Source organism: Rhododendron vialii, chromosome 5a, assembly GCF_030253575.1.
Source record: "Rhododendron vialii isolate Sample 1 chromosome 5a, ASM3025357v1".
NCBI classification, from domain to species: domain Eukaryota; kingdom Viridiplantae; phylum Streptophyta; class Magnoliopsida; order Ericales; family Ericaceae; genus Rhododendron; species Rhododendron vialii.
In genome coordinates, this window is record NC_080561.1 from 24,022,201 (window position 1) to 24,094,289 (window position 72,089).

The 72,089-nt window shown below is 41.6% G+C and overlaps 2 protein-coding genes and 1 long non-coding RNA gene across 4 annotated transcripts; 1 reads left to right on the plus strand and 2 right to left on the minus strand.

Moving 5' to 3' along the window:
- The first annotated feature begins 30,044 nt into the window (after nt 1–30,044).
- Nucleotides 30,045–39,766, plus strand: LOC131326537 (anaphase-promoting complex subunit 13). The gene is made up of 3 exons (XM_058359360.1): nt 30,045–30,202; nt 30,333–30,386; nt 39,511–39,766. The coding sequence occupies exons 1-3, from the start codon at nt 30,127–30,129 to the stop codon at nt 39,570–39,572; spliced, it is 192 nt and encodes a 63-aa protein (XP_058215343.1). The 5' UTR covers nt 30,045–30,126; the 3' UTR covers nt 39,573–39,766.
- On the minus strand, nt 31,292–32,520 carry LOC131326538 (uncharacterized). The gene is made up of 3 exons (XR_009200036.1): nt 31,649–32,520; nt 31,449–31,522; nt 31,292–31,356 (listed from the first exon to the last, which is right to left on the minus strand). It is a non-coding gene; the product is annotated as an uncharacterized LOC131326538 (long non-coding RNA).
- A 927-nt stretch (nt 39,767–40,693) lies between the features above and the next one.
- LOC131326536 (uncharacterized) lies at nt 40,694–49,685 on the minus strand. 2 transcript variants are annotated; one of them, XM_058359359.1, is made up of 5 exons: nt 49,379–49,685; nt 44,943–45,203; nt 42,323–42,559; nt 42,000–42,217; nt 40,694–41,217 (listed from the first exon to the last, which is right to left on the minus strand). In XM_058359359.1, exons 2-5 carry the CDS (start codon nt 45,180–45,182, stop codon nt 40,953–40,955), a joined length of 960 nt encoding a protein of 319 aa, XP_058215342.1. In that variant the 5' UTR covers nt 45,183–45,203; nt 49,379–49,685; the 3' UTR covers nt 40,694–40,952. The 2 variants fall into 2 exon arrangements, with proteins under 2 accessions (XP_058215342.1, XP_058215341.1); XM_058359358.1 differs by having other exon boundaries at nt 49,383–49,683.
- Between the last annotated feature and the right edge of the window lie 22,404 nt (nt 49,686–72,089).

The following is a 72,089-nucleotide window of genomic DNA, read 5'->3' on the forward strand; positions in this document are numbered from 1 at the left end:
CAAGAATGTACACCCACGAGAGTTTGGTGTTGGAGACCTTGTGCTACGAAAGGTGCTCGGCAATACTAAAGTGGCTAATGAGGGAAAGTTAGGGGCCAATTGGGAAGGCCCATATCGAGTTACAGAAATCGCGGGCATTGGGGCTTATCGATTGGCAGACTTGGACGGGAACCCAGTGCCAAGACCTTGGAATGTCCATAATCTGAAAAAGTTTTTTATATGAATAAATTTTTCTTTATGCACATCGTGATTGTGTGAGAGTTACGAATAAAACTCTCTTGTTCTAGTTTTGTTATTCTAGTTGCAAGGGGTACGAATAACGCCCTCTTGAGTTTTTCATATTATGAATGAAGTTACTTTTTTAGTATAACTGTTGTGTTCTTGGTATTTGTTTTAAATACGAACTCCGAGATTCGTTTCCTTTATTCGTATTGGGGAGCAGGGTATACATTTAAAGTACGTGAAACTTAAAACACAACGTATGAAACACTTGTGTGATTTTGAAACTTTTAAGTACGTGAAACTTAAACGCAAGTACGAAACACTTGTGTGATGTTTTAAGTACGTGAAACTTAACGAATACGAGTATGAAAACACTTGTATGGAATTTAAGTACGAGAAACTTAAAACCTTGAGATGCATACGAATACATGCATAAAGCATACGAGAATATGCACCAACAGTTCAAGCATACGAGAATATGCACAAACTGTCCAAAGCATGCGAGAATATGCAGACTGTCCAAAGCATACGAGAATATGCACAAACTTGGAAGCATATGAATATATGCATAAGTACGTGAAACCTTAAACGGTTAAGTGCGGGAAACTTACAAACTAAGGAACAGTACGAAATACTAAAAGAGTTTTCAACACAGTATTCTGACATCACAGACCCACAATTCAAACAGGTGGCAAAACAGATTGTCAAAATGCAAGACGATTGAATTTATTCATCTTTTGTGAGATCTTGAACAGTTGTATGAGTAGTCATAGGAGCTGCTGGAACAGTCGAGCCTTCCGTGGTATTTTTAGGTTGACCACCACTGACTTCCTTCTGACCAGGGTTGGTCACCTCACCTGGTTCAACATCATTAACATGTTGCTCAGACGTATGTACCTCCTGCTCTTCATCTCTCTCCTCTGCAATATCTTCCTCACAATTAGCAGCAGCACTTGGAAGTTCAATGTTGGTCCAAAGGGGAGATGATTCAGGAATCTCAGCTTTTGCAAGGCAGGCTGTCCAGGAAGCCACCCAAACTTGGTCCTGAATTCTAGGCATCTGGTTTGTGTAGCTTTCTGTAGCAACTTTGATTCCTTCGTTGTATCCCTTTTCAAATGCAGCTTTGGCCTCAGTCTGGCTTGCATCGAGTTCTTTCAGAGTTTGATTCAGACTGTCCTCAGCCCTCTTCAGTTGTCCCTTGAGTCCATCAGCTACCCCCAGGGCTTGGTTTCTTTCTTTCTCAAGCCTGATAATGGTACGTTGTAGCTTGGTGTTCTCACTGACAAGTTTGGCGCATTGCGGCTCGGACTGGCTGAGCTTCTGAGCCATGGCCACCATCTTTTGCATCACCTGGAATGTTCAAAACAGATAAAAATAGATACCAAACGATATGAATTACAAAGAGAAATTTACCTTGGCATTGTGGGACATAAAGGAGCTCAGGAGATTGTCAGGCGACATTGCAACTTCTTTCTGCATATCACTAGGCAAAAAGAAGGCCTGGGACAATGCAAGTGCAGTCCCATCAGTCTCAACACTTCCCGAGCAGTGATAGCTCGGTTCCCGTGAGATAAAGAGGGAGCCCACGTAGGAGCGGGAGATGAGGAGGACGGTGGGGGTCTATCTTGGGATTCTTCCACACGTTGACGTTTTTCACGATGAAGGGCTTCAATTTCCTCTGGAGAAAATCCTGGGGGAGCATCGGTTTGAGTTTAGGGGCGACGACCACGACCTTGACCACCCTGGCCCCGAGCAACGTTACGACCCCGACCAGGAATGGTAAGGAGGCTGCCTAAGTCAATTGGCCGGTTCATCTCTGGAGGTGAGGGGGTATAGCCGCTAGAAGACGAGCTGGATGCGGAACTGGAAGCTTCCTCGGCAAGAGGGATTGGTTCGTCAGAGATTGGAGGAGTCCGGGAACGCTTCTCTTCTTGTTCAGGGACTTGTCTTGAAGGACCAGCTACTGCAAGGTTGTTAGCTGCACGGGTACGCCGATCAATAAACCCCCCGTATGATGCTTTGTAGCTGAGTAGTACCTGAGCTGCTCTTGCTCGGCCAGCAAGGTATGTCCCTTCACCTTTGAAAGCAAATGCTCGTCTGATATCTGCTACGTGCACTTGAAGGGTTATGATATTATAACCTCGGTTAATGTTTGATGCTGAAACATAGCAAAGCACAAATAATTAGAAGCACGAAAAAGCTTTTCCTATGAAAAAGGACAAAACATATGAATTAAGGGGAAAGCACTAACGTGGGCTCCCGAATATGTGAGGGGCATGGAAACCAATCACTTGGCCGTCCTCATTTCTGGGTTCGAAGTTGCCTGTAACGATCAGAAAGTCGTCGTCATCCCCTCGAGCAGAGTTAGGGAGTTCAAAGACTAGCTTCTTTCTAGAATTCCTACTTTTTAAATAATATGTAAGGGCATCCCCGGTTCTGGAGATACTATATAAATGGTGAATATCGTATAAACCTAAAGAAGTCCCTAACATCTGATTTAGGGCATTTATACCCATAACTACTCGAAAGAAATTGGCTGAAACCTGCATTGGGGAAAGCCTATAGTATGCTAGGACCTGACGAAGCAGGGGAGCTAAGGGAAACCTAACTCCGCCTTCAACGACGGCTACTACTAGAATGTGAAGGGTGTCAAAATCAAAACATTCACGAATGGCATCCTCAGGAGCCAAAACGGTAGCCACGTTGTCAAGAATCTCATAGCGAGATCTGAAACTCGACAGGGTTTGAGGAGTATTACAATGCCTCCGGAATCTTCCCATAACCAAAAAAGTTCTTTGAAACAGAGAGGAAGGGGGATGATGAAACCCTAAAAAAAGATTCGCGGGAGAAATGGAGCAACAAAAAAGAATGATGACTTACGAATTGATTTGATGGAATCCCTAAAGCAGAAAGGAGGAGGCCTTAAGGTGGTGAACAGAGCTTCAATGGCGGGTGAGAGCTTGAACCTTCTTTTTTGCAGAGGGAGTCTAAGAGAGAGAATGGGGTTTTGAAAAATGGGACGAAAACCCAAAAATACCCTAAAAAAGGGGATGGCGTATGTGAAATGTCACCCCAGATGCCGTTTGAGCGTTCCGTTCCCCAAAACACGTCTGTCTACATTTAATGTAAAGCAATACAATGATTGACACGTGTAAAGATTAGGGCTAAAAGCCTGTGACGGCCAAACGAAAGATGTTTTCGCCTTGGTAAAATGATGAAACATTGCACCAATATATGAAATAGGGTGCAGGGACAAAATGAATTTGCTCGGTAAAAGAGCTTTACTCGTCATCTGAGTAAAATATAAACGAGTAAGGCTGGGGAGCAATTGTAGGGAGGTATTCCCGAACAGGTCCAAAACAAGCCCGAGCACGGTCAAAGAAAAGGTCAACGCGCTATGGACCAGTGACATGAGAAGTCAATGGTCCAAAGGGGTTGTACGATTCTCGGTGCAGTAACACGAGACGTTATTGGACCAAATACAAGGAAAATGACATGAGATGCCACTGTTCAAGAAACTTGTTCGGCAAGAGAGAGCCGAACAGGAGGAAAGCTCCTTAGAAAGGAAATGGTCCAAATTGTTTCCTTAGGACCAGTTACATGTGAAGTAACTGGTCCAGGCCGTCTGTTCGGCCATGAGATGGCCGAACAAAGAGAGAAGTCCTATTAGAGGGAACATTCTAGAAGGGTCCAAAATCACTGGTATTCCGTTAAAGGATGAGATCCCAAGAATATAGGATCTAAGAAAGATACCCAACGAGTATGGGATGTTCGGCTTGTTATGGAAAGAGTCTTACAAGGATTAAGGAAATAAACTGATAAGGGAACGAGAATCCAAGAGATCCTAGTTTTCCTATACGAGGTAGGAAACCTAGGGCAATATGGATACTTTGGCAGCAAGCATCCATAAATCTATAAATATGAGGTAAACCTAGAGGTGAACGGTACGCAATACACTGTATTATTCGATATTCTCCTACTAATAATTAGGGTTTCTTTAGTACGAAATACTAACAAAGGCATCGGAGGGCCTTTGCCACGAGAGGCAAATGTGCACTCACTCCTTGTCTGTTTTGCAGGATAAGGGTTTCGTTGACAAACTAGGGTTCCGGTCAAGAGGCACGTGAAGCCGTTGCATTCCAGTGCTGTTCAGAGCACTACTTGAATTTGTCCACCTACACTCTACTCATGAAACCAAAGGAATACGAGACCTTGTATCTATACCTTGCCGTCTCCGCCCATGCAATCAATTCAGCATTAGTACGGCGAATTGGCACAAACGACTTGCCCATCTACTTCAAAGGCAAAACACTCCTCCCAGCACAAACACGATATCTACCACTTGAAAAATTGGCATTCGCTCTCATCTTGGCAGCCAGGAAACTCCTCCCTACTTCCAATCCCACACCATAACTGTCTTAACAGAGCACCCTCTAAAAAGCCTCTTCCTCAAGGCTGATCTCTCCAATAGGGTCTTCAAATGGGCAGTCAAATTAGCAAACTTCAACATCATTTCGAGCCACGAACGACGATAAAAGGGTCAAATTCTTGCTGACTTTATCGCAGAATTAACACCGAAAGATACGGATACTCTCAACACTCCCACTCCTCAACCTATCACAGAATCAACAAAAGTACCAATGCCTTGGCAACTTTTTCAAGGCGACAGCTAGCGACTACATGTTGACGGGGCTTCCAATAGCAATGGAGCCGGAGCAGGAGTTGTCTTAGTTTCCCCTTGTGGCACACTTCATGAAAGCTTTCTAAGCATCGACTTCCCCGCCACCAATAATGTAGCTGAATACGAAGCCCTCCTTGCTTGCTTACGCTCCGCAGTTGCAATGAAAGTTTTCGATCTTGTTGTCTATTGTGACTCCCAACTCATAGTTAACCAAGTACTTGGGGACTATGAGGCTCGGGACCCGCAAATGTCAAAATACCAGGCAACGGCAACCGAACTCCTCACGCACTTCAACAATTTCAAAATCGAACAGATCAACCACGAACACAACGCACATGCAGACGCACTCGCTGGCCTTACCTCAGCTTCTAAGGCCTCTGACTTCAGGACTATCAACTTCAGCAGTATCGACCACCCAAGCTTTGACACCACTCTAGAGGTCCTCAACGTCGAACTCGATCCAAGCTGGATGGTCAAGATCATTGCGTTTCTCAAGCATGACACTTTACTAGTAGACAAGAAGGAAGCTTACCACATCAGGAGCAAAGTCGCTTACTACTGGCTCTCCGAAAGTGGCCAACTCTACAGGAAATCTTTCTCGGGCCCTTATCTCCTTGTTGTCCACCCAACCCAAGTACCAAAAATTCTCACCGATCTTCACTCAGGTAGCTGTGGTTGCCACTCTGGCAGCTGTTCGCTTTGCCAACACACAATAAGTCAAGGATACTTTTGGAAGAACATGAAGAAAGACTGCGAGGAAGTCGTCCGCAAATGCCAACCATGCCAACTTTTCTCCCCTATCCCAAAGCAACCAGCCCAGAATCTTTCCCCCATCACAAATCCTTGGCCCTTTGCCCAATGGGGGCTTGATATTGTGGGAAAGCTACCAACGTCCCCTGGAGGCTTCAAATTTCTAATCACGGCAACGGATTACTTCTCAAAATGGGTAGAGGCTGAACCTCTTGCAACAATCACCAAAGCCGACGTAAGAAGATTCGTTTGGAGAAACATCGTCACTAGATTCAGTGTCCCCTACGCCATTGTCTCAGACAACGGAAGCCAATTCGTTGGCAAAGACTTAACCAGTCTCTGTGCCAAATTTAGTATACACTTCTTCAACTCTACTCCAGCTTACCCCCAAGGAAATGACCAAGCTGAGGCCACAAACAAGACCGTCTGTGCCGAGATCAAGCGTCGGCTAAACTCCAAGAGAGGAAAATGGGCTGAGAACTGCCACGTGTTCTTTGGGCTTACCGTTCTACCCCGAGGCGCTCAACAGACCAAACGCCCTTTTCAATGGCGTTCGACATGGAGGCCGTAATCCCATTAGAGTCTAGGTTCCCCACTCTGAGAACAGAGAACTTCGATCCAAAGACTAATGACGAAGCCGTGGAACAGGAACTGATCTTGGCAGAAGAGAAGCGCGACAACGCTCAGCTAAAGCTCGCCGAGTACCAACGGCAAGTGGCAAGAGGCTACAACCGAAGTGTTCGAACCAAGACCTTCAAGCCAGACGACTTGGTTTGGCGAAAGGTGGTGCAAGCCAGCAAGAAGCAGAAATTTAAGCCCAACTGGGAGGGTCCCTTTCATGTTGTCAAAATTGCTGGTGAAGGTGCTTACGTACTAGAAGACATGAATGGAAAAATCCTCACCAACCCATGGAATGCACAGAACTTGAAAAGGGCATACATGTGACAAACATTTTCCAAAAATGGCTTCGGCGCCATTTTCTACTTTACTTCAATTTTAGTATGGCTTCGGCCCCTCAGTTTTCATTTCTCTCATGTACTCCCCACGTTTATCAATACAAAGAAGAATCTTGTTTGGCAATTGATGTCTTCTGCATTTTTGGCTTTATTTCACTAACACAATTCACTCTCGGCAAACTTTGCCACAAACGAACGTTGACTTTGGTCACACCCACAAACGGCTTTTACGCCCCCGCTTCGGCCACAATCGCTGCCCAAAGAAGCAAAAATAGGACATATGGTCCACCAAACCTAAGGCACACATTACGGCTGGAACTTAGACTTTGGTTCGGCTTGGCAAGACAGTAAGGTCGGCCAACACCAGGTTATACTCACGCTTTGGTGAGCAAACCACTCACAAACGCTCCACATCTCAAGCACTAAACACCTTGGCTAGGGGCTGGCACTAGGGGTGTTAAATGGGCGGGTTTGGGCCAAATTGGGTAAGTTATAAGTGGGTTGGGTCTTTAATGGGTCATTGACCCATTTAGACCCAATTAGTTAGGCGTCCAATTACCCATACCCAACCCAACCCATTTATTTAAAATTAAACCCAACCCGCCCATTAACCCAATTAAAATTAAAAAATGACTAAAATACCAACTTCGACCCCGTCTTCAGCCATTGTGAACACTAGCTAGTACTACTTCTCCAAGTTGAGAGAGAGAGAGACTCTGTTTCTTTCTTCTAGAGAGAGAGAGATGTCGAGTTTCCAACTTCCAACCTGCATCGTAACTATATACTCGAATATAGATACATATAGAGGTGGATGAAATTTGTATATTGACCTCGATTTGAAACAATAATCACGCACACAACCAAATTTGAATTCTTGACGTCTTGGCTTTACCCTAAATACTCCATCTCAGTGTTCGCGTTCCTGCTCAAAATCCTCAGCTCATTTTGTATAAGCTCAGCTCAAACCGGACTCGGCTCATTTATAAACAAACGAAGTTTGAGTTCGAATTTTTGGTTCGTTTAGTGTACGAGTTCACTACAAAACTCGGCTCGACTCGGCTTGTATTGTAACTGGAATTCGTGACATAAAACCGTTCAAATCGAGTCACTAGTTCCCGATTTGACCAAGAAAAAGGTTTGCTTCACGTAAAAGTTTACTTTTGTTTTTTTTCATTTCTGTGGTAGTTCTATTTTTTTGTTGGGTAATGTTCATGACCCATTGGGCATTTAAGTAGGCCCAATTGAAACCCAACTAAGACCCAATAATAAATGGGTTAGATGTGTTTGGACCCATTCTAACCCAACTAATAAATGGGTTGGGTTGGGTCTATTTTTTAATAATTGGATTAGGGTTTCTTAATGAGTCTGGGTTCAATTTGCCAGCCCTAGCTGGCACCGTGCCTGAAGCTCAACAACAAGTAATGGCACCTACAACTTTTGGTTACCAACCTACGCATTATCCAATAACCTGGCAAAATAGCCTAAGGCAATGCCAAGCTCAGCCACCTAACAACTCAGCTTAAACTTCCTACATTGGTCAAGGCTCGGCTACAATCCAACAAAAAAAGTCCGACAAGTTCCTACTTTAATCTATGTCCAACTACTCAGCCGAACCCAGACCAAAGTGGGGGCTACAGACTACAACCATCCAAATAAGCAAACACAGCAAATTTTGCAAAGGCTTGGAAATAAGCAACCAAAAAACAGAGACCTGATACATTACGAGCAAAAATTCAACCCTAAGCTGGGAGGTACGGCGTAGTAAATCGTTCGTGCCAACCCCCCACAAACTATTACATCTGGCACGGCAAAATCCAAGTTCGGATCCGTCCAGTCCAAAAAGAGTTCAGAAGTTCAAAAATAGACATGCATAAAAAAGTTGAATCGTGTCTCAAGCTCAATTAGTATCCTCTGTAGCAACACCAGCATCATCAACAGCAACTTCAGTCTCGACCTCAGCCTCAACGTCCTTGTCTATATTTACAGGCTCCTGCTCGGCCCCCTCAGCTACCTTCTCACCATCACCAATTTTCTTCCCACCAGAACCATCTCCACCCTCGGCGTCGGCGTCGGTGAGGTCTTCGACATCGTCCTCACTCTCGGGAAACTCTTCGGGAGGGAGGGGTGCACACTCCTCATTAGTGTAAGGAAGAACGAGCTCGGGAGTTACCGGGGCTGGAATCGATTTCGTCAAATTCATGTCAACCTCAAGCTGCAAGACTCCACAAGCAGCCTTCACCCTGTCCTTATATCCCATTCGATACGAGATAGGGATCCTCGTCCTTATTGCGTCATTAACCATCGACCGAGCATCCCTCATATATTTAGCACCAGCTCGGTCAAAGCCAGCCTGATAAGCTTTTTCGTCAACCTCCTTCATTTCCTCTTTTCCCTCCTCAACACTTTCCCAAGATCACGCTCGGCCTTCTTTGCTTTTTCCTCAACCTCACCCTTCTCCTTCTCAAGTTTGGCCACCCGAGCCTTCGCTATTTTCAGGCTGATTTTCAAAGACCTCACCTTTTCACACTTGGTATTGAGGTCGTCACGATAACGAGACCGCTCGGCAGTAACGAGCTCGGCTTTGTTCAAAGCCCGAAGCAAAGCTTGCCCAGCCTGTGAAACGAAAGCAGATGAACCTAAGTAAACTAACAAACATATACAGGCTCGGATAAGGTTACAAAGGAAGAGTTGGGAATGAGTCAGGATCGGAAATACCTAGATGAGGTAAGCACTCGCATGCACCAAGCTTGGTTGAAGATCATCTGGAATCTTCTGCATATCATTTGGCAGAGCCAGGCCATGGAGCATTGTGACAGCTAGTCCCGGCTCCATCTTGACGGAATCCTTCACCGTAACGACCCTACCTTCGGCCAAAGCAAAGGATGGAGCAAACTCCTGAGCTGTTGGACCGGCTGAGCCACCTGACTTCTGGAGCCCCTTTGAGCCACTGGCAGCAGATGACTCAGTTATGTCCTTTTCACCCAGAAGCGGAGCCGAAAGTTTGGTTGGAAAAAAAGTCGTGAGTGATTTTTTGCTTCTTCCCAGCAGGCCCGGGACCTTCAGGCTCTTTCTGACTGACCGCAGCACCATCCCTGATGTTCACTCGAATGACATTCCTTCTCCCCATATCTTCTCCAGACTCGGATACAAGGGCTTGAAGAGGAACGTTTATACTTGAAGATTGAGGTGGTTGGCTCTCTTGAAACCAGAATTCTGCTGGCTTCCTAAAGGTCAGGTATTTAACTCTCGGCTCCTTCCCCTTTCATGCTCAACTTCAACTGCTTGCTTTTTCCCGCATTCTGCTCAGCAACCTTTTTACCATCTCCTGTTCTCGAGCTCGGCACGCCTTCCTTCTCCTTCCTCTTTAACTTGCCTTTATACGAGGGAATGTAGCCCAACAAAGTCGGCGCGTCACGACAGATTTGGGCCTTCAGGGTTTTGACATTCTGCTTAATAGCCAACGACTGCTCTCTCTTGGTTATTGAACAATGATCTGCAAAGGGCATTATCCAGTCAACATTAGAAGCTTAGAAGTATGAAAAGGGAAAAATCGAGCTCGATAAAAAATAGAAAGATAGACAACCTCGAAAATCCTTTATCTTCGGCACATGGTGCAGCCGCTTTGTCTGATCACCAAACTCATAATTTCCACTGACTTCAACGTAAAAGTTGGCCCATTTGTCAGTATCGGGCAACCCCTTTATCAACGGCTCTCTATTATTATGCGTCGAAAGATACCTACACTCGGTCTTGCCGTGCCTAGACATTATGTACGTATGGAAAAGGTCGGCGACTGTGAACTCGAGGTTGTGAAGCTCTTTCAACTTAATCACGGCCATCACTATCCTATAACTGTTGATGGCAAAATAATGAGGCACCAAATCGGACCGAGCAAGCAATTCCCTCAAAGAGGGGTGAAGAGGGAACCGAAGCCCGGCCTCGCAGATGGCCATTAAGGGAACCGTTATGTGCTTGAGTCGGTGTTCTCTTTTATCCCTTATGCGGTTGCTAGCCACCTAACTAACAACAGCATCATCAGGGATGTTATACTCTCGGCAAAAACTCTCATATTCGTGAGGGTCCCCGCTAAAATAATGGGCGTAGGGACAAACCTTGCCCCTATCATAAAGGTCGGCAACCTCCCTATCCTCGGATGGGGTATCACTGGGCCTAGATCGGGACGAGGTAGCGGCTTCGGCCTGCGAACGAAACCCGGACTCGGCTTCAGGCCCTGGCTCGGGTTCGGCGTCGGACCGGGTAGATGTCGTGAAGGATATCTCAGGCTCGGTGTTAAACCTGTTGTCATACTCATGGTCATGTTCGGTGTTGGAATCACTAAATCCTGACATATTTGAAGCAATTAAAGAGGTTTGGCGTCGGCTCCTGCGCCTATCCAAGTACTCTCAGATGAACAATTCTCCGGAGTCGTCCCCCGAACTTTCAGAGTCCGATGAGATGATAATGATCGGGTGAGCCAGACCTAACAAAATAGAAGAAAATATAATGAGGAACCTCATCGTCGGCCAGAAGGCAAGGATCTCACTGCGCTTGGCTACCCTATTGGCCCACCCTGCATCCCACGAGGACTCAAGCTTGGGAGATATAAAAAGACACGACTCGTGGGGCTCAGCCAACACCGGCATCGGCCAAACCCACCGGCATCGAAACTGGGGCTCGAAAGAACAGGAAGATGAACAGTCTGCTCATCTCGCCCTTTGTACTGTTTACTCAGAACAAAAACTCCCAAAAGACCTCAGAAAAACAATATCGAAAAGCTTCAAAACAACAGAAATGTGAAGAGAGGCATAGAACGGAGCATACCTAGTGGTCTCAGAGCAAGATTCAGTGAAAAACTGGATTTTGGGGCAAATCTGGAGCAAGGAAAAGAAGATAGGGGCTCTGCAATGGAGGTTTAGAGAGAGAAATGTTACAAACATTTCTCTCTCCTCTCACCGTTCTTTATATAGGGGTGGGTTAAGGTTTCAAAACTCCCACCAAGTACTGCACCGCCGAACTAACGGCCATTCAACGATCGACACGTGGCAGTGATAGGATGGCTTTGCAGGTTTTCATGCGTGCCAGCTGTCCCCCCACTAGCTGTACTAAACCATAGAAGGACATTTGGCGCCCCTCTCTCGGGACTTGCTTGTGACAATCGATGGAAAAACGATCGAGGCTCGGCCAAATCTCATCATCAATTCACGATCGGCAACAGACGAGTTTGGCCAAAATTCACATCAATCTCAACCACACGTTCAGTGTTGGCAAAGATTGAGGGGCTATTGTAGTAGGCCGAACGTTACCGTCCGCCATGACTGTACTTGAGATTTGAGCTCGGCTAATGACCAAGGCACATCCATCGACGCTATGCCTATTCTGAGCTTGGCATGGGAGACAGCTCAAGTTCGGCCACCGACGGTGAAGAAGTCTTGTCGGCGTATTCTCCTCACAAATCGTTTAATGGGCTCGGCCAGGCATTGGGCTCGACTAACTAAATGCACATGTATCTCATCACGTACTGAGGCAGTTATGCCAAAGGATAACGATGGGCACACGTGGGGCTGCCAGCTCATGCCAAAACGGTTACTAGATCCACTCAGCTACATCACAGTGACATCATTCGACTCGTGCAAAGCACACGCTAGTACTTGGAAAGCAAGCTAAGGAGACCCTATAAATACTAGAGGCTCACAACTCTGAGAGGTACATAGACTACTATACAGAAAAGCCTTAGTCTTCTGCTTTTACTCTCTGCACATTCTCATCCTCTCGCTGGAGGGCCTTGCCAGGCAACCCCCGGCCAGGTCTTAGTCGTGCGTTCATTGTGCAGGTTAGAGCAAGAAGGTTAGGAAATCAGCAAACCAGCGGAGGAGGAACTCGAATCGAGGATCGCGGGCCACACAATTTTATTTTACAGGTGTGAAATTAAATGGCTTCGTTTGGTATAAGTGTTCCGCGATGATTTTGTGTTTGTGCTATTGCTGTGAATTGGAATGGAGATTTGGGTGGTTTATTTGTTCTTTCGGGTAGAAACTTTAAAGGCCTTAATGGACACAAATCGGGTACGAATTTAGAGGCCTTAATGGACACAAATCCTTCATCGTATCAATTCCATATTTATTTTTGTTACCCTTATATTTTACTTGCTAAATGAAATTGAGGCCTTAATGTAAAGATTAATTTAGGCCGATGGGCGGTTTGTATTAATTGGATTCACACTGTATTGCAATTTTCGTGAATTGAAATGCCATCCATTTATATGATTCGTTTGATGAATTCCTTTATGCACAAGTCATTTGCTCTCTTTTGTTTGGCACATGGTGAGCAAACTAATGTCAATGATGGGGTGATGAACAACTGATTATGTGGCGTGTTGAACTTGCTCTTTTCTCTTCAATAGTTTTTTTGATAACCATGGTTACATTATTTTAAAATTACGTTGTGCCATCTTTTTTTGGTTTCAATGTACTTCTCCACTTTGATTATGCAGTTGCTCCCCTGGTATTTTTTTGTTGAATTTGTATATGAGGAGGATTATAAAGAGGATTACGCCAACCATCGCCCCACCCCACTCTCTTTGCTCCACCGCCCCACCCCCCTCTACGGACATTGAAGTTAATGCCTCAGGTGGTGAAGTTTATTGCCGGGATAGAAATGGAAAAACGCTAGAGGTAATCTTGACTTCACTGTCGTGCCCAACTACGTTTCACCATTTTTGGTTTCTCAATGTTGTCACTGATTTATGTGTATGACATTATTTTTATGCTCACCGTCGTCTTCCATTTGCATAGTTGGTCCACTTGCATCATTATTTTTTTTCTTTAACTATTGTATGAGTTTGATTTATTCTTTGAAACCGATTCTAGAACATAAAATTCATAGTAGTTGTTATTGATTTTGCTTCGAAGAGTTGAACCTAATTTAATTGATTCAGTTATATCTCTTAATTTTTGGTAAATATTTGAAGCTACATGTTATTGGCATTGATAAAACACAGTCTGTTGATGACCTTTCTGTGAGAAGGATGCTAATCTATCTAATAAAACACAAGGGTGTTTAGGAATATTCTTTTTCAGCGGTTCAGATTTTTTCAGCGGTTCAGATTTCTTTCTGACACAAATTTTATCTACTCATACAAACAAATCTAATGGTCCAGATTTCTCCACCCTTCACATACAAACCAATGGTATCTTCGTAATAACTTACATTGCTTGGCCAAATTTTTATGGCATGTTTCGGAAATAGTGTGCATTCAACGCCCGGATCCCAAAGAGTTTTATATATTAAAAAAATAGTTAAAAGATTACGTGTTCCAATTTTCAATCCGTTTGCACAGGCGCGAAGATCTTATTTTCTGATCAGTTTATCCTAAAGAGTCGTAATTAATTTTTGATTACAAGGCTTTTATTTTATCTTAATCTTATAACTATATTTGGTTGTACAGTTATCTTAGGACTCTAACTGAAAGACTTTAGAATCAAAAATTAATTACAACCCTTTGGGGTAAAATAATCAGTTAATTAAGATCTTCGCACCGGTTCAAACGGAATGAAAATTGGAACACTTAATCTTTTAACTATTTTTTAAAGATATTAAAAAATAGTTAAAAGATTAAGTGTTTCAATTTTTAATCCATTTGAAACGGTGCAAAGATCTTCTTTTTCTGATCATTTTATCCTAAAGGGTCATAATTAATTTTTGATTATAAGACTTTCATTTTAGTATCTAAATTTTTTAACTTTGTTTGGCTCTACAATTATCTTAGGGTTCTAACAGGAAAGCTTTAAAGTCAAAAAATAATTACGACTCTTTAGGTTAAAATGATGAGGAAAATAAGATTTTCACACCGATTCAAACAGATTGAAAATTGGAACACTTAATCTTTTAACTATATTTTTAATATATATAACTCTCCTCAGAATGTTACAGCGCCGTTTCGATACAAAATTGATGAGATTATAGTATTAAAAAAATAGTTTAAAGATTAACTGTTCCAATTTTCAATCCGTTTGAACCGGTGCGAAAATCTTATTTTTCTGATCATTTTATCCTAAATGGTCATTATTAAATTTTGATTATAATGCTTTCATTTTATCTTAATCTTTTAATTATATTTTATTCTACAGTTATCTCAGGGCTCTAACTAGAAAGCTTTAGAGTAAAAAAATTAATTACAATCCTTTATGATAAAATAATCAGTTAATTAAGATATTCGCATCGGTTCAAACGGATTGAAAATTATAACACTTAATCTTTTAACTATATTTTTAATATATAAAAGTCTCTTCGGACAACCCAGATTAATTTCAGATCAATGGCAGAGATCACTTCAATGCTACCCTTAACAAAGTGCCCATACTTTCTTAGTTTACTACACAAAAGCCATCAGTCTTACTCAAACCCATTTTCAAAATTCAAACCCAGGTCGGATGAAATTTTTTTTTTCAAACCCAAGTTATCTAGCAGAGAGGCGAGAGGCGAACCCCCCCAACCCAGGTTATCACTTCACAATCCATCCCTACCATTGCCTCCTGATCGCGGTCCACTTACGTTCACCCACCACGGATTGTTGCTGATTCAAAGCCTAGATCTACCTCCACCCCTATAAGTTGGGGGAGTGCCATAAGCATGTATAATTCTCTTTCGTGAATCAATTTAGTGTTTGAACCACTAGCTAGCAAGTGTTGTAGTCACGGACTAGCATTAGTCTATAATAAGGGGCTAGATGTGCACTATGTCAGCCTCTTTTACTGGGTGATACGTAACACATCAACAATAGGTTTTGCTAGATGTAATTTTTTTACGCAAAGTGGCTAGACATTGGTAATTATTTTATTTATCTATAGTGATACTTGGAAGGGTAGTCCTATGGTACACACCCCTTATTAGGGGGTGTACCGTACGCATAATGATTTTAAACCCTTGGATTTCAAAGTAAATAATCCGGACCACCCATTTATTAAATCAATTTATAAAATAAAAAAATGGCTTAGCAGGTAACAGGTTGTTCTCTCCTCCTTGACTTTCTCTCTCTCTCCCTCATGTGTAAAATACTATAAATTATATAACATAACCACAATTGTTATGAGAACACAAAAAATTAACACTTTCTTACCACAATGTGCCGTACCAAAAGAAATCGATCAAAAGATACTAGATACAAGACCAAAATATATCGTAACACAATCAATAATTATTATACCCAAGCAAGATACATGTCTAAAATATCACAAATTAAATATTGTATAATTTAACATCCTAACAGTCCTAATCAATCATTTTAAAAATACACTCACTAACGACATTTAGACTGTACAGTCAATTTATAGTATTTGGTATGAAACCTAGTCCTCTGTTGTAGTTGAATGTAACGTAGCCATGCGGCTGTGACACAATAATGACGATCAAATCCGTTGAATTTTTTATGTTTGTTGATTAAGTCACCTACGTAAATTTTTGTCTCAATCAGGTTTAGAAAGCTCTATCATCGGCACGCAAATTGAATAATAGAATGATATTTTCCATCCAATTAAGTGTCTAGCTATAAGCCATCAACTTCATTCTTGGTACGAATGACCTAATTAATATTATGTAAAAGATAGACGATTTTGATAAAATAAAAAAAACACCTTACGTAGGGCTCAGATGGTGCATTATTATATTTTAATGTTGTATTGAAATTGAACGATAAGATTTGTTGAAGTATGAGACTTTAAGGACTAACTATGTAATTTATCCTAAAAAATAACAACATTCTTTTAAAAAAAATAGGAACGAAGGGTGTAAGACATGAACCCCAGATCTTTTAGATAAATGTCCAAACTCCAACACTTTATCACTATGGTACACAATTAAAAATTTGTAATTCTAAAGGCTATTAATTATATAATATTTTCTTGTATGTAAAGGCTTTATTTTCATGTTAAAAATTTGAGAAGACAGAGACCTCAAATGCCTCCGTCCTAGTGCTGAGCCTACACTTGTAGATCATATTATAGCCTATGTCATTGGTGTAAATCAATATATCGACTATAATAATTTTTTTTGAAAGAAAGTACAATGACAATAAATTTACAAAATTATTTAAATTTTACTTCCACGACCTAGTTCCAAGGACCACCATTAAATTTTGATTGGTATGCATAGGGTGAAGGTTTGACACCGATCCATGTGTCAAATATATAGTGCCAATTGTTAAGTGCACCGCCTTGAATATTAATACGATTGGGTATTAATATAATTAATTTCACCAATTACAAAAAGGGGAGTAATTTTCACACTTTATTTTTTAATATTCACACTTATTTTTTTGTACTCCATTTTAGTGTCGAAAGTGTATGCATTTGAGACAGTATGATAATTATTTTTTTAGTGACCTCTCATTTTCCACAAAGGAATTTTTATTTTTTGAATTAAATTTTGTAGAGAAAGAATTTGATTTAGACAATATTTTGAGAGGAAATTGTGGTTGTATTCAAAAATTTGGGTATAGTACTTACTTTTTGGTGAATTTCTTGGATGAAAATTTTGTGTGAGAACTTCATTTTTAGTTTAAATTATTGAGGTATTGTGTAGGGACAAATAAGAATTTGAAAAAATAGTATGGAGGGAATCAAAAATTAAGATAATATGGTGAAAATTTTAAAATTTAAAAAAATAATGTGGCGGGAATTGAAAATAATTAGTGGTATTGTATTTTGCCAATTATAACTATCGTTTACTGAATATTTCGATTGAATTTTTTTTTATACGACACGTTATGGGTATGAAAACGCCAATTTATGGTGTTGTCATAATAAATTTGGTTATATTATTGAATTTGCAGTATGGTATTTTGCTAATAATAACTATCGTTAACTGAGCATTTCAATTGAATTTTTTTTATACGACACGTTGTGGGTATGAAAACGCCAATTTATGGTGTTGTCATAATAAATTTGGTTATATTACTGAATTTGTGGTATGATATTTTGTTGATTATAACTATCGTTAACTGAATATTCTGATTGAATTTTTTTATACGACACGTTGTGGGTATGAAAACGTCAATTTATGGTGTTGTCATAACAAATTTGGTTATATTACTGAATTTGTGGTATTTTAGACATGGGTTATTACGGAATATTTTAATTAATTTCCTTTGGTACGACACATTGTGGTAAGAAAACGTCAATTTATGGTATTGTCATAATAATTATGGTTTGTTATATAATTTGTGGTATTTAAATATGTTTTCTTTTGATATGACACATTGTGTTAAGAAAATGACAATTTTAGGTGTTGTCATAATAATTGTGATTATTTTATAAAATTTGTGGCATTTTACAAATATTTTTGGCTTGAGTATAACAATTGTTGATTCTGGTACGACATATTTTGATTTTGTTACGGAATATCATACGAGTAAAAAAAAATTTGGTACGATTCATTGTGGTAAGATAATGCCAATTTATGATGTTGTTATAACATTTGTGGATAACATTATTTAATTTTTGATATTGTACGCATATATTTGGTTAGGATACAAGTATTATGAATTTCGGTACGAATAATTATGGTTACATAATAACAATATTTTTTAATTATGGATAACCTGCTAATGACCTGTTCAACAGGTAAATTTTAATGTACAAGTCGTAACTAGAATCATAAATATGCATTACAAAACCAAAAATCTGCATAATGAAAATCACAAATTGTCATAATTTAAACATACGGTATACCCTGTGTACTCTGGCTTCCTCCTACTTGGAATCCTTATATGCTATGGAAAGGCAAGATCATATTATGGGAGCCTAACCATTCCACATTGAGAAAAGTTATCAAGACAGCAGGGCATTTGAATATGTTAGCGACAGAGTAGTTTTTTTTTTTTGTCTTTAACCGAGTAAAATGACAAGTTATTAATTGTGTTATGTGATTTTTCAACTAATTAAATTGATTTGTTATCCAACTGGGAAACGTTGCTTTTCAATTAGCTTATTGATAACATGTTTGCTAATCTAGCTATTCATGAAGCACCTTCAAACGGATGAATGTCAATTTTACTACAAACAAATACCTTGGTTACATATTGTTGGGTACTATTGAGATTTTGGTTCCTGAATAAATCCAGCTAGCTGGGTCTCTTGGATTATTTTCAGGAACAAGTGAAGTGATCACTCCTGAATGATAGCTAGAAAGAATGTTAAGTGATCACTCTTGTTTGCTTTGGTTTTCTATTTTATTTTCTCAATAATATGCTCTTCAATTTTTTTTAGGTTTAATTTCTCTTTGCCAGGGAACATAGATTGGGAGATCAAATCCTTCCTGAGGATAAGCTAATGCTCTTGACAACGGAGCTTTGGTTTGAACTAGTCTAGGTATTAGTCATCTCATGGTTCAAGTAGTTCACGATTAATCTCTAATGGTTCAGGATATGTATAGCGGTAATTTCTTACATAACTTTCAAATGACTATTCTGATGCTTAGTGATCAATGTAAATGTACCTTTTGTGTCCGCCATTTTAAAATTTACTGATAAATTGTTTTTATTAATAGGCCAACGTATCCATAGTTGTAACTGATTTGGCTATGAAGAGTTGAATCTAATTTAACTGATTCAGCTATATCTCCTAATTTCTAGTAGATATTGGAAGCAATTACATGTGATTGGCATTGATAAAGCTTAGTACATTAAGGACTTTTTTGTTGCAAAACTGTTGATCTATAAGGAGGTGTGGATATGCACTACGTAGGCCTTTTTGTTGGGTAACATCAGCGTATCTAGACAATGAGTTGGCAACCCCTCCCCACTCATCAATGAGAGCTTGAAGTCCTTATAATCTATTTAAAAGCAAGATCAGGGCACCCGTAGTATGGGAAACTAACCATTCCAAAGGCATTGGGAAGGGTATCAAGAAAAAAGGGGGTTTGTATATCTTAGCAACTAAGAGTTGTCTTTTTTTTTTTTTTTTTTGTAATCAAGTAAAATGACTAGGTAATGTATTGGAGTATGTGATTTTGTATTTGATTAAAATGATATGCTATCCAACTAAATATGTTCCTTTTCAATTAGCTTATTGAACATATTTAATGAAAATTGATTTATTCGTGAAGCGCCTTATGAACTGATTTTTTTGTTATAGGAGCAGATGATAGTTGTGAACCAGGAGTACCAAGTGTGGTGGCCTCGGTTGTTGTGTCGGTAACAGGCCGAGGCTTATCGAATCTATACCTTGTGAGTTTCGGTTAGTAAGTTGGTGAATGGCAACGGACTTGACCTTGTGCTCGGTTTAACGCTCGGTGCATTGCTTGGAAGCGTGCTTCGGCTTCAAAACTCTTGGGAGTGCTCTGGGTGTGGTGGTTATACTAGCTTGGTCCCCTTTAACCACGTGCCAACAGCAATCATTTGGATCAGGCCATGTGCTCCATAGCCGTCTTCCTCCCGCGTCAGGTATGACGTCACCTGAGGCGGTTACCCGAGCGTACGGCCCACGCGTTGGCTTGAAGGCTAAGGAATCCTAGGTTTATAAATACGAAGGGATGCTCATTGTGAGAGGAATGCCTTTTGCCTTAACTCTAGACCTAATTTCCACCCCTGAGATCTGACTTGATCATCGGAGGGTCACTGGGCTAACTCAGCCCTAGTGACTTGCTGCAGGTTACGTCGCAGGAGCAGCGGAGCTGAGGAAGAAGAACCCCAGCCTGGATCCCGGCCTAGGTCCCAAAAAATCTGAACCCCCACAATTGGTGACTCTGCTGGGGACCTAGCCACCCTTTCGGCATCCACCTCCCCCTTTCTGCTCCATTCAGCGTTCCTGAATCGAACATGGTTGAGATCGACGACGCGCATCATGGTGGGTACCGCCCACGGGCTCGGTTCCCTCGTGGACCACAACCTGGCTTCCGGCGGAGCAACCGCCCTAGGAAAGACCCATGTATCCGTCGGAGTTGGCGCCAGAGCGTCAGTTCCAGACGCAGGCCCATCCTCCGAGCTCCATTCCTGCATCCGCCATCTTGAGCGGAAAATTGACAATCTTACGACGGTGATGGAGCGCGACAGACACGTCCGAGACGAATTGGCGGAGATCAAACACCTCCTCCAAATCTCCCCGTCTCATTCCTCCGAGAGTCATAGCGGAAGGAAGGGCCGTCACACCCCCCCTTGCAGTCGTGAAGTCAGTCACCTGCTGGAGCACAGATCCCGCCCCTCAGTCAAGGATTGTCTCGAGCCACCAAGAGCGGCGGACGCTCGAGCCGCAAAAGACACGTCGCACAGTGACCGTTCCCGCTCCCCTATGCAGCTTCGAAGGAGACCATCGGCCTTTGAGAGGCTCGGTGCGGGAGCGTCTCTGCCTCCTCCACCCACTCGGTCCGAGTGGGCAAGACAGGCCGGGAATCTACCCCTAGCCTCACAAGGGCAACCAGGGGAGATGATGGCCTTGCGGAGTTCCAGACCAGGGGATACCGCGAGCGCCTGAAGGTCCCCGGAGCCAGAAGTCCCATTGTCTCGCACCCCGGTGGGGCACACAGCAGGAGCCCGGTCACTGAGCGCCTCGAGCCTTCCGCTCGGGACAGCTACCGCCATCACCGCCAAGAACGCTCCCTTAGAAAATCGGTTAGTGTTGCTCCAAAGAGAAAGGAATATGAACGATTGGACAAACTTGTCCCCAAGAAGCGTTCAGCGACTGAGCGTCCAGACGGCCTCGACCATTCGATCCGACCTCATCGCGACGCGCGACTTACACGACTCACGACCTCCCCCTTCACAAGAGAGATCGACTCCGTTACCCCACCCCCCCCCTCAAAGGATTCACCCAACCCAAGTTTGCCAAATACGACGACAAGACCGAGGCATACACTCATTTGGTTCAGTACAAGCTCGTCATGTCTTTGTTTCTTCGGAACGAACCCTCGGACGATGCCTTCTTGTGCAAAGTGTTTCCTGCAAGCCTCGGCAACCTGGGCCTCACCTGGTTCAATCAACTCCCGGCTCGGTCAATTTCCTCGTTCGATTCCCTCTGTGATGCCTTCATGGCCCGGTTCGTAACTAGCAATAAGCACGAGAAGGAGATTGACTCCCTCTTGGCCCTCCGCAAGAGAAACGACGAAACGCTCCGGCAGTACGCCAGACGTTACTGGGAACTATTCAATGAGATAGAAGGTTGCGATGGCGTCATCTCAGCTCGAGGATTCAAGCTTGGTCTCACCTCCCAGGACAAGCAAGTCTATGACGACCTTGCTCGCCATAAGCCAAACTCTATGAAGAACCTTATGACTCGTATTGAGGTTGGTGTCAGCTCATCGAGTACAAGACGGAGAGAGGCATCGAGAAGCCTACGAGTTCGAAGACATTAAACACCTCGGTAGCCACATCGGTTCCCGCACCTATCCCAACACCAAAGAAACAGGTCAACACCATCAAGCAATCGCAGAGGAGGGGACCGAAGCCAAGTGATTTCAACGCCTAGAAAACCGTCTTCACCATTCCTATCTATCGGATCATCGATCAAGTGAAGGATCAGCCTTTCTTCTCCTTCCCAAATCAAAAGCTAGGAACCGAAAATGGGAAAATTAAGAATCCCATCGTCCGATGCAGTTACCACAACAAGCAAGGTCACTTCACCACAGCATGCAAGCCTTTCAAGGCCTACTTGGAGCAGCTTGTTGCGGGTGGCCACCTCAGCAACTTCATCGATCACGAGAAGACAACGGCTCGGGCACAACGTACTGAAACCAACACCGAGGAAGAGGTCCAGACGATCCACGTCATACACGGTCCTCTAAACTCTGAGGCCGCTCGCATCATCTGGGACGAGCTGAACGCAGCCTCCTCCTCCAAGCAGGTCATGTTGGTCGGTCCCGAATCGAAATGCCCCAGAACCGATGACGGCTCCAAATGGACGATAACATTCACCGAGAAGGATCTCGACCGCGTCCAGCTTCCCCACAATGACGCCCTCGTAGTCACGCTACGCATCGGAACTTTTAACGTCCGTCGCGTCCTCATGGACCAGGGCAGCTCGGCCGAAGTCATGTACTACTCTCTGTTCAAGGATTTGAAGATTCCCCACACCGACCTCCGTCCCTCCGAAGTTCCTCTTATCGGCTTCAATGGAGCACCGGTCTGGCCCATCGGCATGGTCACTCTTCCAGTCCGAGCCGGCTCAGTGACTCTTGAAATGGAATTTGTGGTAGTCGACGTCCCTAGCCCTTACAACACAATTGTCGGGCGCACCTGGCTACATAAGCTTACGGCAATTGCCTCCACCTATCACCAGGTGGTTCGTTTCATCGGTACTCATGGGCACCAGGAAGACTTGTACGGAGATCAAACTGCGGCAAAAAAGTGCTACATCGCCGCCGTCCGAAGTAGTAAACAGATCTCCCAGGTTAATCTCATTGAAGTCCCCGAGGCCCCAGTTTTGGAGGACGTCGGTCGACCCACTGACGACAAGACCATAGAAGACGTGGCCACCATCCCAATAACCGAAGACGGTTCCCGCTTCTTCCTTGTCAGTTCCTCGCTTAGTGATACCGATCGGAATGAGACGGTAGCCTTTCTCAATCGGAACATCGAAGTGTTCGCTTGGACCCCATATGAGATGCCCGGGGTCGACCCCTCCTTCATTTGACACGAACTCAACATCGACCGAGCCAAATGCCCGGTCGTACAAAAGGCACGACGGTCCTCTCCTGTTCATTCCGAGGCCGTTATTGAAGAAGTCAACCGACTCCTGAACGCAGGGGCAATTAGAGAAGTCCAGTACCCCAAGTGGCTGGCCAACACTGTCATAGTCAAGAAAAAGAATGGCAAATGGCGGGTCTGCGTCGATTACTCAAACCTCAACAACGCCTGCCCAAAGGACTTCTTTCCCCTTCCTCGTCATGCGTCGATTACCGAACCATACTTATTGGTTGCACACCCACATCAAGTCCCGGGCATCATTGAAAAGCTTCATGCTGGCGATAACGGTTGTCACTCCGGTGGACGGTCCCTCGCCCACCGAGCCATCTCTCAGGGGTATTGGTGGCCGACAATGAAGAAGGATTCTGAAGAATTCGTCAAGCGTTGCAAGAGGTGTCAGATGTTTGCTCCCATTATCCATCAGCCAGCGCGGGATCTTAGCCCTCTCACCGGCCCTTGGCCCTTCTCCCAATGGGGCATGGATATCGTTGGTAAGCTCCTAGTCGCTCCGGGTGGATTCAAATTCCTCTTCACTACAACCGATTATTTCTCGAAATGGGTCAAGGCCGAGCCCCTAGTCACCATTGAAGAAACAGACGTCATCCGCTTCATGTGGTGAAACATCATCTCCCGCTTCGGTGTACCGTTCGCCATAATTACAGACAATGGAAAGCAGTTTACAGGGCAGAAGTATCGGGCCCTGCTAGACGAATATGGTATCAAATGGGACACGTCTACCCCCGCCTACCCCCAGGGCAATGGACAAGCCGAAGCTGCCAACAAGGCGATTTCGTCTGGACTCAAGCGCGACTCGAATCTCGCCGGGGCAAATGGGCCGAAGAGTTACCCAGAGTGCTCTGGGGCTATCGCACCACACCTCGGCAATCTACCGGTCGCACTCCCTTCTCCTTGGCATTCGGCATGGAAGCCGTCATCCCTATCCAATTCGGACTTCCTACCATCTGTACTGAAAACTTTGACGAATCGGTCAACAACGACAACATTGCTGCAAACCTCGACTTGGCCGAAGAGGAACGTGAAAATGCAAGGATAAAGCTTGCATCATACCAGCAAAAAGTTGCAAAGGGTTATAACCGAAGCCCGTCTTCGGTCATTTAAGCCCGATGACCTTGTTTGGAAGAAGGTTGTGGAAAAATCAAAGAAGTGAAAACTCATGCCCAATTGGGAGGGCCCTTACCGAGTCATCAAGCACCTCGGGTCAGGAAATTATAAGTTGGAGAAATTAAACGGTTCCCCCATCGCTAAAACATGGAACGCAAACAACCTGAAGAAGTTCTATGGATAGCACTTGGCTACCAAGGCCCATTTCGCTCTTTTAATTGTATTTCCTTTCCTTTAAGTTTTAAGGGCAACTTGCTTATGTAATGGCAGCACCCCAACAAGTATGAATGAGTATTTTATTTTCTTAGCACCAACTGTGTTCTTGTTTTTGCTGTTTAAATTACTTACACTCGGTTCGTCCTCACCCGGACCGTTTTACGCCAACTTCAGGGATATTGTTCTCTCGTGGATAACACCCTTGGACAACATTCCCACTAAGTCGCCAAGGCCTTTTCGGTTGCTTGGACTTCTGGTCACTCGCCTTAAGGATACTCGGCTTTCCCCCGAGCCCCTTATAGCGACCCACCAAAGTCTCTCACTACTCGGACTCGCTGCGTCCCGAACCTATGGCCGAAGCCATACCCCTTCGTGACTCCAGCCCAAGTCCCCAAGTAGTACTATCGCCTCACGAACCTACACCTCACTCCGATTATTTTCGTTAGCAACGCCGGCAGGACGCCTTAGTCCGACGCATGGGCATGGAAAGCTTAAAATCGCTCCTCACTTGCTTCGGACTTGGTCACCCGGTTCTCCTGGATTTTGCTTCGGATCGTGCTTCAGACTACTGTTCGGTATAAACTTCTTCCAGAAACACAACCGAAGCAGGGGCATCGATACACCCTAGCAACAGTCCAACAAATATAACGATTCAGAAAAGGAAAACATTCATTCATAGCAAAGTGAATAAAGTCAAAATCCTACCAAGGATCTGGCTTAGGCCAACCGTTCAGCGCCAATCCTACTCAACTATTACATCTTTGGAACGACAAGACTCCAAATGTTTGGAGCCGTCCAATCAAAAATTACAAAATCAAAAGACATGAAATCTCAAAAATAAGGGGAAAGAAAGACACTATCCTAAGCACGAGCGTTGGGGTCGAGCTGGTCCTCGGGCGCGGGAGCGTTTGGATCGGTTGGGTTCCCGAGGTTTTGGTCCTCGGACACGGGCGCCACCACCTCCTCCTCTTCCTCAGGCAGGACAAGCTCCTCAGGAGGCGCCTCGGGAAGTACTCGGAGCTCGGAGTCTCCAGGGAGGTTGAGCCTTCTTACCAAGGCTTCATGGCCATACCGAAGGCCGTCCAAGAAACGGTCCCGATGCAGCTCGGCCTCAATTTCCCGAACTTGCTTCTTATGCGTCCCAACCTTCATCGTAGCCTCGTTTCCTCGCGAAGTCAACCTCTGTGGCCCGGGTGACTCTCAGGGTGGCGGCATCCTCCTCGGCCTTGGCGGCCCAGCCTTCTACTTGCACCCTCTCCCTGTCGCACCTTTGGACGTCCGCCAGGTAGAGCTCGCAAGTCTCCCAAGCCAGCTTCAGGTCTTCCTCCTTCCGGGCTAACTCCCGACTCAACTTCTCGGTCTTGTTCTCCTGCGCCTTGCACCGGTCATTGATAGCCAATGCCCGAGCACCCGCCTGCAAATAAAGAACAAAAGAGATTCACCAAGTACAAAATATTCAAATCGAAAAGAACGGGGCGCAAACCATTAACTTACAATGAAGAGGGCCTGAGCTATCTCGGCCATGATGTCCTCGGTCAAACCCGTGACAGCCCGGGCATCCCTCGGAAGAATGCTCCCCCGGAGCATTTCGAAGGCTACCCCGAGGTTCTTGACACTGTCCGCATGGTGGATCTGGCAACCGGCGAAGTGGAGGAACTCCGGAGCCCAGGGGAGTTCCCTCGGATTGACCCAGGAACCTTCCTCCGCTCCATCGGTCTCCCCTTCGGGCTCCCCCTGTTCCTCGATCAGGATTGTCTCTTGATTTCTTCCCCCTTCTCCGTCTCTCCCCTCATGACGAACCCTCTTTTTCGGGGGCTCCTGTGGTGAAACAGGAGTCGCCCTTGAAGTTCCGGTGCCTGGCGTACCGGGGATTGTTCCCCTGCCCCAGCCTCTGGCGCCTGAGATTCAGCACCTCACGAGTCCCGGGACCTGCCATCTCCTCGCTAAGCCCGGTTCTCTCAGGCGTATCTCGGTCAATTTCCTCGCGAAGGGTGCCCCGAGGCCCGGAGTTACTTTCCTTGGTCTCGATCTCGGTCGCAGCCTCTCCGCTCCCCCTCTCCCCTCGCCCTCGTCCTCGCCCTGCCCTCGAGACCCCCTGCTGCCTCAGTTTCTTCTTTAAAAAACTTGTGTAAGTTGGGACGTACCCGAGCAGCTCTGGCGCGTACCGACTGGTGATGGGAATGGTGTAGGCCGCTGTGATCCGGGCCCGGATAGCTCTTTCCCGAAGCTCTTGAATGATGCCCTCGGCTGCAAGGCAATACTAAAATAATGGATCAGTATAGGTATGCAGGGCATAACAAAACATGCAAAGCATTTACCAAAGGGTAATTTCTACCAACCAGGAGCTTCGGTCCTATACTGCACTTTGGTAATGGTATCCGCATTCTCCCCGGGCCCGAACATAAAATTCCCGATTATCGAGACGTAAATGTTCGCCCACTCCTCGGAATCGGGGAGACGGTCAACAAGGAACGTGTCATATCCCGTCCTGCAAGAGAGGTAGTACCGGTTGCTCTCTCGGTTGACTCCCATGAGGTATACGCCGAAGAGTTCCTCGACCCCAAAGGTCAAGTTGAACTGCCTCCTTAGCTCGATGATGCTGGTGATAATTCGGTAAGAGTTTACCGTGAGCTGGGAGGAGGTAAGAGAGAGGGTCCGGAGTACCCGTCGGACGAATTGATGAAGAGGGAATTTAATCCCTCCCTCAATGATTGCCATCAAGGGAAAAATCAATTCCCCTGGTCGGTGAGGAAGGGTCTTGGGGTTGTTGTTGGGAAGCAGCCGAACCTCTACGTCCAGGGGGACGTTGTAAATCCTTTTGAACTCGGCATAGGCAGCCGGGGTCCCGTTGAAGTATTGATTCAGATAAGGACACGGCCTCATCGGCCTCCTTCGTCCTCGAACCTCCTCGGGGGCGTCGGCGAATGGCCCCGGCCCGTGGTCCGAAGTGCTGGGGGCCTCTGTCATACTCGGGTCAAAGGTGGTTATCCTCTGCGGAACTCTCAAAGGATCGAAGGGCTCGATGAAGTCAATCGGAATTCGGTAGAAGGCTAGGGAGCGGATCTCCTCAAAGATTTCCTCGAGACTGGCGGAAGAAGTCAAGCTACTGGAACTGTCCGAGGAGAGTTCAATGACCATTCGCTCCTACCTAGCAAGGAAAAGAATGAGTAAAAACCTGTTAGCTATGTGCTCAGGGAAAATCAGGGACAAAGATGGTCATTTCTCCTCGGAACTCGTTCTCTTCGCCTCTCACCAGGACCTTCTTCCTTGGTTAAGGCCCTAGAGGTTTGGAGCTATTCCTATAGTCTCGGGTTGAACATAGGCCTCGGAAAGAATATGGACCTCGGGCGAAATAAGAACGGTGCTGGAAATTCCCCGCGCCGCCGCGGACCAGAGGCGGTGGGAAGTGGTCCGATTGTAATACACGTTTAAAATGGCGAGAACTTCTAAAAAATGATTAAGACATGAAGTTTCAGGTGAGAAGATCAACATACCACAATCTCGCGATGAAATCTGTGGCTAAAGTGCTTGAAACCTCGATTGAAAGCTGGAAGCGAACGGCGACGGCAGTTCATCTTCAGGAGCGGAGGAAAAGTAACCGCTCCACCACTGTCTCTCCTATTTATAATGGGAGAGGTGGAGGGCTGCGCAAGAAGCGAAGCGTCGCGCACCGAGCCGTCAGATCTTCGACGCTAGTCATCATCGGACGGCCAGTATCAGGGGCTCTGCACCGAGGTCAGGCGCCGGATATTCAAACCATTGGCATAGCAATGCGTGTCACCGAAGCGACGTTTCGTACCAATCAACTGACATGGCTCGTGCCGAGGCAGCTTTCCTCCTCTGAGACCTCGGTAGCTGTTGACATGTGGTTCTCGCCGCTGGGGCAGGTTGGACGGAAGCTACCGAGGCAAATGTACTCTTCGGTAGCCCTTTGGAAAAGAGATCAAGGCATGATGTCTCGTGTAGTGAGGTCAAGACCCTGAAGCAGGGATGCAAGGCTCCAGGGGCTTGAGGGGCTATTGTGGTGGCCTCGGTTGTTGTGTCGGTAATAGGCCGAGGCTTATTGAATCTATACCTTGTGAGTTTCGGTTAGTAAGTTGGTGAATGGCAATGGACTTGACCTTGTGCTCGGTTTAACGCTCGGTGCATTGCTTGGAAGCGTGCTTCGGCTTCAAAGCTTGGTCCCCTTTAACCACGTGCCAACAACAATCATTTGGATCAGGCCATGTGCTCCATAGCCGTCTTCTTCCCGCGTCAGGTATGACGTCACCCGAGGCGGTTACCCGAGCGTACGCCCCACGCGTTGGCTTGAAGGCCAAGGAATCCTAGGTCTATAAATACGAAGGGATGCTCATTGTGAGAGGTATGCTTTTTGCCCTAACTCTAGACCTAATTTCCACCCCTGAGATCTGACTTGATCATCGGAGGGTCACTGGGCTAACTCAGCCCTAGTGACTTGCTGCAGGTTACGTCGCAGGAGCAGCGGAGCTGAGGAAGAAGAACCCCAGCCTGGATCACGGCCTAGGTCCCATAAAACCTGAACCCCCACACCAAGGTTACCAAAACCTTTTATTTTTGATATGATGGGTTATTGTTTTTTTCATAGGTGAATTTGTTTGGACATAGGTGAATTTGTTTGGACAGGGGGTTGATTTATTGTATGCGAGTTCATTATTTATTTGTCCGTGCTTATTGTTCGAGCATGGCATGGGCTAGTATATATATATATGATGAGATGGGGAGCATGACTTCAATAACCATCTAGATTGTGCAGTAGCGGTACTACTCCTACTCCTAATCTTCCACTCTCACAAAAAATTGTCCCACCATCGCCGCCTCAAGCTCAGCTCCAACTTCTCCGTCAATAATAGATTCTTAGTAGCGGTACTTCCGGTAGCCCATCGCATTCAACCTTTTACTCACGGAAATTGAGCAGTAAAGAGATGACAATGGGAGAAGAACGCCGCTTTGCCGTAAATTGAAGAAGCAGCCCCTGGAGTTTAATCTCAGCCAGAGCAGGAGGACATTATAAATGGTGAGGATTACTTGAAAGATCAAGGAGAAATTCAATGTGACCAATCACTTGGTTTTGCTTTCTCCCAAAATCGAAGACGACCAATCGATTGGAACTTGAGGAAAGGAAAGGAAAAGAAAGGAAAACTAAAATTTTTTCCCTCCTATTTTTTGGTTGGGAGAGAAAGAGAGAATAAAATAACAATTTTAAATTTTGAGAATAGTAAATTTTTCCTTCCTTTTTCGTCTTATTTTCCTCCCCTTTTATTTTCTTTTTCTTTTTCTTTCTTTCTTTTTCCACGCCTTCCAAACAGAGCCAAATTTGAGTTTAAACATTAGGGGGAACTCGGAAACCAGTGATAGTCGAAGGGGGTTTAATGTAATTTAATCCATTCTTAGTTACTACAACTTACAAGCAAAGCCCCTCCCGAGGCTGTTCGGTCACAAAGCTCGGTGAGCGCTCTCTCTCTCTTTCTCTCACACAGTTGCAACTTGCAATGGCGGAACTGAACCCAGGTATTCTGATAGACATCGTCGACGAGGAATGGATGCGAGACACTCTTCCAGATGATGGTATCCCCTACCCTTTTACACCTTTCCCTACTGCTTATACGTATATGTTCGATTTAACAAGTACATATATAGTTTTCTCGTTTGATGGAATTTGTTGATATAATATTTAGGTTTCCTTTTACGCCTACAGATCTTCAGTTGCCCCCGGTGATGGCTTCTCGGACCGATGATGCTGAAGACTCGAGTATGTGTTCAATTCCATCAGATCAATTTGATTAGTACTTGCGATGATGGTGTTTGCGAATTAGGGTTAATTTCTTGATTAGTGGGGTCTGCGCCGCCGCCGCCAATGTGGTGGCTTGTTGAGCATTTGACAAACTCACACAATCCGTTTCAAATAGAATTTTTCCGGTGGACATACTAGCAATTAGGGGTGTTATTTGGTCGGGTCGGTTCGGGGTGGATTTGCCGGAAACCGATCGGGTTCGGGGTGTATAAGTCCGGGACCGATCCCGACCGGTATTAATTTCGGTTCGGTTCAGGGTGAGTTGGGGGATTTCGGTCCACCCCGAAATAGGCCTTTTGAGCCTTTTCCAAAACCTAAGTTACTAACAACTGGTGGGGCCATTTTTCACCCTTATTTGGGCCATTTCCAGCCATTTTGGTCCCATTTTTATAAGGGGCCATTTTCACCTATTTTTATATGGCCATTTTTTTCACTTAGTTTTGAGCCATTTTTATATGGGCCATTTTTTCCAAAGCAAACAGTCAAGACCCAAAGAAAACCTGAACCTGCGGATAAAAAAAGAAGAAGAAAACATGAACCTAAAATGAGCGAAACCCATAAATCTCAACCTACACAAGGTGGTGCACCTGTTCCAGATTAAAAAATGCCGATAAAAAAAAAAATTCACAATCAGTCAATCACCAGTTCACCTGTTCCAGATTCACCAAAGCAAATAGTCCACCTATTCGACTGTTCCAGATTCACAAAATGCCGGGAAAAAAAAAAAAAAAATTTCACAATCACCATGTTCCAAATTCACCACCCACCTTCCATACTAAGTTGCTAACACAGTTACACAGTCACAGTCACCTTTCACTACATTAGTTTCATTACAAAATACAACACCAAATTAACATTAAAAATACTACCAAAACATCACCAATTCAAAACATTTCGCCATCACCACCTCAACACATCAAGCCATACCCTGTGAAAAAAAAACATAAGAAAGAAATTAAGGTAGTTCAAAATTAACCTGATAAATTAAAACAAGAATTTGTAGACAAACAAAACAATTACATTTGTGTACCCATGATAAAACTCTTCAACCAAAGCACCAACCGTTTAGTCCTTATCACTTGATTCCAAGACAACTAAAAACATAAAAAAAAAAAAACAAAAACAAAAACAAAGAAAACATACAAGTAAGACATTCAACATAAAACATATTTAAGGACCCTAAAATACTTGTCAATAAAAACTAAAAGTAAGAGTAGTACCCGAATCTAATGCATCCAATTCATCAAGTTGTTCTCTTATATTGATCTTGGTTGGTTTCCTAATCCATTGTTGTGTGCAAATTAGTGCTTCCACGGTCTTTGGAGAGAGAGAACTTTGATAAGGATCAATGACACATCCCCCCGTGCTAAAAGCGGATTTGGAGGCAACCGTGGACACGGGAATTGCTAGCACATCTTGTGCCATTTGAGAGACAATTGGATACTTCGAAGAGTTTAACTTTCACCAACGAAGTACATCAAAGTTGTCACAATCATCCTCACTAGTTTCCGTATGATACTTTTCCAATTTCGTTTTGCTTGCCATGTTGCCCTCCTTTTGTTTGTACATCTTAAATTGAGATTTTAAAGATTTATGATTACCAATGTCTGTTTCAAGCCATCCAAATCTACGGTGTCCGATGATCCCCCAACCTCTTTGTTACGCACATTCAAGCTACTATTATGCTTCACATATCATCCAAATAAACGGGTAATTTCACTTTTTAACTTATCTATGAACACACCAACTATTGCCTTATCATAGCCCAAGGTATTTTGCAAGCAATACTCAAAAAATGCAACTTTGTATCGAGGATCAAACAACCACAAACATCATCATTTGATTAATCTTATCAAAATCTCCCCAATACTTGTCAAACTTCGTACGCATACTCTTTGCCACTTCATACAAATCACTATCTTCATTTTCACACAACTTTATAATGTCTTGTTGAATCCACACCATTTCATCAAAAAAAACATTGCAAGTGTCGTACAAAGAATCCGAAAATTTCAAAATTGCAACGTAAAACACTCGAAGAAACTTTACGTACAACTTAATATTTTCCCAATCACTTGAACTTGGAGGCCCAACGTACTCCTTCCGCCCATTCCCTTCCCCACCCCACCCCCCCCCCCCCCCCCCCCCCCCCCCCCCCCCCCCTTTTCTTTTCTCCAATACCCTCAAAACCATCAACATCATCAAAATCCTCGTCCATCTCCTCCTCTCTTACATTTAATTTAAAGTTCAGGTCATCACACAATCGATCAAAGGCCTTTTGATAAGTTAAAGCTCTCTCCAACATGAAATATTTATAGTTCCACCGAGTAGACACATCCAAACAAGGTTTAAGCCTACGGACAATTTTCTTCTTCTCAACACATGACCAAAACTCCGCCATTCTAGATGGGGAGGACCTCACATATCTCACCATATTGCGCACCCTTGCAATCGGGATATCAATCTCTTGCAATCTCTCACGTACGATTAAATTTAAGATGTGTGCCGAACGTCTCACATGCAAGAACTCGTGATTTAAAATGGTGGTCTTCCTATCTTTGGTCTTTCTCTCCAAGTATTTAATCAAAAGATTATTCGAGGATGCATTATCAACCGTAACGGTTAGAAACTTGTCAATTCCCCAATCCAATAAGCATTCTTCAACCATTCTACCAAGAGTATCACCTTTGCGATTAGGAACAACACAAAAATTCAGAATTTTCTTTTGGTACTTCCAATTCTCATCAATAAAATGACCCGTAAGACACATGTAATTCAGATTTTGGACCAAAGTCCAAGTGTCCGTTGTAAGACAAACCCTTTGATGCTTGAGTGTATGTTTCAATGTTTTTTCTTCTCATACATGACCATGATTTGTTTTGTCATCGCAAGCCTACGAGGAGGATTCCACACTGGTTGAACAACACTAATAAAATCTTTGAATCCTTCACCCTTAACAAATGAAAAAGGCAACTCATCAATTATTATCATCCTCGCTAGTGCTCTTTTACAAGCGTCAGCACTAAATGCCACAAGCACAAGGTTTGCACTTGTTTCACCATTGTGTTATTTTTTTTGAAAACTAAGGAGTTTTTGCCTAGAACCCATAAATTTCTTACTTGGTGGATATTTGGTACACTGATAAGCTAGATGATGAGTTAGAGATTTAGCACCATTTAACTTCGAGTGACAAGCATAATCTGCGCCACACCAATTGCATGCAGCCCTAGGTTTTGGATGACCTTCCGGTGTAATAAGTGTAAAATGCTTCCAGCACGGAGTCTTTTTTTTCAGACCAACAACCTTCTTTTTTTTCAGACTCATTGTTAATTTCAGGCATCAGATCATCATTTAGTTCAGCATTTTGAGGGATATCAAACTCAGCACCTTCATCCATAATGTCATCATCATCCATATCATCCATCTAACACAGCAAAAAATTAAAACCAACATAATCACAATCTGATTTTCATGTTGTTCGTTCACTAAACTGATTTTCAGTCAATCACCTCATGTTCATGCGAAAATTAAGCAGTATGTAAATTGTAAACACTAAACCCATTAAACTCGTGAACTATATTCAACAAAAATATGATTTTCAAGCCATTTAATATAGGGTTTTGAGATTGAATACCTCATGCTCATGGTCAGACATTTCGCCGGCGTTGTCATAATATCTGTGACGCGATTTTGATAGCGATTTCCCCCTTCCTCACGCTAGCCGCTCTGCATACACATAATGAGACAGAGATAAACCACATTTAGTTGCACACAGTAATGACCACTTCTCTTCTTGTTTGGAAACAATATGTAGAGTGACAGATAGCCCACAAGTGATTCTGTAATTGTTGCTGGCGTAGATTGCTAATAACTTGAAATCAATTGACTTTTCTTTAACATTAATCACATGGCATGGCACCATGGAACTATAAGTTTTATTCTACCTCACTTTACCATCTACTCTGTCTACTCTGAGGGGAGTATGTTTTATAAGTTAATTTTTTTGTGCCAAAGCACTAGTAGGTGGCGACATCGCCGACATGGTCTAGCTGGAAGTCCTATATTTCCAACAATGTTTAGTGGTGGTTGCTGCACTAGCTAATTGATTTTGGTACCAAACTAAACCGAGAGGCCGAGTCATAAACTGTACGAGAATGCTAAAAAATCAAGTACTTTGCCTACTGAAGCTTTGAAGAGCCTAATAGCTAAATTAGAAAATTAATTATGGAGGAATTGCAATAGAGAAAAGTGAAAGAAATTTTTTCCATTCAAATTTTCACCCTCGAATCTCGCACACACCCTAGTTCCCATTCCACTCCTCTTGAAAAAAATTCAAAATTCAAAATTCAAACCTCCAAAAAAAATACAAAGCCGTTACACGCATAGAGAGAGAGAGAGAGAGAGAGAGAGAGAGAGAGTAGATCTGAGGGCTGCGGTGGAATGGAGATCGATTGCGGTGCCGATGTTGATAATCGGGGATGGTGGGGGCGGCAGAGGTGAGGATGGCGGAGGAGAGGGTGGCGTACGTAGTGGGGGCGGCGGAGGCGAGGACGGCACACTGGTGGAGGAAGGCGGTGCAGATCATGGAGGTTAGAGAGAAGGGAGAGAATTGAGGGAATGGCTGCGTGGTCTAGACTCTGGAGTGGGGAGAGTAAAAGATAGGGTAGGGTTTGGGAGTGGATGGTGTAGATTAAAACACAAAATTGATTGACGGTCAAGATTAAAACGATTTATAATAAATATATATGATTCGGTTGGTTCGGTCCGGTCCGGTTGGTCCCATTTAGTTCGGTTCGGTTCGGTTCGGTTTGGTCTGTATAGATTTCCATAAAACCGAGACCGAACCGACCTAGGTTCGGTTTGGTTCGATCCACCCCGAACCACCGAAAAATGTCCCTGGACTGACCGAAGATCGAACCCATCGGTCGGTTTTTTCAGTCCGGTCGGGTTCATAACAGCCCTACTAGCAATCTCACCCTATGGTGTAGCGAGCATCACTAATTTATGTCACTTACTATTTTGGAGGTAACCATTCAAATCTCCCGGAATACAATGTGGCAATGTACACGTGGTACTCCCGGCAAATGCCTTTAACATTTGGGACATGATGACTCACCTTTTGTTAACTAGGGATGACACGTATTTTGATGTGTCGCAGTTCCCGTTGGGCATGCCACTCTGTATGTTACGCAGGTCATACACAATTACACATGTTATGTTTGACTTTCATGTTTTTGCCCGTTTTTTACATGAGACTTACTTATTTTTCCTCATTTTTGCATATATTTTGAGGTCTGAGTGCTGTTAAATCGAGACAATTTAGTATAACCTATACTTTTGAGAGTAAGCCTTTTATCTCCATTGCCTTCCCTTCTAAAAATTGGTAAAGAAATATTTTCGTCAATGCAGTTTTTTAGATTGTTTAATGCTCTGAGTCTTCTGTTGCCTCTATCGCGTTGCTCATATCTTTTTTAGTATCTTCTAAGGTCTAAATAAAGTTCTGGTAGTTTACTAAACGTGTAAGATTCATTGTTCCAATACTGGCACTTACTGAGCACACAAGGGTTACCCATAATTGTTTTATACTATCTTGTATTTGTTGTTGATATATATGTTTACATGGTGATGGTAGTATTAGCCTTAAATTTGTCTCTAAGCAATAGAAAAACGGTTCCGCTATTCTCTGCCCTATAGGCGTAGGTTAAGTGTGAGCTTTCTCTTCGACCGATGCAATATTCACGTCCTTCCAACTACTTTTCTGACTCAGTTCAAAAAAAAAAAAAAAAAACTACTTTTCTGACTGCAAACCTTGGGAACATTTTCATTGTTGTACCTTGCCTTTTGAATTACAACTTTATCCTTTATTCTTGATGAAATTTCTCACTTTTTTACCCAAGTCAACCAACCCTTTCACCCAATCAAAAAAAAAAAAAAAAAAACGGAGATTTGAAAAAACCAACCCGAACACGGTTTCATAATTTTCCAGACAATGGTTGAAATAACTTTTCTTTTTCTTTTTTGGAAAAAGTTGCTATACATCCAAAGGCTTAGGGCTAATTTGGCTTAATAATCCGTTTAGTTTATTTTTTCATCTATATTTAAAAAAATTGCATTTGTTACTTTTGCTTTAACTTTTTGTAAATTATTAGTACGTCTAGAATTTAGTTTTGAATATAATTTTCACTTATAAGACTTCTCTCGTCAAGACGAACCAATAAAAATATTCCTCCAAAAATTTTCAAAAGAAACTAACAAATGAAAAAAAATGACTAAAGGAAAAACAATCCTCCAAGATTATTAAGTCAAAACGGGCCTTAGCGTAAGTAGACTATGTACTAACACCACCTCCCTTCCGAAAATACCCCCGCTAGCAATACCCACTACCCCATTTTCTCTTATTTCTCCTTTATTTATTTAATATTATTTAAGTGTTTCGATTTTCAATTCGGTTGAATTGGTGCAAAGATTTTGTTTTTTTATCATTTTAGCCTAAATGGTTATAATGAATTTTTGGCTCCAAGGCTTTTCAACGATCACTTTAAGTCTCCTTATTTAGTATAAGATCTCTCTTAGGGTGCTCATTGAAAGGCCTTAGAGCTAACAATTCATTACGACCATTTAGGATGAAATGATAAGAAAAATAAGATCCTCGCACCGGTTCAAACGGATTGAAAATTGCAACACTTATTTTTTTTACACCGTTTATATATTAAAAAATATAGTTAAAAAATTAAGTATTTCAATTTTCAATCTATTTGAACCGGTGTAAAGATCTTATTTTTTTGATCATTTTATCTTAAATGGTCATAATGGATTTTTGGCTCTAAGGCATTTCAATGGGCACGCTAAAAGAGCCTTGAAACTAAATAAAGAGTCTTAGGTGCTCGTTGAAAGGCCTTAGAGCCAAAAATCCATTATGACTATTTAGGATAAAATGATCAAAAAAGTAAAATCTTCTCACCGGTTCAACGAGACTGAAAATTGGAGCACTTAATTTTTTAATCATATTTTTTAAACCAAAAAAAAGGAAAAGAAAGGGAGAGGCTATTTTGGGGTATGTAGGAGAAGAGAGAGAGTGCTTTATAATTTCACGTCAGTAGAGATTGGGAACAGGAGAAGGGCTAAAATGTTTTTTTGGCGCACAAAGTAAAAAGTTTAACTGCATACACTGACATTGAATTGATTCACATTAAAAGGTTACAAAGATGGCGCGTGTGCCATACTAACCTCAGCCTACCCTGCGGATGTTAGCATTTGCCATAGAAAAATGAGCACATAAAGGTTTCACATATCAGTTTTAAAGTATCCCGTATTTCTAGTGGTATTAATCTTCAATCCACCTCTATTCCTCCAAAATAGAGGATGGATGTGACACATTGTGGGGAGATTTTGTAATTTATTCCATTTTTTCTTCACTTTTGTACTTTTTGAGAGAATCTTTGAGGGACCCATCGTCTTTTTTAGAGTTTGGAGAGATTTTGTACTCCAAATTTACTTTTAGAGGACCAAACTCTTAAAAGGACGGTGAGTCCCTTAAAGATTCTCCCAAGAAGTACAAAAAGGGAATAAAATAAAATCTTCTCTCAATGTGTCACATCCGTCCTTTATTTTGGAAGAATAGAGGTGGATTGGAGATGCCCTAGATTAACATGGTACTATTAGGTTTAACTTGATCTCTTGAGGTTTAGATGGAACTGCGGTTGGAGGGGTCTTGTAAGGCTGTCAAATTTCCGAGTCATGGGAGTCCTCTATTGCACTTGGAGGTTGTTTGATAACTTTCTGTTCTAATCGCCTGGAATTTTTATTTTTATTTTTCATCTTCTCATTGACAAAATTTCACTCTCTTTTTGGTTCACCTCCATATATGTTTGTTTTTCCAAATCAATTCACCACGTGTACATCTCTTTGTATACCCTTTTAGATACTGCCACATGTTCTTCTCCGACTGCTGCAAACAACTTTTTCTTTTTACTTTCGTTCTTTCCTCTCATTCCACTTTCGCATGCAGTCTTTCCTTTTTAAACGATCAACTCTGTTGTTTTTATTAATGGGCAAAGTCCACTTCGACCACCTGTGGTATGGGCCATGTGCGGATACACCCCTTATGGTTTAAAAGTGTGCACATAACCTCCTGTGGTTTTGAAAATGTGCGGATAGACACCCTGCCGTCATGTTTTTATCCATATTAACAGACAAAACATTAAAAGATCGATATACCCTCATCATCTCCCTTGATTCTTATTTTTTAAATCTAACCTCACCATCCCCTATACCAAAAATTGAATCCAAACCATTGATATTGTAGAGTTTGACGAGTACTATATCTATGCCAAAATTCAAGTCAATCAAAAAATTAAAAGTTTATGGTCGAATCGATTTTGTTATGAAATTAAATTTTCCAATTTGAATTTACCACAAATTAGATCACTGGGTTATTAATGCCTGATCGAGATGAATTTTTACAGAGATACTCTATTCTTTATTTAATACATTATGAACGACTCAGATTACACTCTAGAGGCGTGTGAGGTACACCTCCATTAATATGGATGGAAAACATGACGGCAGGGGGTCTATCTGCACAATTTTAAAACCACATGAGGTTATGTGCACACTTTTAAACCACAGGGGGTGTATCTGCACATGGCCAAAACCACAAGAGGTGGAAGTGGACTTTGCCTTTTATTAATCCTACATCTGCCAGCCTCTTCTTCCCTGTTACTGTTCTAGTTTTAGTTGGGATATGAGTTAGTTTTCCTAATCTAAAACGTATTGCACATGAGTTAGTTTTCCTAATCCAAACGTATTTGCATTGAAGATACACTCCGAGATTATCAGAACTGATGCAACATTAGGCAAAGAACTGCTTATGAATGAGATCTTGACCTCTAGCCCTTCGTCAAGAACTTGATATGTTACCTACTGCTTGAAATATATTTTGTGCTTGTGCTGCTACTTTCATGGATTACCTCTCGTTTTTTTAGTTAGGGTTTCCTGCTGAGTGCTGTGTCCAGCAAATATATTCCTATTAATTCACCTAATTATGGACTTCATTGTTTCCCTTTGAATTTGATTTTATCAGATCAGGAGAATCAAGAAGTTGAGGGAGATACTTGGCATGATCTTGCTTTGGGAACTCAATGAGATTTATTGTGTACCGGCCGGCATTGATTCTCATTTGTGATGATAAATGTCTTCCTGTTAATGTAGTTGGTGGTTTCAATGGATCGAATGTACTTGAAGTTCTTTTCTATATTTCTGGGGGGATTTCTTCGTGAATTCAGTTCATGTGAATTCTTACACTTGAAAGTGTGAAGCTAATGCCATTGTTACAACTAGCCAAACTAGCACCAAGTTTGCAGGTACTTGCAGGTAGCAATTTTACAAATTATCATCACCTGTGGCTGTGGTTCTTGAGGCATTCTGTATAATTGACCTACGCCTTACCATCAAGCAACCGAGGAATCCCTAATAGGGGAGCTTCATTCAAGTGGTTTTTGCGGCAAATTATACCATACATATGGTGCCACTTATATAGATATGGTCCCAAGTGGTTTCTGCGGCAAATTATACCAAGTTATATATATTGAGCCAGTTCTGCTCTTCACTATACCTCTGTTCAGATAAACTGGGGGTTGCAGAAACGGTACCATGGTACCACCATCTGATTTTTTGATGACATGGTAAAATTTGGCCGCTCACAGAAATTCTTAGGGAGAGATTGGCCGTTGGGGCAGATGGTACTTGACTGATGGCATTCACTTATGCACTCATCCACTGGCTGCAGGAACGAGTTTTATATACCACCAACACCCTTCCCCTCAAGTGCATGATTGAAGAGTACAGAATTTCACATTCCTGATTAGGCATGGGGGAATTGGAGTATAGGTTTACTAATGAGTTTTTTTGCGAAGGTACGAAGGCTGGCTTGCCTGTGGAAATGGTTGTATGTTCCTATGGAAATCCCCTAGGACGAAACATGCCCTTTTAGTTTGCCTCTGCCTCCTTGGCCGCATAAACTGTCTTTGCACAAAGTAAGTGAATGACTCTCATTGCTTTGTGTTAGTGTGCTGGAGCTCATTGGTTTCTGGAAGTTCAGTTTAGAGAAAGAGTTATCACAATTTGATATAAGCAGGATTCGAGCGGTTAGCTGCAACAAAAAATTATTTGCTTTCCGAATCTTTATCTTTCTAAGGCCCTTGTTACACAAATGCAAGAAGCTACAAATATCGGTATGGAATGATTGTATAGCTGGGGACATTGGCTACTAGAAATCTTCAGCAAATATAACCAATTTGTGGAGCACTTCACTTGGTTCCTTCGGTAGAATCAGTACAATATAACATATAGTAATATGACTTCGCATCTAGCTGAGCCCACAAGCATATCCCTTTTCTCAAGTATGGTACTACAAAGTATCTGTGTTTTCTTACTCTCTTTTTTCTGTAATTAACAGATATAAGGGGTCTAAAACAATCCCCCTTATACAATTATCTACACACTAACAAACCTAGAGGACATAGGCTATGACAAGGACGATGAGAAACCCAAAAGCTTGGGCCTTTCAAGTGGAAGCTTCCCCAGCTCAAAGTTGCTGTGGTCCGAACCAGAGGCTTGTCCGTTGGTTTTTGCACTCTGGAGTTTGTCTAGCACCCTCTTTGTGTAGATGGTGAAAGCAACTGTGGTAACAATTGCTACAATCAAGGAAATGACATTGTAAACGATTTCCACCGCAGTCAAATGGTAGTTGCCATATCGAACATCCGCAAAAGTCCTCATCAACCGACCACTGCTGACAAGAACAACAAAATAGCAAAAGATAAACCACAGTATGCACCGGAAAATAAGGGCACAAAATAAGGCCTCAGCAACTACCAAAATCCACTAGTCTATGTGCGCATTTGCACAAAATTTGGGAGACAAATATATCGACTTATTTACAGCAATTTAGATTATTTACCGAAAACTCTTAACCAGATCTTGGATTCCAGGGTATTTCCACAAGTGGAAATGACCTTAAAATGTGATTGTGGAAAAGCTTGGCTTTGAGTGCTTTTGGAACAGAATTTGATATCTATGTGATTTAAAAGCTTATTTTGGACTTTTGCAGCAAACGCTAGTGGCTTGTCGTGTATCTAAATTACAATCCCACTGCTAAAGCAAATAAGTTTCTTAGTTTACTACAAAATACCAAATCGATAATTAAAAGCAAAGACCTAAGCTAAAATCTAAATTATGTTTCTACAGCTCCCCAAGTGATTGGGACATAAGGCTCGGTTTGGTTTGGTTTGGTTTGATTATGTTTCCACAGCCATTGCAAACATGTTTCTAAAGGGCCTATCCAAGGAAAATATACTACTACTTAAATGTGATTCCATCCACCACACAACTTGAAAAGTGGCTGTCTCTAAAGATGAAGAGTGGTCTAGGCTGATTTAGGCCTGTAAATCAACGAAATCAATAGCTCTAAATCCCTTTTGAATGAGGAACCCTAACTTGATTTATAACATAATTTCCTTTATAATCAAAGAAGCAGAAAAAATGACCACAAAGAAAATTCAGGAAACGAACCTATAGATGTAAAGGAATGCTTCCGGAACCATTCCAGCAACTGATCCCCAGAAATAGGGCCAAAACCTCATACTTGTCACAACTATTGCGTAGTTGAAAATTGGGTATGGAAATGGTGAAATCCTAAAGAGTGCTACCACTTTAAATTGATGGAACCAGCTTCCTTCTCCTGCTAGTCGAATCATTGCAGCTTTCTGAGGCCATCTCATTAACCATTGCTGCATATGCAATAAGAGACGTATGTAAACTGGAGAACAAAAGAAAGGCTGAAAGTAACGAAAATTCAGTCAATCGTCATCACTGAAAATCTATTGATGTTTTACATGAATTCGGTCACGGAAGGGTAATCCAATCAAGTATGGCAGAATCATGCCGATGGTAGTTCCAACCATAATTATGACGAATCCAATGCCGTATCCAAATATCATTCCAGCTAGCCACATGGAAGGGCCAGAAGGAATTAAGAGTGCAGGAAACAATGCCAAAGAAGCAACAAGTACTAGTGCAAGAACAGGACGGCCAAAGGCAGTGGCTTCCCATTGCATGATTGGAATGAGAACCTACACAAAAATGGACAAATTATAGGTTTAGTGATGCCATATTGGTAACATTAACTCTGTGCTGCTGAATAGCAGAAATAATCCACGAAGAAATATAGCATAGAAAACATGGGTTAAATTTGGAACCCACAAAGTTAGGTTCTATATATTGTGAATGGGAAAATGAAGTGCTATACCATGGGGGAAAAAAGTCTGCTGTATTTTTTAGTCCATCGTTCTGTTGTATCCGTCATAACATGGTAAGGTCTTGTATTCTTGTCTAAACTTGCTATGATAAGTCTTCACAAGTATAAAGTAGTTTATGTGATGTTCTACAGTTTTTGTTAATTAAGCAAGCCTTTGACGAAGCCAAAACAACATACGGGTTGAAATTGCAAAAGAAGTATGGGTTGAAACTGCTAGGTAAAACAAGTTCTATTCAATGTTATCAATACCGTTCCATACCGGCCGGTATGTACCGTTTTTGACAGAATCCGGTACCCTACACCTCTAATTCCGTTCCGGCTCAAATACCGGCCGGTACCGGACATACCGGTCAATACCAGATAGTACCGGACTACTTTTAAATTTATTTTTTTCTTCAAGTACCGGGCAATACCGGACGGTACCGGGCAAATACCGGATGGTACCAGACAAATACCGGATTTTTTATTTTTTATTTATTTTAAAAAAGTGTATATTATACTATAAATTCTTTTAAGTAGAAAAATAATACTAATAGCGATCAATCTGAAACGGTACTCGGTATTTGACCAGTACCAGTACGTACTGTACCAGTAGGAAAACCGGTACCCTGACCGGTACGGTATTCAGAACATTGGCTCTATTGATTCAGTTTTCACGGAACTTCCTATAGCATAATTTCAGCCATTCACATTCCTGACGCAATCCTTGTTATTTAGAAAGAACATGGCTTTGTACAAAGCTTTAAGAGTATGCAAAAGCTTAAATGCCAGTTAAAAAAAGCTGCAACGAAAGCAATGCTGTGATAAATGCAGTACAAGTAAAAAGCTTGCCTATAGCCAGAAATAATAAAGACGACAATACTAATACTACAGAGACATGACTTCTAGTTCCATATACTCTATCAAGACATGATTTTCAGGCAAAGTAAGAAGGTTAGGCCTTTTGTGCTGGACACCAAGGTTGTCCAATTGTGGATCGACTCGAGAATGACCCACTCCTACACCGTACAATATTGTCCGCTTTGAACCTCAAACTCCATCAGACTTCCCAGTGAGGTCACCCATCCTTGGATTTCCAAGGCTAGCATGCTTAATTGTGAAGTTTCAATGGGCTTTGACGCCCTCACGGCTTTAAAAGGTCTTATACAAGGTAGGATGACGATCTATTATTTATAGCACACAACTTTACACTTCACCAAGCGATGTGGGACCCCCCCGACTGACCTCTCTGGTCACCGGCCAGACAGCCCCCGCATGGGTCCCAACCACCCTTAGGCCGGTCGACCACTACCTGGAACTCCCAGGGGCGGGGCGTCACAAAAAGCTTCTTCTAAATGATGATTTGATAATAATTTGGAGTAATAGGTAAGGTGCTTCTACTGCAACTTCCAAGGGATGATGATTCGTGAATCCTACTTATGGTCCATATCTGAAAAAGAGTTAAAAGTACAAAACAAATCCTTAGGTCTTATAGGGTGGTTGTATTCCATTTTCTCTGTCATTTATATATTCACTCTCGAAATAAATCTCCCTTTCTTTATACTTATGATACTAAATAAGGAGAAACATAGACAAAAGATGGAATATAACAATACTAAAGACCTTAAATAAATAGTTTGGACCCTTTTCCAACAACAAAAAAGCCAAAAAAGATTCAAAATGAATTTCGAAAATTTTGAGTGAATCGAACGATTCGCCGATTCAATTCACCGATTTGGATCATCGATTCACTTATGGTTCGCAGCTATTTCCTACCCACTGAATCATGTTGAATCGTGAATCATATGAATCTAACAACTATGCTGGACACACCCAACGGAAATTTTAACATCACACAAGATTCAACGGCTGTACAAATCAGGTAACTGCTGGTAGTTAGAGAACAAAGCAACAAGGAATAAGTACAGAAAAAGGAATTTGAAACAGAAAATGAAATATGGCATGGGTAACATCGAAATCCAAATGGCACTTTGTCCATAAGACATGTCTACAATGATATGAAAAAAGATAATATTGTGAGTCTGTGACATTGAGCCATAATCAAGTAATTCATGGATTAGCCCATCAACTGGAGGTAAAGACTGATAAAGGAAAAGAAGAAATGCTGTTCACTTTATTGCGTGTTCTTAATTGGACATAGGAGCAGATCATGCCCCAACAAATCCACAAAGAGACAAAAGTTAAGGATACGGAAATACCTTCACAAATAGAAATGGTACTCCCCATTTAACGATTATGAATAGAATTAATACACTTATGGAGCACCATAATATGGCTTTGATCCACCAGATGACTGACGTATACTTTGTTTCAGCTTGGGTTTGAAAGGTATAAGTTTCAGCTACAACTGGATCATCGGATATACCCAACCTAACATATTCGCTATGATTCCTACCATTCAAACTTTCATTCTCTAGCTTCACAGCTGGCTCTGGCATCTTCTCTAAGGCACCGGAAATCTGTGAATGAAACGTTAATGTGCATTAGAACCAATAGAGACAAGCATAGTTTAGACCAATAAAAGGGCATTTCGCAAAACATGTGGAAAAAACATAATCAAGCCACACACACAATAGGACACCGATAAAATCTTATAAAATCCGGCATGTAGAAACTACTCGGGTCCTTCCGCATGAACAGTTTGATGCAGCATAATGTAAATTCACGTTCTGTTACAAACAAAAAACACATAGTTCATGTACGAGGGTAACCATGTCACATTGCTGGGTAGGGTCAACTATGTTTTGAATTTTTAATCAAGAACATATTAAACATTCTCCCAGTATCATTCATGTAAAGGCATCTATTTTTCATATTTTAAAATTTTTTGAATCGATTGACGTCTGCTTATGAAGATGGGCTACTCTAACCTTCCCGACGACAATTTTTTCCTTTTTTCAAAGTACAAGTAAAATGCCTAGAAAAAAGGAAATTGTATTCGACTAGGTATCAAAAACATACTAAATATAAAAGTAGTCAGTGGATAAATAAATTGTGGGTTCCATCGTTTCTATGGTTACTTCTTAAACGGCGAGGTCTTCTCTATACACCGGAGCCTCTTACTTCATTTTTCTTGGTAACTTGTATAGTTACCGCTCTTTGACTCTACCAATGAATTATCCAGTAATAGGTCTTTCACAACGAGATCTACCTATACAGTAACGGTATAGCATATCAAGAGTCCCCGAGCATTGAGATCCACAATGGAAATTATCTGGTCATGACTCAAACACTGTGTTCACTCAATGGATTGACACCTGCAGAAGTTCCCTCATCTCTCCTCCATTATGAAACTGCAAACTGAAAATTCAATGATACTTATCCGGAAGAATGGCGCCAAAATATTCGCTATCTTTTGACATAGTATCACTTGACTGACAGAGATGAAGAAAGTAGTTCAGATGATCCAGAGTGACAACCATGTGCTCGTGCCAGCTGGATTTTATGATGTAATATAAAATAAAGTAGGGATGTCCTTTTCCGGAGAGGGTGAAAGTATTAGGTATAATTATGGGTGTTCTGCTTATTATGTAATGGACTTTAGTGCAGAAGTCTAGATTAGAATAGTAGCATGCAGTACGAAGACAGGTGAAGCAATAATATGCACCATGTACTGAATAGAAATAACCAATTATGTATAGGTACTGTTTGTATAATGCAGCGGATGATGTAAGCAGCCTCCTTACGCCTATAAAAGGAGGACTTCCCCGTATTGTAATCCAGGCCAGTGCAAGTGTTCTATAATATCTCCTCTCTTGTTTTCTCTATTGCTCTCTCTCACGATCCTAACCTACTTTGTACCAGCCTCTTAATCATTAATTTACAATTTTGGACTCCTTGTAAATTAATGGACTTTAGCATGTAGCCACTTGGTATCAGAGCCACTTCGTGTTTGTAGATTTAATTTAATTAAATCTTCAATTAAATTTACAAGTAGATTTACAATTTTTTCTTTTAGAAAAGAAGTAGTCAAAATCCTAACCTACTTTGTGTTTGTACCCACTTCGTGTCTGTAAACTTGGTATTATGAAGGTTAGCTGGTTAGCTGACCCAGCAAGCCTGTTACAAAATCAACGTCATTTTCCAGCAGACCTGATAATGAGTTGGTATCTGATCTCAAGGGAAGTTATTTGCATGAGATTGTTGCTTTAGACATAGAGGGAGGGCACAGCTATGGCAGCAGAAGCTGCTGAACCATATGCACAAGGGATATGAATTTGACGAGTATGGGCTACTACTAACAACTCCATCTGGTTCTAAAATAATTATAATGATTGAGCCATTCCTCTCCTTGCATTCGAGTCTGCTTACCTCCAACTCGTGAACTTAGCCGACACAGAGCCAAACCGTGGGAACTGTGTAGCCATTCGAACTAATGAGCAAAAATTTGTTGTACAAGCAAGTAAGCAACTCTGACATCAACTAGTGCTTCACTTCATTTCCACTTGCAACATGATTTACCAGTCAATGTTCATGTAACATCTTTCAACACCATAATCTGATGCAAGTTCCACACGCATTTGAGCTGTATCCAGTCCCTAGTCAGCAATTGCCTAGGTGAGTTGGTATGTGGAATTACCCTCTTGCCCTCCTTCAAAGCAATTAGCATGCTTCACACAACTTATCTCTTCTTCTTTTTTCCATCAACCAAATACTCATGATGCATGTCAACAAACTAGTAAGTAGCTAATACAACTTTCTTTCTTTTGACATGCCAACATCAAACTCATCACTGGTCTTTTTCTTCTGCTTATTAATGGAGTCACCAAATACTTGTACAAAAAAGAAGAACTAATTAGGAGTCCTCATCCAAAAGTCATATCCTTTTTGCATCCACTCAATTTTTTGTGATTATGAAAAGGCCTACCACCCAATGAAAGTGCAAGCAACAAAAAGTGGAATCAGATTATGATACATCCGGTAAGTTCTTCAACACCTTCAAACAAAGTTATAAATTAACACTTGGGGTTGCATTTTGTTAAAGCATCCAACTCCAAACCAATTGGCAAAGAGTGGAGAGGCTACCCAGGCTCATATACTAGTTTTGGAGGAGATAATTAACCGATGTGGGACAAATCCCAACACTCCCCCGCACGTGTGACCCCTGATTCGCACGTGGAGAGGTTAACAAAGGATCCGGAACACACGGATCACAATGAAACAAAGTGCAACTATGGCACAAACAAAGGGGAAAAGCCTCCGAAAGTCTAGCTCTGATACCATGTTAAGGCATCCAACTCCAAACCAATTGGCAAAGAGTGGAGAGGCTGCCCAGGCTCATATACTAGTTTTGGAGGAGATAATTAACCGATGTGGGACAAATCCCAACACATTTGATCAATGGTGTTGGAAAGGATGGTTTTGGGTTTAATCATCCAAAGATAAATTATAGCTTCCAATAGAAATTACTATTAGATGCCTAGATGCATTAACTGGTTTGGAGCTTTATATGGTTGCAAACGAAAAATGTACAGCCATGAAGAATAAAGGTCCTAAAAACCATGTGCCTCTTGCATTTACAAAATCCTCATTAGGCCTCCCAATCTAACCCCACAACCAACAATCTTATGTGTTTGGTCAATTCCAGCCCCAGTCCCTTGATTACAAACCTGTCCAACCATTTAGCAAGCACACAAAAGTACCCCTGCCTAGGCCCCCAACCGAATCGATCTTGAACAAGTCATCGAACTTCATTTAAACTTTTAGTCCGTTTGAATAGCTCAAATTTAGTTAGATATTTTACAAATGCATTTTGATCATGATGAATTTGAGACTGTTGTTTCATAGATTAATCAGAAACCCTTCATTTTAGAGGGACTGTAATAACACAAGGATCAAATTAAACTGAACAAATTTTCTACTTTGAATCCATCTTGCAGTCTAACTTCCCAACCCCCCTATACCAGCTAACCATTTGAAAGTAACAATAAATCCCTTTATTCCACATGTATCCAAACAGGGTTTCCAAAAATCGTGACACAAAATTACTGGGATTTCAAGCTGTTAAAGGTATTCCTATTCATTGTGAATTGCAGCACCCCTTCCCCTACCTCCTATCGATTGACAAAAAAGGTATTCCTCATAATTGGAGTAATTTTTCAGTTACCAAATACAAAACCCAAAAAAAATCCACAACCAACCCCACACCCCCGCCCCTACAAAAATCTGCTAATATCTATTCTCCCCAATATTCATAAGGTAAGTCAATAAGAAAAGGCCTTAAGCCCGCTTCTTTCTCTCTCTTTTTCCTGGGTAACTAGCCGGCTTCTTTCCTGTTCTCTCTAGTCTCTATAATCATTAATCTATTTCTTTCTTCTTTCCTGGGTAAATAGCTATAATTCGAATGGCCCTTTCGTTCCTATTTTCCCATCAACTGTATTTTCCAGATCCTATTAATAAACACATAATAAAAAAACATCCTCATATCTCCCAAAATAGAAGACGTAAAAATCGCCAATATGTCCCACTGGACAAGAAAATAAATAAATAAATAAATAGTTACCGCAAAAAAAGAAAAAAAACAAAATATGGAGAGAAGTAGAAGCTACAAACTGAAGCAAAGATAAACTCGAAATATACCCAAAAACATATCCATAAATATAGAGAGAGAAAGAGTTAGGTTTCAGGTTAATACTCACATGAAGCACGGAGCCCGCAACGTGGTTGACCTGCGTCCTGCAAGTTCCTCCTTCTCTCTCTGTATATGATTCTATATAAACGTATGTATAGCTATTTTGTCTCTCTACAAGTGGGAGCCAATCGTTGAGGAAGCTTTAATGGTTGCGGAGCTCCAGAAATGGGGGAGCGAGAAGATGATGGGTTTTCTTCTGCTTTTCTGGTTTGCTCCTTTATTTTCAAAATTCAGTTCAAAAAAAAGGAAGCATATTTTAGGCCGTGTGAGGAAGTCCGCCCAGTGGAATTGACCTTCACTTTTTACCTGTTCATCTCATCACCGTTTTACCTGGTAAGCTGTTATTCGTATACTCTATCAGTCCTATTTAATTTTCCATTACGATTTTATATGCATTTTTAACATTTCATATCTGTCAATATATATTACTAAAAATATGCAATATGAATCTTATTTGATAGATATTAATTTTTTTATAAAACAATAGTTTAAAAAACGTAAAATATAATATACGTCGAGAGATATAAGCTGTTGAAAATGAATGCAAAATCGTAGTGGACAGTTAAATAGGGACGGATGGAGTATTTATTTTGTCGGTCAAGGTCTCTAACCAGTTTATACGCACCTCAACTGTTGGAACTTGGGTGTGTATTTGTAAAACATTGAGTTTTTCACTAGTCCCACATTGGCTAGTCACAAAAGTTTTATCTACTTTAAATGACTTTGCACACTAATGGATTTGTGAATGAGGACCCAAGGAGAGGTCTCGCGCGCTCAGGAAAATGGGCGGCAATTTGAAAAACTGATTTGGAAACCAGTTAATCGCGCAGGGGGGGTGCAAATCCGGGATTTGAGCCTCGCGCACGTACTAATAAAGCCCACGTTTTTGCTAAAATAATTAAGCACGTTTTCAGGTCAATCTTTTTCAAAATGGAAAACTGAAACTGATTAATCAAAGCCATCTAATTAAGAAAGAAAAAAACGTGTTTAAATCATGTGCTTAATCAGTGGGCACGTTTTCAGGTCAATCTTTTTCAAAATGGAAAACTGAAACTGATTAATCAAAGCCATCTGATTAAGAAAGAAAAAAACGTGTTTAAATCATGTGCTTAATCAGTGGGATTTTGATTTGTGACTGATTTTCGAATTGATTAAAAAACATGTGCTAAATCAAAGCAATTTGATTTGGATTTGATTTTTGCTTCCAAAAATCAAGCCTAGCTTGCACCTATAAATGCAGACTTTCGGAATTGGTTTTAACACACAGAAATACAACTCTCTCTTCCACCCCAAAAATGTTTCCTAAGTTCGAGCAATAGGTCGATTGTGTTTTTGTTTTCGGTTTTTCTTCCGTGCAGAGAAAGCCGAGCAGAGGTACTGAATTCTGGGCTGTTTTATCCTGGGGACGGCGGGGCATTGACGAACTGCTTGCACAACCTGGGCAGAGCCGCGAAACATCTTAAAGAAAGCGACCTAGTCCGCGACTCAACCCAGCCGTCGTTCTACAAATTGGTATTCTGTTTTCAATAGCAGAATTCGAGGTAATCCGTTCTTGTTTTTCAAGCAGTCAATACAACATCAACTAATTTACTTTTCGATTCAGTCAATGTCGGTCATCCACGCCGGGACCAAAAAATTTACTACAAGATTACTTTCTTATTATCTAAACCCAAGAATCGTACTCCAACCAACCAACTAACCAAACAAACAAACAAACTAACTAATCATTGGGACTATAATTTTAGGAAAATGATTTTGGCACTCTTTTTTTGTTAACGCTACTTCCCTGCAAGTATATTTTTGCACAAAAAATACACTTGTAGGGGAGTGGCATTAAAAAAAGGAGTGACAAAATCACAAAAACTATACTTGTATGGGAGTGACGTTAACAAAAAAAAAGAGTGGCAAAATCAGCAACCTAATTTTAATTGGTTTTGCTTCACCGAACCAAAAATATACTTGCAAAGGAGTAACAAAAAAAGAAAGTGACAAAATCAACAGCCTAATTTTAATTGGTTTTGCTTCACCTTCCGGTGGTTCGGTTCCGTGTTTACTTTTTAGCGTCATGACTTTATGATTTACCCGTGGTTCGATCAGTAATGCTACACACACAGCAAATGTGCACAGATTTTGTGCATAGATTTTTTGTGGAGCCCACTAAGGGTCCCACACAAATAATCCGAGCCATTCATTAAATGTAAAACATTTTTTCAAGGGCCCCCGCGAAAAATCAGCTCAATCCGATACTCATAGATGCTTGATTCAATCATTTAACTTTTCATTCGAATCTCAGGATAATGAAAAGTTAAATGATTGAATCAAACACTTATAGATATCGGATTGAGCTGATTTTTTGAGGGGGCCCTTAAAAAAATGTTTTACATTTAATGAACGGCTCGAATTATTTGTGTGAGACCCATAATGGGCTCCACAAAAAATCTATGCACAAAATCTGTACACTTTTGCTGTGTGTATAGCATTTCTGGTTCAATCAGTAACGCTACACATATAGCAAATGTGCACATATTTTTTGTGGGGCCCACTAAGGATCCCACACAAATAATCCGAACCATTCATTAAATGTAAAACATTTTTTCAAGAGCCCCCGCGAAAAATCAGCTCAATCCGATACTCATAGATGTTTGATTCAATTATTTAACTTTTCATTATCCTGAGACCAATAGTGGGCTCCACAAAAAATATGTGCACAAAATCTGTACACTTTTGCTGTGTGTATAGCATTTCTGAAGTTCGATTTGCAAAACCACCCGGTGGTAGAATAGTGCTAGACTCGGGCATTATTCCGCTAAGTTTTTTTGAACTTTTTGAGAATATCTAGCTGTTTTATACTATAACTTTTGTCTTTCGTTAGCTCTTCTCAATCTTTGGTTATTATTTTTTATTTTTCGTATTTCTTTCATCGAGACAAACAAATAATTCAATGAAACTTAACAAAAAAAACCTTTCAAAAGCAAATTTGTTTTTTGAATAACGACAGAGTAATCCAAAAAAAAAAGGGTTATGCCAAATTTTTTCAAGATTGTGGTTTATGAAGAAATAATGATGAAATGTCAAAAGGACAGCGTTGGAAAATTAAGTTAATGATGATGAAATGTCAAAAGAGAAGCTTTGGAAAATTAAGGTAAATCTCATTTCATTCGTATGCTTTAATGATTAAACAAACGCTTGTACAAGATTTTGTTTTTTTTCTTGGCTAACATTTACGTGTTAAAACAAATGCTTTAATGAGATTACCCATAAATCACATTACTAGAAATCACATTCCTGGAGAATAGAATATCTCTCCTGATTTTCGATTGTTGTCATCCAAATTGAGCCTTATAGCAAGACAAGATTGTAAAGTTTGTATGAAATCTTAATTTAGTAGTTTTACTAATTGCTAGCCATGTCAATTGGATTTTTGTGCACCTTTGACTCATCTTTAATTTGGTCCATTTCCTTCAACAATATTCAATTAGTGTTTGGTTCTAATTTCAACAACCGCGTTAGTTCCCTCCAATAATCTCAATTGTTGCTGGCATCATACCATGACTCCCATTTCTTGAACATGTATAGGTTTTAAATGCTACACGAAAAATGTTTGACTATACTATCCCTTCTCATTTGACAACTCACACCATTTATTTTGTGGGAATAACTTTCACATAGGAGGCGTGAATAAGATACTCATGGAGGCGCTCAATCTCACCTGTCCATCTCAGCAATCAATGGATGAGATATGTTTTTAAACTCTAACCGGTAATAGTTTATTTTTAATCCGGATCGTCCAAAACACTTATGGACGCGTAAGATTGAGCTCCGTAAAACTTATTTACTGAATAAGTTATTCTCCTTTTTTATAAGTATTAATGTGCGGCGTCATTCATGGCAAAAACCAACTTGATTTGCTGTTGTTATTCGTTTAATCGAATTATTTGTGTTAAAGAGGTCGCAGTTGACCGTCTTTCTATTGTCCTTAGTACAAATATATGATGACAAAGGAGTATTTTTTACTCTCTTTCTCTCTAACCCTAGTAGCCCCTCCACTCCCTTCTCCCTCTCCCCTCAGGGCATTTTCTCTCTCCCAATCCTAGCTAGATCTGGGAGCTTTGCTCTCTTTTGGGTGTGGGGTCGGGGGTTGAGTTTGATATTTCGCTCTAAAGTTAATTCATGCTATAGTAAAATTGGATGTAAAATTTGGGTTGTGATTAGGACATATTGGAAATCATTTTTGTGATGGAAGCTTCAATAAAAAGAGACATCAATTTGTGCTCTCCCTTTACGGAGTAGTATATATTAATTAGTAGCATTTCCCATGTATTTTGAGTTCTATGAGAGATCATCAGATGTGACATTATCATTTCAAGGACAACACAGTCCTCGAATTCAGGTTTATGGACAACACCAATGTTATCAATACCATTCCGTACCGGCCGGTATGTACCGTTTTTGACAGAATCCGGTACCCTATACCTCTAATTCCGTTCCGGCTCAAATACCGATTGGTACCGGCTGGTACCGGACATAGCGGTTAGTATCGGCCAATACCGGATAGTACCGGACTATTTTTAAATTTATTTTTTTCTTCAAGTACCGGACGGTACCAAGCAAATACTGGACAGTACCGAACAAATACCGTTTTTTTTTTTTTATTTTAAAAAAGTGTATGTTATACTATAAATTCTTTTAAGTAGAAAAATAACACTAATAGCGATCAATCTGAAATGGTACCCGATATTTGACCGGTACCAGTACGTACCGTACTAGTAGGAAAATCGGTACCCTGGCCGGTACGGTATTCAGAACATTGGACAACACAGTCCTCAAATTTGGGTTTATGGAACATTCACTGTGTTTGGTTTGCAGTTTTGAGATAAAAAAAGCTTCTATAAGTTTGCGTATTTTCTCGTTTTTAGTAAAAAAATTTAACATTTTAACAAACTCTTTTATTTTTTGAATAGAGGTACGCTATGTATATCCAAAAAGTATAAAATAAGTAAAAAATTTGACAAAAAAATACTAAAGACGAAAAACACACGGATGACGAAACAGTCAAAATTTTTGGAAAGATTATTTCTGAGAAGAGAACTAAACAAAGTCATTTTGTACTTTTCTTTTCTTGGGTTTCCCTTTCACATGTTAGTTTCTTTTTTCTAGGTCCCCCACGCAAACTCTATTTTTTCTTCCTTTTTTTGCCCCACTAAGTAAAAAGGAGGATTGGAAAAGAAAAAAAAAAAAAAAGAAGTAAAAGGATTCTCTTAGTTTACGAAAAATTATTTTTGACAAAATTATTTACTTCTTTTGACAGATTTTTAAATTATAGCTTCTAAAAACTATTTTAGAATGTTTGTCAAAAATTCTACAGAACTAATCTTTAGAATCTAAATCTACAGATTTTGAGAACATGAGAAACGAAAGAAATTCTAAAAAATCCAAAGCTGGGTTTGAGTAGTTTTCGAGATTCTGCAAGACAAACTCTCACAAAATAAATGAAATTCTCATAATCTATTGCAACAAACATGTTTCTCAATTTTTACTAAAATTCGGAATCTAAAATTTCCAGTAGAATATGAAGCTAAAATTTAAAATTTTGTATCCACAGCTATCGCAAACACACTCATAAAAAAATAAAAACAAAAACTTACTAATCTCCCTCCCAATCTCATGCATCACTACCAATCCTCCTTGCGTATTCCCTCACACACTCAACTATTTTTTCTCCCTTTTTTTTCCCTACTAAAATGAATTATAAAGATAAAGACCTCAAATTTTTTTAAAAGCTACTAATCTCCCTCCCACTGTCATTAATCACTCCCAATCTCCTCTGATAAGTAGAATATACCTAAAGAGCTCAGCACGACCAGGCCTACGGACCTAGGGAGTACGAGCAACCTTCCCTTCAAGCCTCCTGTAGGGACCTACAGGGAACGGAGCAATGACCTTCCAGCTCCGTTCTCCGGCCGAAGCTTGAAGAAAGTCCAAGGACCAGCTCCGGCCCCTAGCTCCCTTGTAGAGTGTAACTTCTATGGTATCGCACGAAAGATATGCTTAAAAATGCCACGACAGGAAGGATGAATCCTAAGGGATAAGGGAAGGCTGGGATAAGCCTAAAGGGCCAGAGATATGCACAACCATGATTGAAGATGGGATTCCTAGCCCAGGCAGGAATCCTGTGGATTCCTAGCTAAGGTAGGACTCCACACTCCTCAAAGAGGAGATCTGGAACCTACGAGGACTCAAACTCTGATGGTAATGCCTATAAATACGACGGTAGAACACCAATATAATATAGACAACTCTAACACAGAGATCTTCCATTCATTTACAACAAGGTTTCTGCTGACTTTGGCATCGGAGGGTGGTTGGCTTGCCACCATACCGGTGACACAAGTTATCAGCTTTGTTTTGCAGGTTCAAGTCGGAGCTATCATCAAAGTTGCTTCATCATCCTCCTTGGACTATTTTAAAATTATTGGACTCCTCCTTTGACTATTGTGAATTTCACAAGAACGTACCCTTTCGATAAACGAGAGGTTAATTTGACTTAAGTTTATCTACACTACGAATTTATACTTTCATGAATGAATTTTACATAAAATAAATCTGTGTTCTTGTGCATCGAATGAGAACAACTGCATTGGACTTGTGGATGAATTTAGTGAAAATAATAATAATACTAATAATCAAATTAAAGAAGCAAAACATTCTTAATTACGGTTTATTTCTTCTTTTCTTGTATCATCTCCACTCAAATTCATGACTAACCATGCAAGAGAACTAATAGTCAATGGACAAAAGGTAAATATTCCGTACTTCCCCTTGTTGGTTCAGAGGGATGATGATACTAATGTAGCAGAAAGATAATTATTGGTTCAAGAACGTAAGACAACCTTGTAAGAGAATGCATATATATGCATGTTGCTTCATGTCTTCATTTTTCTTTTTCAACAAAGGTTTCTATCACTTCTAACGTAGAAGGATGACTCACGGGTTCTAGCCCAAGTAGTCATCATAGAGTGTTGACACCCCAATTTGGCCTAACGATTATTTTAAGTCTCACTTTGGGGACCATCCCGATGATGAATGGATACAGTGATTGCTGATTGACTTCTCGTGAACCCATGGACTTATGGTGAGTACCTTTAGCCACTTAAAGGACCCAATTCAGAGCCAAATAGCCTTTCAGATAGAAATACAGTATCCTAGGAAAATCTATCTTTCGGCCGTAACATTGATCTCACGGCCTCAACATCATTCTTTCACCTGTGAAACATGTTGCTTGAAAATCTCCCTGAGAGATCAATTCCTCGACAGCCAGATCGATTCTTCGGCCACCTAATCCATCCTTCGGCTGCTAGATCCTTTGCTCAGCCGCTAGATTGTCTATTTTCCAAATTCTGGAATGTTCTGTCATACCTTTGATCCGATCCCCAAAACCCTAGCAACCTTTCTCCGATGCATTCGGGCTACGAAAGCAGATTCGCCTAGAGATCTTATTGCCCTAGAATTCCTTAATGATTCGCACTATTTGATTGGCTGGCGTGAATAACCAATTGCCTATATAAAGGGCCCTTAGGGTTCCAAAATTCATATGTTCATACACCCTCTTTAGTCACGAAATTCTGCAAATATACTCTCTCATACTCCCTCTTCAAAAGCCTTAACCACCCGAAGGCAGCCACAATCCAACGATCAAACCCTGAAGTGCAAACCCTAACCCTAGGGTTTTCAAGAAGAAAATCAGTCAATCACCTTCAATCAAGCAACTGAGGGATCAAGGTGGTGAGGCCCAAAGGCCCATGGTTTGATTTACTTATATCTTTTGCTTATTAACCATAGCGTTTTTAGCTTTCTGTTAATCATTTAGTACGGTGTGAGGAAGAACATCGGCTGAGACTTTGATCTTTCGGCCGATACATCGATCCAGTGAGATTCCTCAGCCGTGACATCTATTCACCGGCCGAGGGATCTATTTTCCTGGAAGAGTTCATATTTTCTGCTTATTTTGATGCATGTTTTCAATTACTGTAGTGGCTCACCTTATTCACTGTTAAAGGCTAAAAAACAGACTATGTGTTAAAATTAAATAAAACATGTGTTAATCGTATGTTGAACAATTATGGACCAATCTCATGGCTAGGCAAAAAGGGGTGCCTAACACCTTCCCCTTATTGTACTTTTGGCTCTCGTACCCGGAATCTCTATTTGTTTTTCCTAAATTTTATAAATTAGGTGGCAACTCTGTTTTGATGATAACCGCTATTGTGTGGCGATGTTCCTAGCCATGGGAATATCCACGATATTGGTTTATGAAGCAAACAACCAAACAAAACAAACAACAAACAATGACCAATCTGTATGGCGATACCCTGTTTGGGAGGTGTCTACTATTTTTGGCGACTCTGTTGGGGACTGAGAGCCATAACCAGAAAGTTCGACATAGGATTAATATTTGGTTTATTTAATTCTTGTATCATATGCATCGAGCGGGCAACCTCGTTGAGTTCAACTAATATCCTGGCATGTCACGGGCTATGTTAGGGGTTCCAGCAAACTCCACAGTCACTTGTACCTAGTGGTATATCAGAAAGGGGATCACCTGATTACCGCCTATGATGGGCTGGTAAGAAGACTGGTGCCCTTTGGCAATGGAGCACCATTGAGACTACCCAAACCTTACATGTGTTAAAGAGCCATAGAACCTATTAGAATAAGATAGGAACCCGCAGCTTAAGGAATTTTCCTGCATTTTGCTTTAAAGTTCATCCTCACACCCTGTATAAATTGTTGTTGTAACATTTCTTTCTATGCAGAAGGGTTGGGATTTTCATCCTAAATCCTAACCCTATACAGCCAAGCACGGACTTACAAGTATTTTACTATTAAAGCAGGCACGATAGGTAGAACAAAGAAGCAACCACAACCAGTTTTATACTCTTACAATATCTGAAGCCATACCAAACAGAGGTCTTTACAGCCATCCCATCTGTCATCTTCGCCTGTCAAAGCACCTTCACTGCAACGGTCCCCATCACTTCCTGGGACTTCGCGGTCCCCATCTTCTCAACGAACCCAATCATCTTCCAATCTCCGAGCTTTACTAAGCCATCCTTCCACTCCCATTTCAAGAATGGCAGACAATGACGCCACTATTGCTGAACTTCAAGCTCAAATCACTTATTTACTAGCCGAGAAAGCAGCAAGAGATGCTAAAGACAAGAAGGACGAGGAAGAAGCAGAAAATCCTCCTAAAGTGGTATTGACAGAAAACCCTGAATTGACCAGGCAAGTCAAAGAGATCAAACACGCCTTGGCCCGTTCCTAGGGGGACCAAATTCTGGACTTTGAAGGGCTTTGACTTTTTTCGGATTCTCAACTGCCTGAGAAGTTCAAGGTGCCAAACATCGAGAAATTCAATGGAATTGGTAACCCAACCAGCCATGTCCGTCATGTTATCAACACCCTGAAACCAATGGGTTTTGAATGACGAGCTCATTTCTTAGTTATTCCAAAGGACTCTCATTGGCAGCGCTCTCGATTGGTTCCTCACTTTGGAATTTGTGCACTATCATACTTGGCTAGAAATTGCCAATGCTTTTGTTAAGCAATATGCATACAATGTCCAAATTGAATTAACCACCCAAGATTTGGAAATGACCAAGCAAGAGTCAAACGAAGATTTTGCTACCTTTGTGGCAAGATGGAGAGAAAAGGCCGCCAAGATGAAAAATTGTCCTTCTGAGGAAGATCAAGTGAGGATAGTTGTCAAAAACCTGCAGCCCAAGTATCTTAGGCATATCTACACTCAAGCTATCATCGACTTCAAATGCCTGCATGCTACTGGGCTACAGATTGAAGATGGAATCAAGCTAGGGCTCATTGGGAAAGAAGAAGCTCCTCCTCCACCCAAGAAAACCTTCCCAACCCGTGCATCTCATGCCTCGATAAACACTCTTGACCAGCCTTACCTCAAGACCCTTTCCAAGCTAGCTCATCCCGAAACTCAAATTGCCCCCGCCGCAATTTTGACCCTCTCTATATGACCTCATCCCAAGCCTTAACTATTCTAAGCCGTCAAGGGCATCTGAAGCCCTTGAGTAACCCACCACCTCAACCACCTCACAGCTCAAACTATGAAGCTAGCAAACAGTGCACTTACCATCAACACCCTAGGCATGAGACAGACCGTTGCATGCGTCTCTGTCATGATATCCAGGATCTCATTAATAGCCAAGCTATAAAGCCACCCAAACCTAACGTGCAATTCAACCCATTCCTAACTCATAATGCTGAACCACCACCTCGAACCATCAATCTCATAAACCTATCCAACAACTCCACATATAACCCTACCCGATTCATCATCCCAACTACCCAAGCCAAACCATCTTTGATTTTCTCTAAGGATAATGGGTGTCTTGTGACGAAAGACGAGTTCAATTTCCTTTACATCTGTGCAATTGATGATGGGGATTGGTGGTTGGAAGTACGCCAAGCCCTGCCAAGCGATTGGGAAACCAAAAGAATCGAGCCTACTAATCTCTGGAGCACTCAGGAAGAGGAGATAGGTCATCTCACCCGAAGTGGAAGGGTGTACAAGCTGCCCAAGCTTAGTGGAGAAGGCTCGGTCACAACTCGAGTAATGGAGGAAGAAGAAGAAGAAAGCCAAGGAATGGAACTTGAAGAAGACAGGGTTTTAAGACAACTAAAGAAAATTCAAGCTGATATCTCTATCTGGGGACTACTCATGTCTTCTTATAAGCATCACAATTCCTTCGTCAAGACCTTAGGAAAAGCCAAAGTTTCCATCGATATCACTCCTGAGAATCTGGTGGGCCTTATAATGGCATCCAAAGTGCCAAAACCAACAATAGCTTTCATTGACAAAGATCTACTTCCTGAAGGTCTTGCACATAATGAACCTTTATACATCTCCCTTAAGTGTCTCACTAAGTGGATCCCACTGGTTTTGGTGGATAACGGGTCCGCTTTGAATGTATGCCCTCAAAGAACCCTCGACAAGTTAGGGGTTGATACAACTGATATACGCCCCTTAAGCCAAGGCATAAGGGGGTATAACAATTCAAAGAGAAGAGTGGTTGGGTGTGTTACCCTACCAGTGGAAGTGGAAAAGATCAAGAGAAATGTGGAATTCCATGTCATGGACATACCAGCCACCTTCAATCTCTTGCTGGGAAGGCCTTGGCTACATGACACTGGAGCAACACCAAGAGAAATGTGGAATTCCATGTCATGGACATACCAGCCACCTTCAATCTCTTGCTGGGAAGGCCTTGGCTACATGACACTGGAGCAACACCTTCCACTTTACATCAAAAAGTTAAGTTTGCAGTAGACGGAAGGGTCGTGACCATTCTAGGCGACTCATCGATCCGAACTCATTTCGATACACCTGTGCAAGAAGTATGGGCCGAGGAAACCTTTCTTACTGGGTTCAGTCTTAAGGAAGCAACCGCCATACAAGCTTTGATGGCTGAGAGAAGTTTTTACATAAGCACCCCCACCATACGAATGATGAAGAAGTAGAACTACTTTCATGGATTGGGTTTAGGCAAAAGATCACAAGGGATCCCACAAATGGTTGATTTTCAGCACAATCAATATGCCTTTGGTCTTGGCTACACCCCGACAGAGGTCGAGATAGAAAAGAAGAAGAAAGAAAGCATGGAAAAGGCTAGGGCAAAAGGAAACATAATCAAGGAGAAGGCACTTGTGGTCCCAAAAACACCCAACGGTTGGTTTGTAAGAGAAGGCGATGATTTCCCATTTTGTTGCTTCGCAGAAATATGGGAAGATCCAACCACCAAACAAAGGTATCCTGGGATGCAAATTTTCTTCAATCAAGAATGGACCGACAGTGACTTGGAAGAAGAACCAACAAACTCATCTCCTGTCCCCAAAGACTGGATCGAGGTGCTAGCTGGATTTGACCTAAAGATTCTGTTTGGCAAAGAAGAGGATGAAGAAGAGTATAACACTGTGAAAAGCAAGGAAAAAGGAGCAAACCCTGAGATGCTACAGTAATTGCGAGATCATGACATGGCAAAAACATTAAACATTACTTTTGTTTCCTAAATCAAGCTAGGACATGTTTTGGGCCCCTGTTTGGGCATTTTCTATGACTAAACAAATTCTTGTTTTATCTTTCCATTTTATGCTTAATAAATTATTTGAATCTAAAATTGCAATTGTCATACACTACAGTCTCTTTACCAAAGAAAGGGGATTTTAAGAATCAAATTCTTTATGTTGTTAACAAGAAGGAAAGAAAGGACGAGCCTTGATTGCTTAGAACTAGATTTTTGCCAAAACTTAGAAAGAGGACGTTATCTCCACAAGAACACTTAGAGTTAGCTTGCCCATCATGAAAGTACAAACACATAGGAGACTTAGAAAAATATCTCCACCAATTCCTCTCCAAAACACAGAAACCCTCTTGTGAGAAATGCTCGTTGGGTAATCCAAAAACCCAAGCAAAAGTAAGAACAAAAGCTTGCTAGGGCAAGAAAATGCAAAAAAAGAAGAAGAAGCAAACTAGGCAAAAGTTGAGGCATTCAAAGAGAAGCTCGCTAGGGACTCAACCTCCATTAGGTAACCTAGGCAAAATCAAGAGCATGTGAGAAGAAAAACCAAGAGTGGAAACCCAACTTCAAAGGTTGTGATTTTGGAACTATGTTCATGGTCTGATTCCCTGATTAGGATGCATAGGCAATCTCACATTGAGATGTTGCCTAAACATGTGGAGAGAAGGAAAGGAGTCTGTACTCAATGATAGGCATAGCTAACCCTGCGTATTGAGCTCGCAAAAGATGAGTTAGTCATTTTTCAAAAAATTGACAAAAACAAAAGGTCACGAGAATCATTGCTCGTCCTTTCTGACTCAAAAGTCGTCAACATAAGGGACGAGATATCCCAGAAATCCTAAAACTTGGCAAAGAGGCTATGCGGCAAAAGCAAACAAAAGGCATAAATCAGATTCAAGCATAAGAAGGGAAGAACGCTTGGCTAAAACGAAAAGTCCAGCTTCTTCAGGGAATAGAAATAGCGGCCGAAGAATGGAATTCTCGGCCGAGCAATCCATCCCTCGGCCGGTGTTTCGATTTACCTACCAAAGGGCAGTCTTGCTGCACAACTATTTTCAGGGTTATCAACCCTCATTGCTCGTTCAAAATAGCAAATATCGGTTCAAAACAAAGCTAATGCATACAAATCCCGAAGCATCTCAGGGACAAAACATGAGTTTAAGTTACAAACTCGCCAAACATGCTGAGGTTGCTTCATAAAATAGATATTCTTGTCTGTTTTGGAACTAACAAATACAGGAACAAAAAATAAACTACTGCCCGCGGCCCCTCTTGGGTGCATGTCGAGAGGAGGAAGGACTGAAATGCTTAGGAATTGGGACGTGGATCCTCCGCCCTTCACTTCCATCATCAGCCTCAACACCTCCATCGCCAGCTCTGGTACTCCCTCCCTCACTAACACTAACGCTCTGAGTAGCAGACACCTTCGCTTTAAGCTGCAAAGTACGGAATGTAGACATTCAGGTTCATACCAAATATTGAATGGTAAAAAGGAAATCAAAGGAATACGTACCTCAGCTATCCGGATGCGGTGCCTCCCAACCAAGGCCTCTGCACTCTGAAATGCACGCAACCATTCCTAAACTATGTCAATAGGCACCTGCAAAAGAAATTATGGTGTTCATAACAAAGCATACCTAGGGAAATCCAAAACAACTGAAATCCACAATATTACCTGTTGAACTCCAGTAGGAAGCATGCAGTGCTGAGTGGCACATGGAGTCAGCGTCAAGCGCTCCTCTTTTCCATTAGCATTATGTAAAGAGATGAAGCTAGGGGCCCGTGGCCAAGCAGGAGGAGCAGCCGCAGTGGTAATAGTAGGCAAGGCCAGGCGAAAGGCCAAGTAATCTCCCGCTGCAAGAAAATCTATGGCCAACTGCCTCTTGAGAGCAAGCAACAAGCTCTCTCCCGTTAAAAGATGAGTCGACCTCATACCAGTTGGAGGAGGGAGATCGAGGAACAAACTGCAGCACCTCTGAGCGTGGGAAGTACTGGCTCGCCACTCTCTCCCCGAGGTACCAAGCCCTCGAGAAAAGGCCCCTCCAAGAGGAAGTGCTGGCTGTCCAAAGCACGGGCCGAGGTCAACTCCAGAGGAGCATCATCAAGCAAGGTGCCCAAGGGATCAAAACGCACCTGTTATAGGAGAAATAACATCAGTATAACAAAATGGGAAGATAGCATGAGGATAAAAGGGTAAAATATGTTATACATGATCCACCGCCAAGCAGTCCAAAACTTGTCTCCAAGCCAATAGGTCCATAGCAGGAGACCGTGTCCTTCGAACTCCTTTTAGCCAGCGAGCCGCCCGTGGAACAAACCTGGGCTCCCCATGCCTAGTTGAAGGAGGAAACTGTAACAGATGCTCGAAAGCCCAGAGCTGCAGACGAAGGTAAAGACAAACATGAATTACAAAAATTAAAGCAGTAAAGGAATGACAAAGAAAGCTCAAGCACATACCTCAAGAACGCGGTGATGTCCGCCTAGTGAAAGACTAACTCCTCGGGAGCAAGCGCTCAGATGTCCATACAACGTAGCCAAAGAAGGAGTCCCTCAGTCGAACTCCGCTATAGTCCCTAGGTTCACCAAAGCAGCAAGAACTAAACATGCACTGAGTTCTCTTTGTTGCAAAACAAGGTCTGTCTAAGAAGGTAAAAGAAGAAGGCTCGTACCAACTGAGAAAGAGATACCTCTATCAGAATACCATCCCAATCGTATTGTGCCCGGAGCCATGAGTAGGTAACATGACGACTCTCTGATACATCAGGGGTATTCTCCAAAAGATAATCAAAGGCACTTTCACGTTCATGGATCCGTGGGTCAAGTGGAAGAGGATCACCACCAACTCTCAAACCTGTAAGCAGAGCAAAATCACCCGGTGTGATTGTTATCTCTCTAACCCTGGGGAAATGGAATGTATTCGTGGTATCCCACCACTGTTTCACAAGCGCTATAGTCAAGCCCAACTCCGCCTTCGGAAGGTGGAAGCCAAGTATCAAGTGCTCGAAACCGGCCAAGGCGACTGCATCCTTAGCACCCTGTGGAAGCCTCTCGTACCACTCGTAAACCTGGGGACAACTTCCCCACATGCGCAGCTTCTCGTTTTCTTGGCAAAATAAGAAAGAAGATTAATACAATAGCAAGATCGCCTATACAGGGGGCAATTCCTAAAACCCAATTTCATTTTCAAAATATCAAATCATTGCTTCATAAAATCTTATATGAGCAATATTATTGACAGGGAAAAATTTACCTTCACATTAGACATCACTCAGAGGGGGACGATATCGCAATGTACCGCCACACCCGATTATGTGAACTGGAGGGACATACGTGGCAGCGTCAAATGGTGGCAAGGCATCATTGCCTGCATCAGTACGAGTCTCGAGCTCTGTCTCAAGAAGATTGGGCTGCGAAAAGCTTCCCCTGACAGTGGGTGTATGACGAGCTGAGCGAAGGACGCGAGTACTTGAAACCCCACCAAAAACAGTGGCCTCAATGGCTGGAGCCTTGCCCTAATCTCTCAGTATGGCAGTAGAAGGTAAATGAGCACCGTTAGTAGTGTCGACTGGAGGAGGAGGTGAAGAAGCCATGGCAACGGAGTTAGAGTGGTGGTAGACGGCGGTGATCGGAGAGAACCAAGGAAGCAAAACGGCGACTGGTGGCAAGAACGGCAGTGACAGGAACAGAGGAGATCGCTCAGATGAGAGGAAAGAAGGAGAAGTTGAGGAAGAAAGATAAAATGGCCCGTGAGATCGATCGGACTTAACTTAAATCGATTTCCTGACTTTTGGCTTTCTCACGGCCGAGACTTCGATTCCTCGGCCGAGACATCAATCCTTCTGCCGTTTAATCTATTTCCTGCCCCCTAATCAATCTCTCATAGCAGCATCAGATTTCGCTCGATGCACCAATTCAAGCTCTTATGGAATTCTAGGTCCTCGACCAACAAAATGAATGACAAAGGATGACGGAAATAGCCTTGGGGGAACTCCGGAGTAAATGCAACGTGATCAGAACCAGCCTTGGGGGCATCCCCGAGCATATGGAATCTCAAACATCATTGTCAACTCCATGCTCTCCATGCTCCATAGCTTTATGTCCATTCTCTATCAAACAGCTCCATGCACACTCACCCAGCGGCTCTACGTAGCTCTACACTTGTCATCTCAACAGCCCTGTGCTCATTATCATTCAGCATCTCTATCTTAGCAATTCCATACTCACCATCATAATCACCCAGTAACTCCAATAGCTCTATACTCCCAACAGCTCATGCTCGAATCAATCAACAGCTTTGTTCGATGCCTCAACGGCTCCGTATTCACTCCTTCAGCAACAGCTCCAAACTCACCATCACTCAGCAGCCCCGAGCTCACCATCTTAGTAGCTTCGTTCACCCAGTAGCTCTACAGCTCTACGCTCAGTTGCTTCACACTCATACCCATACATCCAGCAGCTCTGTGCCTCTACTCATTATTTTGGCGGCTCTATGCCTATAACCATCTCATACCCACTCACTATCAAATCACCCAGCGGCTCTACGCCCATTGTCTCCACCATACTTAAAAGCTTCATACTTATTATCACTCAGCGGCGCCCATTATCTCCGCAGCTCTAAGCTTGCCTAACAACCCTGAGTTCATCATCTCAGCAGCTTCACTCATTCAGCGGCTCTACGCCCACTGCTCAATGGCTCTATGCCCATAATCACCTCAGCAGCACCACATACTCATCAGCATTATGCACATCACCTCAGTGGCTTTATGCCCATATTTACTATTACTCAGATTTACTATCACTCAGTAGTTCCACGCCCATAAGCTCAAGCTACTCAGCAGCTCTATGCTCACTATCTCAGAAGTTCCAAGCTCATTGCTATCAAGCTACTCAGCGGCTCTATGCCCATGTTCACCATCTTAATGGCTCTACGCCCATGCTCAAGTTATCTCAGCAGCATCACATACTTAGGAGGCTCTATTCCCATAACTGCCCTCAGCTCTATACTCGTACTCACTGTCGCTCAGCAGCTCCATGCCCGCTATCTCATTTTCTTAACGGCTTTACACCCACAAACTCAGTGGCTCTACGCCCACTACTCAGCGGCTCTACGCCCACTGCTCAACGGCTCTATGCCTACTATCTCAACTGACTCTATGCCGTACCAACCAACAAGATATCATTTGTTCTCAAGCTCTACGCTTGAATGCTTAAAATCCAACATTTTGAATGCTCGAAGCTCTTTGAATGCCCAACCACTATGTACTGGATGCTCAAGTTCTACACTTGAATGCTCAAGCTCTACGTTTGAATGCCCAACCACTGCATACTGGATGCTCAAAGCCAGCACTTTGAATGCTTGGATTCTATCCTTCGAATGCTTGAGCTCTATGCTCTGAATGCTCAAGTCCAGAATTTGAAAAAAGCTCTACGCTTAAAAACAAACACAAACGCACGGGCCCGTGCACATCAGCATCAATTGCATCACTATAGTCATCATCAAGTCAGCATCAATTTCATCACCATTATCACATCAAACCAATCATCATCATACATGTTTTGCATCTCTCTCTCACTCATGAAACAGGTCAATCCTGCAATCAACCGACTCTACGCCTCGGTTTTATTGATCGGTCCAGTACCTCGATCCTCTGGCTCTACGCCAAAATTTATGATGGGAAAAGCTCCGTGCACAGACCTTCAGAATACAACTGGCTTTATGCCTCGATTCTATCACCTCAAGCCCAAAGCTTTGACTCCTCAGGCTCTCGCCTTATGATTACAACCAGCTCCGTGCCTCGGTTCTCTTATCTCAAGCTCTGTGCTCCAGTTACTGGCCTTGCATCCCCAAATCTCAAAACCGGCGTCCGATTGTCTCTAGAAGATGGTTTGAATTCCACCCAATTACTTCAAGCACATTCGCAAGGATAGGCTACTCTATCGGGCTCTCCTCAGTCAAAGTAAGGATGATCAAGAAAAGAAAACGACTCATCTGCTGTGTATTGATCTACCCTAAAATTTTGAAGATGCTTTCTGCAAAAATATTCCCCCGGCAGCCCCGCGCTCCTACAACTACTCTCCGCCAAAATCCTGGCATAGCCCAGGTATGTTGCATTACGACTTTTAAAGCCCGAAGGTACGTCTTCTGTTCTCAACCCTCCAAACTTTTTATTTTTATTGCCTCGAACTATGGCTGGTCTAAATTTCCCTTGTGGAATACGTAGGCAGTCTCTCGGCCCGACTGTAACTAAAACCTTTTTCAAAAACCATTGGAATAGTGGTTTGACCAAATTGAGTTGCTTTTACGGCTTTGACTCTTACTTAAACATGTCTCGCGATCCGTCTAAGTTCAGTTAAAAAGGGCATCTGTAGACACCCCAATTTGGCCTAACGATTATTTCAAGTCCCACCTTGGGGACCATCCCGATGATGAATGGATACAGTGATTGCTGAATGACTTCTTGTGAACCCATGGACTTATGGTGAGTACTTTTAGCCACTTAGAGGATCCAATCCAGAGCCAAATAGCCTTTCAGATAGAAATACAGTATCCTAGGAAAATCTATCTTTCGGCCGTAACATTGATCTCACGGCCTCAACATCATTCTTCCACTCGTGAAACATGTTGCTTGAAAATCTCCCTGAGAGATCGATTCCTTGGTAGCCAGATCAATTCTTCGGCTGCCTAATCCATCTAAGGGCCACCAGATCCTTTGCTCGGTTGCCAAATTGTCTATTTTTCAGATTCTGGAATGTTCTGTCATACGTTTGATCTGATCCCCAAAACCCTAGCAGTCTTTCTCCGATGCGTTCGGGCTACGAAAGCAGATTCGTCTAGAGATCTTATTGCCCTAGAATTCCTCATTGATTCATGCCATTTGATTGGCCGGAGTGAGTCACCAATTGCCTATATAAAGGGCCCTTAGGGTTTCGAAATTCATATGTTCATACACCCTCTCTAGCCACGAAATTCTGCAAATATACTCTCTCATACTCCCTCTTCAAAAACCCTAACCACCCGAAGGCAGCCGCAATCCAATGATTAAACCCCGAAGTACAAACACTAACCCTAGGGTTTTCAAGAAGCGAAATCAATCAATCACCTTCAATCCGAAACAATCAAGTAGCTGAGAGATCAAGGTGGTAAGGCTCAGAGGCCCATGGTTTGATTTACTTATAGCTTTTGCTTATTAATCATAGCGTTTTTAGCTTTCTGTTAATCATTTAGTCCAGTGTGAGGAAGAACATCGGCTGGGACTTCGATCCTTCGGCCGATATATCGATCCAGTGAGATTCCTCGGCCGTGACATCTATTCACCGGCCGAGGGATCTATTTTCCTAGAACAGTTCATCTTTTCTGCTTATTTTGATGCATGCTTTCAATTACTGTACTGGCTCATCTTATTCATTGTTAAAGGCTAAAAAATAGACTATGTGTTAGAATTAAATAAAGCATGTGTTAATCGTATGTTGAACAATTATGGGCCAGTCTCATGGTTGGACAAAGAGGGGTGCTTAACACCTTCCCCTTATTGTACTTTTGGCTCCCGTATCCGAAATCTCTATTTGTTTTTCCTAGTTCTTATAAATTAGGTGGCAACTCTGTTTTGATGATAACCGCTATCGTGTGGTGATGTTCCTAGTCATGGGAATATCCATGATCTTGGTTTATGAAGCAAACAACAAAACAAAACAAACAACAAACGATGACCAATCTGTATGGCGATACCCCGTTTGGGAGGTGTCTACATAGAGTGAGGTCTTTGTGCCCATGGGAGAGGCCTCATGTTCGACATGGAGGAACTTAGATTTGCTGTTTTAAGTTTTTATTGCTAACATGCTAACGCTAGTGAGACATGAAAAAGAAAACTAGAAGAATCTGGAATATGCCATTTCTGAACTAGTAGGTGCTTAGATAATGGCACATTGCTTTTGGATTTGCCTCCTCCCACCACAAACGAAGCACCTACTAGTTTATTTAAGCACCTAGTAGAATGGATTGGAAAAGCTCTCACTTCCTATTTTGGATTAATAATCCATTTGGATTATGTTTTTTTCTTTATTCAATTTTTTTTCCGCATTTGTTAGTTTTTCATCTATTTTTTGTGGATTATTGCATTGTCATGATAAAAGAAATCTAAAAAGTAAAACATTACGATGGAAATCCAATTTTTTTTAATAAAGAATTTTTTTTTTCATCTTTATTTGAAAATTTTGGGTTTGGATAGTAATTTTTTACTTTTTAGATTCCTGATGAAGCATAATAAAGCGGGAAAAAAAACCAATAAGCCATTTTTTTTGTCTTTTTTTGAAAAAAATGGGGTTTTATCGTAATTTTTCACTTTTTAGGTTTTTCTTGTTATGACGAAGCAATAGTAATCCAAAAAAATAATAAAAAACTAATAAATGCAAAAAAAAAATTGAATAAAGACAAAATAATCCAGATAGATTATTAATCCAAACTAAGCATTTTTTTTTGTCAAACGATAACATATGTTATTATAACTCCTCCGAAAAACATAAGTACTGTAACAACTCCGATTTTTAGTAAATAAAAATCTCGTTGTTTATTCTAAATTCCTTAATTTCTCTTGGATGGCTTTATAATTTTCTTGTTAATTTCTAGTAATCCGTCAGAATTAGATTTGAGACTGCTAAATTATAGTTATTGGCTATAGATTCTACTGGCAAGTATAGTTAGATTCTAACCAATTAGTTGGAGAAACCTATCTACCAATCTATTTAGCTACCTTTTAACCATTACCCATTGGACGATAAATGTTAGGGAAAACTTTATCCATTGAACAATAGAAAACCTAGATTTTCTATCAAAAGTACTTACTAGATTTTGTTAAAGTACCCATATATAGTTATATATACACATGCCTAAAGGACATATGATATTATTCTAGTATATATAGTACCTCACCCTTTTATCCATTGGTCAATAACTACTAGGGAAATTATTACCCATTGGATAATAGAGTTAGTCTTACCAACAAGTACTAGAGTTTATTAAATAAATCATTTCCTAGATTTCCCATGTGATGATATACTTATATATATGTCTCTGTGTGTGTGTGTGTGTGTGTGTTATAGATTTAATACCCTAGATTTCTAGGTACACTAGTACAATATTATAATAAGAACATGTGCCAATTTGGACTATTTTAATAAAGAATTTTGATTTGGAAATCTACCTAGATGGCATGGTAAACACTTATATATATATATATATATATATATGTGTGTGTGTGTGTGTGTGTGTGTGTGTGTGTGTGTGTGTGTGTGTACTTGGACTTGTATATATATATACACATATTATTACAAAAGTACACATGTGTTTATTAGAATAGTTTAATAGGAAAATCTTGGCTTGGAAATCCCATTAGATCACATAGTACCTTAAGTACATTTCTATATATATGTTTACTTGTACATAGAAGTATATATATAAATATATACGTACTAGTGCTAGAGAGAGAGAGAGAGAGAGAGAGAGAGAGAGAGAGAGAGAGAAGAAGAAGAAGAAGAAGAAAGAGAGATTTGGTTGTACCTTGACTTAATCTCCCATGATCTTTTCCATATGTGGTTGTATACTTTCCAAGCAAATCTATCTCCCATTGTCCTTATTTGTACATTTACCAATTTTAAACTTTGTACAACCCCTCCTTTCCTCCACCAATCTTTCCATAATCAAATCCAAAGTACTAAATCTAGCCATGCAAGCCTAGAACTAGGTAAAAATGTGCAAGCAAATCTTTCAATCAAAGCATGACAAAAATCCAAGATAGGAGAAAGAGAGAGAGATTCGGGTGAGAGGGGGAGAGAGGGCATGCTTGGCCTATAAATAGCAAGCTCATTCAAGCTTAAACTCATACCTTCACTCATTGCTCCAACTTCTCTCTAGAATTTCTAAGCTTTTTAAGTTCCAAAGTTCAAGTTTCTTGAGTTTTCTTGAAGTTCTTGAGAGCTACCACCAAACCACCTCCAAAAACCACCCCTAGATCTTTAAAGTAGCCTAGTTTAGTTATCAAAGTTGTTTCCAGGAAGGGAAAATCCATCTCTCTTCCTTTCGAAGCAAACCGGAGCCGTTACGCCGCCAAACCGACGACCTATTCTCAAAACCGACCAACCGCCAAGAAGTAAGGTAGAGTCCCATATACGCTATCTCTAAGTATACGTAGAGTCCCTTGTCCACTAAACCCAAGTATAGTGTAGAACCATATGTTGAGAAATATGATGTCTTTACTCTTTAGTTCAAAGTATAACTTGAAGTATTTTTAAGTAGATAAGGTTATCTATTGTTTATTATGTTTAGAATGCATGATGGTAAACCAATTCGTTTTACTAATGATGGTATGAATGTGTTGAATAAGGAACTTTTATTTCAATAAACATATGTTGTTTAGAACTTCCCATAAAAGAAGAAAGAACGGCTTTCAAAAGATAGAAACTTAATCATTGATAGAAGTATTCGTATTTTGATCTTTATAATGGTTATGAGTTTGCATACAAGAATTGCTTGCATTACTTGTGGTATAATATTGAGTTGGATGATCTTGTTAGTTTAGTTTCAAGATTTTAATGAATGCTTTATGATTTCGCATATG

Coding starts and splice junctions, on each gene's coding strand:
- LOC131326537 (XM_058359360.1), top strand. CDS start 30,127: ATGGCGGAACTGAACCCAGGTATTCTGATAGACATCGTCGACGAGGAA. Junction 30,203..30,332: donor AGACACTCTTCCAGATGATG/GTATCCCCTACC, acceptor TTACGCCTACAG/ATCTTCAGTTGCCCCCGGTG. Junction 30,387..39,510: donor CGATGATGCTGAAGACTCGA/GTATGTGTTCAA, acceptor TGATTTTATCAG/ATCAGGAGAATCAAGAAGTT.
- LOC131326536 (XM_058359359.1), bottom strand. CDS start 45,182: ATGCCAGAGCCAGCTGTGAAGCTAGAGAATGAAAGTTTGAATGGTAGG. Junction 42,218..42,322: donor CCTTCCGTGACCGAATTCAT/GTAAAACATCAA, acceptor TTGCATATGCAG/CAATGGTTAATGAGATGGCC. Junction 41,218..41,999: donor GCATTCCTTTACATCTATAG/GTTCGTTTCCTG, acceptor TCTTGTCAGCAG/TGGTCGGTTGATGAGGACTT.